The 72,089-nt window shown below is 39.5% G+C and overlaps 3 protein-coding genes across 5 annotated transcripts in view; 2 read left to right on the top strand and 1 right to left on the bottom strand.

Moving 5' to 3' along the window:
* LOC127369573 (myosin-6-like) overlaps nt 1-6,817 on the top strand; it is a 12,146-nt gene extending 5,329 nt beyond the window's left edge. Inside the window, exons 19-38 of the mRNA XM_051411065.1 lie at nt 1-95; nt 173-428; nt 517-759; nt 1,610-1,786; nt 1,872-2,017; nt 2,107-2,197; nt 2,295-2,684; nt 3,232-3,358; nt 3,605-3,723; nt 3,814-4,010; nt 4,168-4,351; nt 4,431-4,596; nt 4,696-4,820; nt 4,939-5,247; nt 5,341-5,544; nt 5,647-5,943; nt 6,054-6,158; nt 6,247-6,342; nt 6,461-6,595; nt 6,691-6,817. The exon at nt 1-95 is cut by the window's left edge and continues 42 nt beyond it. Of these exons, the coding sequence (XP_051267025.1) occupies nt 1-95; nt 173-428; nt 517-759; nt 1,610-1,786; nt 1,872-2,017; nt 2,107-2,197; nt 2,295-2,684; nt 3,232-3,358; nt 3,605-3,723; nt 3,814-4,010; nt 4,168-4,351; nt 4,431-4,596; nt 4,696-4,820; nt 4,939-5,247; nt 5,341-5,544; nt 5,647-5,943; nt 6,054-6,158; nt 6,247-6,342; nt 6,461-6,595; nt 6,691-6,711 (3,483 nt within the window). The 3' untranslated portion in view covers nt 6,712-6,817. The remainder of the gene's footprint in view (nt 96-172; nt 429-516; nt 760-1,609; nt 1,787-1,871; nt 2,018-2,106; nt 2,198-2,294; nt 2,685-3,231; nt 3,359-3,604; nt 3,724-3,813; nt 4,011-4,167; nt 4,352-4,430; nt 4,597-4,695; nt 4,821-4,938; nt 5,248-5,340; nt 5,545-5,646; nt 5,944-6,053; nt 6,159-6,246; nt 6,343-6,460; nt 6,596-6,690) is intronic.
* Nucleotides 6,818-9,224: 2,407 nt separating this feature from the next.
* On the bottom strand, nt 9,225-23,243 carry zmp:0000000991 (mucin-12). Of its 3 annotated transcripts, none has more exons than XM_051411067.1 (5): nt 22,978-23,243; nt 18,529-18,647; nt 18,205-18,405; nt 16,088-16,133; nt 9,225-15,347 (listed from the first exon to the last, which is right to left on the bottom strand). In XM_051411067.1, the coding sequence occupies exon 5, from the start codon at nt 15,021-15,023 to the stop codon at nt 10,065-10,067; it is 4,959 nt and encodes a 1,652-aa protein (XP_051267027.1). In that variant the 5' UTR covers nt 15,024-15,347; nt 16,088-16,133; nt 18,205-18,405; nt 18,529-18,647; nt 22,978-23,243; the 3' UTR covers nt 9,225-10,064. The 3 variants fall into 3 exon arrangements, with proteins under 3 accessions (XP_051267027.1, XP_051267026.1, XP_051267028.1); XM_051411066.1 differs by having other exon boundaries at nt 18,219-18,405; XM_051411068.1 differs by lacking the exon at nt 22,978-23,243 and adding an exon at nt 19,885-20,088 and having other exon boundaries at nt 18,219-18,405.
* A 1,703-nt stretch (nt 23,244-24,946) lies between these two features.
* On the top strand, nt 24,947-54,543 carry LOC127369579 (receptor activity-modifying protein 3). The gene is made up of 4 exons (XM_051411080.1): nt 24,947-25,383; nt 44,124-44,153; nt 44,604-44,763; nt 52,860-54,543. Exons 1-4 carry the CDS (start codon nt 25,332-25,334, stop codon nt 53,113-53,115), a joined length of 498 nt encoding a protein of 165 aa, XP_051267040.1. The 5' UTR covers nt 24,947-25,331; the 3' UTR covers nt 53,116-54,543.
* The last annotated feature ends 17,546 nt before the right edge of the window (nt 54,544-72,089 follow it).

The following is a 72,089-nucleotide window of genomic DNA, read 5'->3' as shown; positions in this document are numbered from 1 at the left end:
AGAGATGATCGTCTCACTCTTATCATCACTGGAATTCAAGCTAGAACCAGAGGACTACTCGCCAGAATTGAGTTCCAGAAAATTGTTGAGCGCAGGTTGGTGTGTTACTTTTAACATTAACTGTAAAAAAGGTACAGAAAAATATATTCCAGTGTACCGATGTTATCTACAGGGATGCCTTACTGGTGATCCAATGGAATGTGCGTGCTTTCATGGGTGTCAAGAATTGGCCCTGGATGAAGATGTACTTCAAGATCAAGCCTCTGCTGAAATCAGCTGAGAATGAGAAGGAGATGGCAAATATGAAGGAAGAGTTCACAAAGCTGAAAGAGGCTTATGCTAAATCTGAGGCACGCAGGAAAGAGCTGGAGGAAAAAATGGTCACCCTTCTCCAAGAGAAGAATGACCTACAGCTTCAAGTCCAATCTGTAAGATCAGTCATTAAATTTTTCTAAAACTTACAGCAATATACTTGGGGAAATTTGATTAATTTGTTATCAAATTTACTGTTTGCAGGAACAAGACAATCTTACAGATGCTGAGGAGCGCTGTGAGGGTCTGATCAAGAGTAAGATCCAGCTTGAGTCAAAAGCCAAAGAGCTGACAGAAAGGTTGGAAGATGAAGAGGAGATGAATGCAGAGCTGACTGCCAAGAAGAGGAAGCTGGAGGATGAATGTTCAGAACTCAAGAAGGACATTGATGATCTGGAGCTGACTCTGGCTAAAGTGGAAAAGGAAAAGCATGCCACAGAGAATAAGGTAACCTAAGCAACTAAAATTCATATACATATTTTTATGATAACAATCAATCAGATTTTTGTATTCAGTTGAAAGAGTTTTTTCTTGAAATCCATAGAGAATTACCATCTCATTCTGCAGTTCTCCTGAGCTATAAGTAGCGTTTTAGAATCTTTTAGCCAATTGTTTTATTTTTTATACCCCACAATGTAACTTTTTTGATTGAATTCTCAACCACTGCAGGCAACTCTTTTAAGAAAAAGGGTAGTTGTTTAAAGTGAAGTTAGCTACTAGCTGGAAAAGCTGAGAGGAAATATTAAACTTAAATTCAGCAGGTGGCCAGAAAATTGTTAATGCTGCTCTGTGTCTGCATCTGTATGCTAACTGAAAGGTAAAATGTCAATTATGTGTTCAACTGCCGACAAGTGGCCAAAAGAATCGGTTATTGCGGATTTAAAAAGATATTTAAAGATTCAGTATTTAACATATGGTAGATCTATTGGCAGAAATGAAACATAATATTTATGTTTTCATTAGTGTTTAGTCACCTGAAAACAAGAATCCTATTTTTGTTACCCTGGATTGAGACATTTTTATCAACAGAGGGAGCTGGTCCTCTTCTACGGAAATTCACCATGTTGGATCAACAAGTTTCTACAGTAGCCCAGTAGCAGACAAACTAAAACTGGCTTTAGATAGGGCCTTTTGCTCTTTTGTGAGTTTTTCCTACACACTTGGAAGGGGAGAAGAATTTAGTCGATAATAGTCTGCAATTTCCACACTAGGTGCCACTAAATCCTACAGAGTGGTCCTTTGATGAAGAATTTTTCTAAATACCAGACCTAACACCAGCGGTGGTCTGTTTTCTCAGGTTAAAAACCTGACTGAAGAGATGGCAGCTTTGGATGAAATCATTGCTAAGCTGACCAAAGAGAAAAAAGCTCTTCAGGAGGCTCATCAGCAAACACTGGATGACCTGCAGAGTGAGGAGGACAAAGTCAACACTCTGACCAAGGCCAAAGCCAAGCTGGAGCAGCAAGTTGATGATGTGAGTACAATGGTATTTTCGCCTAAATCTAATGTTCTGGAGACACAACTTATTGAGTAAATGCTTGGGATCTTTTGTCTATTAGCTTGAAGGATCACTGGAGCAAGAGAAGAAAGTGAGGATGGATCTGGAAAGAGCCAAGAGAAAATTGGAAGGGGACTTAAAGTTAACCCAAGAAAGTGTGATGGATCTGGAGAATGACAAACAGCAGCTGGAGGAAAAACTCAAAAAGTAAAACCAATCTTTTACAATCACAAACACAATGCCTGTTATTCTACAACAGCTGATTACTAAGTTAACCATGTTGTCATTGAATGTAGGAAAGATTTTGAAATCAGCCAGCAGCTAAGTAAGATTGAGGATGAACAGGCCATGAGTGCTCAACTCCAGAAGAAACTGAAGGAGTTGCAGGTAACTGCCCAAACAGATTTAATTAATTGCATTATTATCTTTTCATAATGGGAATTCCTACTCAAAATGTACAATAATCTGATCGATACTCATCAAGGCTCGCATTGAAGAGCTCGAGGAAGAGCTAGAAGCAGAGCGAGCTGCCAGAGCCAAGCTGGAGAAACACAGGGCTGACTTGGCCAGAGAGCTGGAGGAGATCAGTGAGAGGCTGGAGGAGGCCGGAGGAGCCACTGCTGCCCAGATCGAGATGAACAAGAAGAGGGAGGCCGAGTTCCAGAAGATGCGCAGAGACCTTGAAGAGGCCACTCTGCAGCATGAAGCCACTGCTGCTACTCTGAGAAAGAAGAACGCAGACAGTGTGGCTGACCTGGGAGAGCAGATTGACAACCTGCAAAGAGTCAAACAGAAGCTGGAGAAAGAGAAGAGCGAGCTCAGACTGGAGCTGGATGATGTGGTCTCCAACATGGAGCAGATCATCAAAGTTAAAGTAAGACAAAATAAAACCAGTCTTTATTTATGCAACTTTAAGGAATAGTTTGTCATTTTTTTAAAATAAGCTGTATTCACTTTCTTACGAAGAGTTACAGTAGATTAGAAGATTGTTGCCAACCACCAGTATATCTCTATTGTAAATATAAAACTACTGCCAGCAGCTGGTTAGCTTAACAAATACTAGAAAATAGTAAATAGTAGATTTCATTTCCTTTGGGGAGAGCCAGCCAGCTGTTTCCCCCTATTTCCAGTCTTTGTGCTAAAATAAGCCAGCTGGTTGGTTTATAGCCTATTTATGATAGTGACATGAGGGAAGGAACATTTTGACATTTTAGGAAGTACTGGAATACATTTGTTGACTTACAGAGACTTACAGACTCTACCTGTTGATCTTCTAATGCATCTCTCTAAAGGAAGTTCTGATAGGTGTATATCCCAAAGGGTCATACTATGTCTATTAGAAATAATAATATAAATAAATTGATGCTTGGGTTGAATATATTTTATTACTTACATATTAATATGAGAATCATTTTATTCAGACCAACATGGAGAAAATGTGCCGCACGCTGGAGGATCAAATGACTGAATACAAGACAAAAGCAGAGGAGGGCCAGCGTACCATCAATGACTTCTCAATGCAAAAAGCAAAGCTTCAAACCGAAAATGGTAATTGAGCATGCACTTTTAAATTATTATTATTTTTTTTTATATTGATACTGTATACTGTCTTTTAGCAATGCACTCCAGAAAATGAGTTCTTGCAATTCCAGGTGTTACAATATAATTCTGCTTAGAAAATAAAAATAGTGGGTTGATTATTTACATTTCAAACATTACAGGCAGCAAACTAATATAATTAAACACCAATTAGGCCTACAGCTTGATATGGGGACTTACAAACCTTTATTTTAGGTGAGTTTGCCAGGCAGCTGGAGGAGAAGGACTCCTTGGTCTCCCAGCTGACCAGAGGGAAGCAGTCCTACACTCAGCAGATTGAAGACCTCAAGAGACAACTAGAAGAGGAAGTGAAGGTATCTCAAATGACTGTGAATGCAGTTTCCAGACAGACATTACATTCATTTGACAGTCTATTTATCACAGCTTATACTATTACCATACAGGCCAAGAATGCACTTGCCCATGCAGTGCAGTCTTCACGCCATGACTGTGACTTGTTGAGGGAGCAATATGAGGAGGAGCAGGAGGCCAAAACTGAACTCCAACGCAGCATGTCCAAGGCAAACTCTGAGGTGGCTCAGTGGAGAACAAAGTACGAAACTGATGCCATACAAAGGACAGAGGAGCTGGAAGAAGCAAAGTAAGGATTCAGTAAATTATAGAACAATGGGGGATTGCCCTCTCTCTAAACTAAAATCCCCACTGAAAAACAAGACCCATTTTAAGACCTTTATTTACCACAATATTCCCTTTTTCTATGTAAAATAATGATTTGACATTTTCATTTTTGCTATTAGGAAAAAGCTAGCTCAACGCTTACAGGATGCAGAAGAAACTGTTGAAGCTGGTAATGCTAAATGTTCCTCCCTGGAGAAAACCAAACACAGGCTTCAAGGTGAGATTGAAGATCTCATGGTGGATGTGGAGAGATCAAATGCTGCTGCTGCAGCTCTCGACAAGAGACAAAGAAACTTTGACAAGGTAATGACATGAAATGGCAGGGACTCATTTCATTTTTAATCATTAGTGTACAACATAATTTAATATACAATTTAACCAGGTCCTTGCTGAGTGGAAGCAGAAATATGAGGAGTCCCAGACTGAGCTGGAAAGTGCTCAGAAAGAGGCTCGATCTCTCAGCACTGAACTCTTCAAACTGAAGAACTCCTATGAAGAATCTCTGGATCATCTGGAGACCATGAAACGAGAAAATAAGAATCTCCAAGGTAGGAAGATATAATAAATCATCATTTGTCTTTTAATAGACATTGAATATGGTTGTGTGGTTGGAAAAACAGTAAAATAAATGAATATGCACAAAACAGAGGAAATTTCTGACCTGACTGAGCAACTTGGTGAGGGAGGAAAGAGCATCCACGAGCTGGAGAAGATCCGTAAACAGCTGGAACAGGAGAAGGCTGAGATACAAACTGCTCTGGAGGAAGCTGAGGTGAACAAATGTTAAATGTCGTTAAATGTACAAACCATTTTTTTTTTTACGCAACAATATGCTGGAATTACCTTTCTGATGCTTTAAAAAATATACAGTGATTTGCTGTTTTTACCAGGGTTCCCTTGAGCATGAGGAGAGTAAGATCCTCAGAGCTCAGCTTGAGTTAAACCAGGTGAAGGCTGACATCGAGCGGAAGCTGGCTGAGAAGGAGGAGGAGTTGGAACAGGCCAAGCGTAACCATCAAAGAGTTGTGGACACTCTGCAGAGCTCTCTGGAGGCTGAGACTCGCAGCAGAATTGAGGCTCTCAGAGTGAAGAAGAAGATGGAGGGAGATCTCAATGAGATGGAGATCCAGCTGAGCCAGGCCAACAGGCAGGCAGCAGAGGCTCAGAAACAGCTCAAGGGAGTCCATACTCATCTGAAGGTAAATACAAAAGTCCTACCAATGATGAAAATATGCTTGTGGATTGTTTTCTTCCTTCTTTTAATTATATAATTGTATTATCGTTTTTTACAGGACTTGCAGCTGCAGCTGGATGATACTCTCCATGCCAATGATGATCTGAAGGAGAACATTGCCATTGTGGAGAGACGTAACAACCTGTTGCAGGCTGAACTTGATGAGCTGAGGTCTGTGGTGGAGCAGACTGAAAGAGGTCGTAAACTTGCAGAGCAGGAACTGCTGGATGTCAGTGAGAGAGTTCAGCTGCTGCATTCTCAGGTATGTCCAAATCTGTAGTCACTATACAGTATAAAAATGAGCCAATATGTCCAGAGTAATTTATGTTTCAACAAGTGTTCACTGTAAAACGCTTTTGTGCAGAACACCAGCCTGCTGAACCAGAAGAAGAAGCTGGAGGGAGACACAGCTCAGCTTCAGAATGAAGTGGAGGAGGCGGTGCAGGAGTGCAGAAATGCTGAGGAGAAGGCGAAGAAGGCTGTGACTGATGCTGCCATGATGGCAGAAGAGCTAAAGAAGGAGCAGGACACCTGCGCTCACCTGGAGCGTATGAAGAAAAACATGGAACAAACAATCAAAGACCTGCAGCACCGTCTGGATGAAGCTGAGCAAATAGCCATGAAAGGTGGCAAGAAGCAGATCCAGAAGCTGGAGGCCAGGGTGAGAATTTAAAACTTTCACTGTATTGCCTTACAGTACTAGTGCACAATACAGGATTCTCTGGCTTTAACAAATGTATAAAAGCTGCATCCATAACTGTTGGTTTCAAGGTGAGAGAGTTGGAAACTGAGGTGGATATGGAACAAAAGAGAAGCAGTGACTCAGTGAAAGGTATACGCAAGTATGAGAGGCGCATCAAAGAGCTCACCTACCAGGTATATGCTCCACACATAATGACTCTGATAAACATTAAGCAACCATAAAAAGTCATGCTTTAGCAAATAATATGTAATAATTTAACAGACGGACGAGGATAAAAAGAATCTGAGCCGTCTGCAGGACCTGGTGGATAAGCTGCAACTGAAAGTTAAATCCTATAAGCGAGCTACAGAGGAGGCTGTAAGTGAAAATACTATACCTTCATTAATAAAACGTGTTCCCTTTGCTTTTTTATGAATCAGCTCAGTGCTACATCAGCGTTGTAGCAATACAAGAATTTTCCATACTCTTCTTTTAGGAGGAACAGTCCAATGCAAATCTGGGAAAGTTGCGCAAGTTACAGCATGAGCTCGAGGAAGCAGAAGAGAGGGCCGACATTGCAGAGTCTCAGGTCAACAAGCTGAGAGCAAAGAGCCGTGACTCTGGTGCTAAGGTCAGTAATCATTCAGAATATTACATGCAATATACAATGAGTAATTTCAGTGATTCAGAAATAAAAGATCTAGCTAACATTTCTTCTCTGTACAGAAAGGACATGACGAGGAGTAAAGCCTTTAACAGGATCTTCAACAATGTAGTTAAAATGTAGTATTTTAGTTTCCTTATTTCCCCATGCAACATGACTGGAATAAAGAATAAATTAGTTCTGATTGCACCACTTCTCTCATGTTCCTTGTGTTGTAAAAAGATTGAAAGAAATCACCACACAACAAAAAAATTTGAGGCCTGTACTGTGTAGCGGTAATAAAAACTCTTCCGCTCTTTTCATTTCGAAACATGAAAAGCAACTCTATTGGGAGGTGCAGCATTGTTCTTGTAAGACAATACACTGCACTGCTGGGCTGGCCGTTTGAGCTGCTGACTGCACAGCTGAAACAGCTGAGAATTAGCACCAACAAAGCAAGCTGAAGATCAAAACAGCTGCAAGTGGTTGAGCGAGAGGTTGAGTTGAGGCCTATATACAGTATATACTGTCAATGGTTAAGGCACTGATGAGGCTTATTACGGATTATGAGTTGGTAAAGAATGTTTTGAGTAAAAAAATAAATAAAACTCACTAGAAAGAGTCATGTATCATTGGTTTTATCATTTCACGACCATGGTTGTAAAAAGCTGCTTACATTATTTCACTCTATAATCAAGCTATTGTCACAATGTTCTGTGAAGTGACCTAAACATACTGTGGAATTGAACTGCTCCTAGGTGGTGTTTTTCAGTTAATATTGTTTCTCCTTCTGCAAACATAGCATTCAGTTTGACATACCCCTGTAAAAAAAATATATAGTCAACAGTCTATATAAAAACCGTCTTGCTGACAGGCATACTGATAGTAGAGCACTTTGTACAGCAGTGAACTACACTCAGTCACCAGTAGATGGTCAAAGAGCTCTACTCACAAGAATTTGTTTCTCCATGATAACTGAAAAGGGAAGTGAAAATACAGAGAAGGAATATCAATAAAATCAAATTCAATACTTGGAGGATTTGTTCTGGAGATGTCACAGTAGTCAGTATTATTGTGTAATATAGTGTTATTACAAAGTAATGCAGTGAAATAAGGCTGGAGTGTAGTTATCTGTAATATATAAACTTATTACATGTCAGAACTGTATTACTGCTCTGTTTGACATAGGATTATTCAACATTTTTATCGTGTATTTTGCTTTTATCTCTTTTCATAAGAATGTGTATGATAATATTATTGTAATTGCACTTTAAATCAGTGTTCTAAGCAGTTTCTCTTGTTTGGTAACCTCTTTTGTTTGACTTCAAACAACTGTACCTTCTACATACTCTGCACAGCCCGAGTATGCATGTATGCACACACACAAACTGATTACCCTCCCAGATTGTTTGATGCCACCATGACCATGCCCAGTGCTGCAACTCCCCATGGGAAAAGAGGCTGTTTATTGTTAGGTGTAAGCTAATACTGCTGTCATGTGCATTCAGTAGCTTTCATACCGCACAGCCTTACACAGAATTAGAAGAGTCTGTTTAAAAGCATTCAAATGGTTTCTGTTTTATTAGGTAAAATACAAATTGCGTGTAAGTGTGTGTGCATCACTTATATTTGGGTTGTGGATTTGTTATGCCTTACATGAAGAATTTAAGTAATTTCTTTCTAATTTTTGAGTTTTACATATATTCAGCATACAAGCCAAGTCCAAAACAAATAGCCTATTATAGCCCTTATTGTCACTTGTGGTCTTTATCACTGTAGAAAATACAAGATAAGCTTTCTGTCAGCCTCTCTTATCAGCCACCATTATCAAGCTGAGTCTCAGCTGAATCTCAGATCTGTGCCTTTACTCTTTACTCAGAGATCCCAGGGCTCTGGAAGAGACTTTTAGATGGAAGAAACATTACACGGTTGCAGTTTAAGCAGTGCTGCACTTTTGTTTTGATGACAGAATATAGAAAAACAGATTCAAAATCACCTCCCTGAAAACTATGACACAAGATGTGAAGCAGGCATGCCTTTCCCAGATGATGTCACTGCTAATAATACGAAGCAGATTGTACTGTCTCAGTGTGAATGTATCTCTGGTAAAAATTATACAAAAAAGAGAAAGTAATGGACACAAAGTACACTGCCAGCTAACATACACATACAAAAATGGTTTTATAACTAAACCCACCCAGTCTAATGGATGTTTTATCTAACCATAACCATAACAGTGTGTGTGTGTTGCCACAGCTAAGAACAAAAGGCAACACCCACTTGAATAATGTGAAACTGTTGAAAAGCCACACCTATAGCAGACACTATTTAAAGTAGACTGCATCTAGCAAAGTGCTGTGAATAATATGGTCATGGAAAAGCTCCCTGCAGACTGGAATGTAGCCCCAAGCACTAAATAGTCTATTTGTCATGCCAATAGTCAGCATACCTTTTCACTTATTATGACATGTAAATACTGCGATGGGAAATATAGCAATACAATGACACAATGAGACATAATGCTAGTTAATGTGACATCAAGCAGCAGCAAGAGTGTATGCAACTTTTTAAGCAGAAACACTCATTTAACAGAAGCATAAATACAAAAACATGACTCTTTTTGGAAATAATACATTTATTTATAAAATAGATATATTAAGACTTTAGATTATCACTGTGCAAATAAGCGCAAGCACTGTATAGAGAACTTTGTTATGTTTAATAACAAATGTTCTAACATACAGTATGATTATATTTCATCCCGGAATTCAAAAAACTTTGTCAACAAAACTTTTCAAATGTTTCTAAGCAACACTTCGCCAGCTTAAAAAAATGTGGCAAAGAAAATAAATTTTATCTGCTTTATGCTTACAACATTTACCACAATTCATTTAAATCTTCAAACATAGAAGAAAACAGATGATGAATTATCATATGATAGCACATTACCTCAGCACTTATTATTAAGTAGCAGGATGAAATGCAAACCTAAAGATAAGCCTCAAAATCCTAACCTTACTCAGTAGTTTGATCATTAACCTGACACAGATGCATTTCCTCAATCAGTGCCATGCAACTGTCCGAACTATTAAGGTTAAACAATTGTGAAACAGTGTTTGATATCCCTAGATTGGAGATCTGCAGTCATATACAGTATACTGTACACACATTATTAACTTTAAACCTATGCTGATAATATCATGCTTGCTCATTTAATGTATTTTTGACATGACAGCAACAACCACTTTTGAAAAAAGCACATCATGCAGGCAACTTATGTCTCCTTTGTGACAGAGTAAACAAACAAAAAAAAGAAAGAAAAGAGGCTACTTTACATAATAATTTTTAGCCCATCTTTCTTCTCGTGGATGTTTCTTTCTTCCTTTTTATAGATAATGAAGTCCAGGATCACAGAGACCTGACATCAGGGAGGAGTTCAAGCAATATTGTTCTGCTTTCATAATTCTGTCTCTTTTTCTTCGTCTAAGTAATATTCATCATCTGTTGTTGTGTCAGAGCTGCTGTCTGAAGACTCCTCAAAGGTGCTAAGACTCGACATATAGCCCCTGGAGGGCAAATGCCCTCTGGAGGATTGGCTGTCCCCTTGCTGTGATGCTCCTGGTGAGCTGGGAAAGGTAGGGGAGGAAAGGCTGGGAGGTTTAGACATGCGTCTGGACACTGGTGACAGAGGAGGTGTTGGAGGAGGGGTCGGAGGACCCTCTGTATCCAATGCAAAGTGACAAGTGTTCATGTTAGGGCTCCAATGGCGGGCTGGCTTTGATGTTGTGGTATTGTCAGCTGGAGAAGCAGAAACTCCTGAGCTCCAATTTGCCAAGCGCCTGGTCAGTGATCGAGGAAGAGATCTCGATCTCATTTTACCAGGGTCACTGGGGAAATATGACAATCGACACTCCTTACTAGGCTGGCAATCATATTCTGGGGTGGAATCAGAAGTAACAGACCAGTGATCCAAGCCCTTGCCAGTGCCTCCAGAAGTCAAGGCAGATTCAGAGAGGTCACCCACACTCATGAACCTAGACCCAGTGGAGATGCGACCAGGCCCTGAGGGTCGACTGGACAGTACTGAACTCACAGAAAACGATCTCCCAGGCTCAATGCCATACTTTAGGTCTGCATAGGAGGATGCTAAGCAATCCTTGTCCTGTCCTGGACTTGCACTTGGAGGGCCAGTGGATGCCCGACTTCTTCTAGAACCCCCCAGGCTGATCCCCTCTCCTGGCTCACATGGTGAGGGGGATTCTCTACGACGCTGTAGCTTTGGGCTGTAGAAGACATCATCTGTAACATCAGGTGAGGGAAATGGAGAGAGTGGGGAAAGAGAGGAGAAGGGGGAGAAGGGGCTTCTGGGGCTGGATGCAGACTTCCCGAACTGAGTAGGAAAAGGAGAAGAGGGGTTAGGACTCCTACCAGGACTGGGATCTCTACAAGAAAGAAATTGGTTTGGTGGTTTATAATCTGTCCCATTGTCTTTGTAAAAGTCAAACTGGAGCATCGTTGGGCTGGGGATTGTCAAATGAAGTTGGTTTTTACTTTCAGACGTGAAGTGTTCTGCACAAGCATTTTGCTCGTCTTGGTCAGTTTCAGGAGTTGATTTGTCTGACCAAATGTGAAACTTATTGTCCCCTACTGTGCTCCCAGAAGCAGACGGTGGTATTAGAGTGTATCTGTTTTGTGTCCATCTATTTGTAGCCTCGGTTCCTTTTTCATTCTCTGTCAGTACCATCCCTTTCTCCTGCTCTGGCTTCTCTAGTGTTTTGGTACTCTCAACGTTGATATCACTGACATTGCTGATGTCACTTGATCCACTAAGAGAAGGTGTTTGGGAGGCTCGCTTCCATTTCCATGGAAACAACATATCATCATCAGACCGTCTAGTGCTGAATGTTTGTCTCAGTCTGTTAAGGACCTGGTCCATTTTGTTATTAGTCTTGCTGGCCCTGTCTGACTCTGACCTTGTTAAACTGGAGTTTGGTGTGCTGACACTTTTCTTCAGTGCAAACCGGCTTCTCTTTGGGCTTTGCTCATTGTTGCTCTCCACTGAAAAAAATCTGCTTTTACCCAGTACACTCTCTTTTATTCTTCTGTTAGAGCTTTCATTACCAGGGGGCTGACTCTCTGTTGAGCTGCTACCACTGGAGCTCTGATCTGTATGACTAAATGGTTCACTTGTGGCTCTCTTACTCTGCACCATGTGTGACTGTTGACTTAACTTGGTTTCCACAGAAATGGGAGTATTTGCGGTATGTTGCGAAGGTTTAGTTGTGTTGTTCTTTGGGGCAGGTGCAGCTGTATCGCCTTTAGATTTAATGCTGTACACCAGTGTCTCAGTTACAAGTGTTGAGGAAGAGTTGTGTGCCTTATCACCCTGCAGAGACTGTGAGCTAATATGAACTCTGTTATCAACAAGTAATATCTTGCCATTCTGGAAGTCTTGGCAGTTGTTCTTGCCTTGATTATTGTTGACTTGGTCCATTTCTGAAACCACACACTTTGAATTTTCCCGGGTGACTGTTTTGTTTTGGAAAGGCAAAAACAGAGGCTGTGTTAGGCTGACAGGTGACGGAGGGGGTTTAGATGTTGTTGTTGCAACTGAGTCAGTATGTATGGGATGATGTGAGGTATAATTTGACTGTGAAGGATGTTTGAAGAGGGGTGATCTGGGTGTTACAGTTTTAATTTCTCCCTGTGTTGACCTGGCAGACATGAGAGTGGAGTAAGGTGGGGAGCTATATCGAAGCTTATAACCACTTGAAAAGTCAGGAGGGAGGGAGAGAGGAGCGGTAGAACGGCACTGAACTGTGCCTGACTCCACTGACTGTGTCCTCTCCTGTCTGGGTGTGGTTAGTTCCTGTCTTCCCTGGTCAAAGATCATAGTGTCACAAGGTCTTTGCTTAAATCTTTCTCGCTCTCTGGATGCAAAATCAGCAGAGTCCGATGATAAGGATCGATACTTTCCTCCCTTCGCCACCTGTATGCAGGAAGTCTTAGGGGTAGGGGAGCAAAGATTATTAGATGGACTGCTTGATCTTAGAAAGGAAAAGATAGATGGAGCCTTAACACTTCGCAGGGACCTGGAGGGAGATGGAGAGCTTGTTGGGACTTGAGATGGCTCTGGCTTCTCAACTGTGATGGGCTCAGAACTCTGCAGATCCACTCCTCCTCCATCCTCCCATGTTACTCGTCTCACTCTCTTTCCCTCACGCAGTTTCTTTGTGTTTCTTTCTTGGCTGCTTGTGAAAGTCCTACCTTCCTTAGGACTGGAAGTGTCTGAGTAGCTTGGGGTGGTAATGATAGGTGTTGCAGGAGGGGTTAAGAGAGAGGAAATGGTGATTGTGGGAGAAGACGCAAGGGCAGGAGTGACATGAGGAGCAAGGAGGGATGAGCTGGGGGAAGTTGTGGCTGCAGGATGGCTGCCAGTGGTTAATGAAGAGGTGGAAGAAGCAGTGGATATAGGACTGTAGTTGGTTTTAGAGAAAGCATTGACTGTAGGAATCAGGCTGGACTCAGTTTTAGGGTGGAAAGGTTTTGGAATGGATGCATAGCTTCTTTCAAAGCCAAGGAGTGTTACGTTTGTTGTGTTTGTCAATTTGGGTGATTGGGAAGAAGAGCCAGTGTATGATGAAGCATGAATATTGGTCTGTGAAGCAGTTGAGTGAGAGTGAAAGGAGGAACTACTTTTAGCATTTGGAGTAAGAGGTAGACCAGAGGCAGTTTTAGAGGTAAGAGATTGGCCTTTGAGAGTGTTGGTGGCAGCAAGGGAAAGAGATGGTTTGGTAAACTTTTGAGGGTCCTTGTTGTAAGGAGGTGCGGGGGTGCTGTTGGTTTTGGATGTACAATGATTTTTGTATTTGCTACTCTCAGTGGGTGTATTTGAACTCTTGGGATTTAGCAACGTAGGCGGTAATTCAGTTACATTCGCTCTAAATGAACTATGACTTGCATCATGCTTGGTGATATCTTTAGGATGACTCAGTATTGTTTGCACTGTTGCTTTGCTAATTTTAGAAGTAGACAAAACACCAGGCAAACTATGAGGCTTTAGTGGTTCTCTGTTGTTTAAATTGAAGCCATATTGCTGTTTGATAAGTCTGTCTGATTCATAGTCAGGTGAATCCTCAGTTAGTTTGAGGCTCTGAGCTCCTCCCTGTGTCTTCATAACAAGGTTTGTGTTACCTTTGCAAACTGACTCTGCTTTGTTATTGTTCTCTCTGTTGTTGGGGATTTGACAACTAAATCTTTTGTTGTCAGTCAGACTTGGATAGACCAAGTCACTTTTATCATTACAGGGCGTGTTTGGCTTGTCTATGATGTTCACTGTATCACTGAGCGTTAGAGGGGGACTGCCCTCCTTTGTAACTTGTTTCCACCAGGTAGTGGATGTCAGGGTGGTCCTTCTAGGGAGGGAAGAGCAGTCATATGGGGAATGTCTGGGTAAGGAGACAGAGCTCTCTGAGAATAAATTTTTACATTTGTCTGAACCACTGCACTTTTGTTGGATCTCTGATGGTCCTCTACTCAGAAATGCATGTTTGGAACATGAAAGAGCAGACTGGGTCCTATTTGTTGTTTGAGGTTGTCGGGTAAAGGGTGTGTCTTCTGTGTCTTTGTTTGTGGGTGAAGTGGAATAGAAGCGTGTTTCAAGTATGGTCCTTTCTCTGTGATTGGAAGATAATGGAGAAAGGATGGGCCCAGTTTCGGTTGTCCTATAAGAAATGGATGATGGAGAGAGGAGGGGCTTTGACCTCTCTTGCATATTATTGTTCTGAAAGGTTTGAGAAAGGTTTGTTGAGAATAATTTTCCATCTTGATCACTTGGCGAACTGTTCAGAGGCGAAGGGTTTATCTCAGAGACGGTGGAGGCTGCATTAGAGTTCCTGCCATTGGAATTGAATCTTCTTAAAGACAGAAGTAAACTGCTGGTTGTTGGTTTTGAGCTTAAAGAGGACATTCCTCCTTGATTACCAGTTTGTGGATTCCTCCTTTGTTCATTTGGGTCAAGGGAGAGGGGAGACATGGCAGATGCAGTTGTGGCTAAATGGCTTAAAGCACCTGTATCTGTCTGGCTAATCCTTCCAGAGTTTACATCCAAAGAGACAGTCTGAATCATTCTCCTCTTAGATTCACAGTCCAAGCTTGCCTGACCACTCTTAGTTGACCAGCCCACTGTGTTCCTTCTGGTCCCCAGAAATGGCCTTAACTGGGGTTGTGAGCCGTCTGTCAATGACCTCTCCATTGTCTCCTGAAAATGTTCCTGTGTACGGTTTTCTGCAGTGTTGGTCACGTCTTGTAAATTCCCCTGGGCTTCGGAATTGCCAGTTCCCTCAAATCTTTTCGTCCGTCTTAGTCTACCACTCCAGTGTGGGGCAAGAACTGTTACCACAGTGGAAGACAGCATTGTTCGAGAAGGGTTGGATTGCTCCAAAAGATCAGTTTGTTTCTCGAGTTTTGTATCGTCTTTTATATCTTCATCAAACTCAACTGATCTAGTGCCAGTCTTTGTTTGTGACCCATGTGGAAGTATGCACAAGCCATTACAATCATGTGGTCTAAACTCCCCATTTGAAAAACTGTGAGTTATACTCAAGTCTCTGGTAACCTCCAGTTCATTGCAACCAACTGTGATAACCTCTTCTTTCTTCTTGGCTGGTATCCTTTCAGATAATGGAGAGCAACTGGCTACCTTTTTAGGGGAGTTAGGTGGTGAAGTTTGTCCATTAACCTGTTGAGAGAAGAAGAATTACTGCAAGTGACCAGAAGTTGTGAACGATTTTTGCCAAAGGATCCAGAATATGCATTGAAAATTGACTATTTTTTGTTATTATTAAATTAATTTGGTTATAAATTAATTTGACCGCACAATTACCCACACTATATTTTTGTATTGTAACCACAGATCAGAAATGTCTGGCAGCTCTTTTTCGATGGTAACTTGACCTTATCTTATCATACCAATGCAAATTACTTGCACACTAAAGTAAAATGCTTTCTAACATTTACAGTAAGTATGCAACAAGTGGCCTGCTATCTAATTTGCAAATTGTGTGCTGACAGAAGCGAGAGCTTTGCTAAAGCTGCTGTTCCCATGCTCCCTTGACAAACAGGTTATTTTGAAAGACATGAGAGATTTCCAAGGACACACACACACAAGCATACACACCCTGTCCCTTGTAACTCCCTAAAAATAATAATCAATCTCAGATGTGTTCAAGAGTACACAACGTCACTTATTATGGTGTGATGTTTTCACATAACTACTTTGTGTGGTTTACAAAGAATTTCAGTGACTTTGATCTTGTTGAGAATTAGGTACTGTATGTATTGGGAGTATTTGGGGATTTATTTAATTATTAAAATTTAATTATTAGTTGTTTTTAGATCTTATTCTACTTTGTAATGATACCAGATTGAGCCCCTTAAAACGTTATGATATTAATGATTAAGATTGAGTCTACTTCTTACCTGACAGATGCTGTTCTCAGTCTCAGCCCTCTGTGCTTCAGTTAAACTGGTAGAACAGGAAAGAAGGCATAAAACCATTAGGCATACTACTGGTAGTTAGGATTAGACCTGTCACTTAACTATAGAATGGGCATAATGTACAATAACTACAACATGTTGGAGTTATTCTACATATGAACTATGAGAGCTATACTGACTGAGGTTAAACCAATATGATACATACATTTTCTGACATACTGAGCAGCTGTTAGAGTTCCTTAACAAAATACATCAATAAAAGACACACATCTCTGATATGATAAATATGTTTGCTGTGTAGATTTTTTGATTACATATTTGTTTCACAGTAAAGGGTTGCAGAAATATATTTATTTATGTTTATATTTATTACTAACACTGCAGGATGTGTTTTGCACATCAAAAAAGAAGACAGTAAGGAATAAATATGACGTGAGTTTTGTTTTTTCTCATCATGTTAAGTTGTGCTGTTTACAGTAAATATACATTCAGTGATATGTATGACACTTTACTTGTTTGAAACTCACACAGTAATGAAGTATGACAATGTTTGAGATTGAGTAAGAGGATTGGCTTTATTGACATTAAGACAAACCAGCTAAGAACCTTACATATTTAATCGCTTTATTTCTGTGATAATAAACAAAAAAGCTAATAAAATATCTTACCAATAAAACTTGAACAATTTTCATTTCTAGTTTAAAAGAATATGGACACACAGACACAGTCTTCCCATAATCTATTGTAATGTTTTTGTGTCAAACATTTGAAGGATCAGATGTCTAACACTGGCCACAGTAATGCTGATTAACAGGATGGTAAGCATTCCTCTCCTCTGTCCCTCTCTTTTCTTCTCTCTTTACTGAACAGTTTTCCCAGTGTCACATGGGCAAGTCACACCTCATAAACAATTATGACACGCTCAAACAAGATCACATTCAAGATCTCTATATAAGGTCATGTTCGATGACATGAAAAAACTGCAGGTAGTCAAAGGGCTGTGTTCTCTCTTGAACCAATAAAGCCAGTTCGATCAATGACCTCTATTGAAAAGACTAATGTAATCTCTGGCAGACATTGCATCACACATAGGCATGCAAATACACCCAAAGAAAATGTGCAGCACAACCCCCCCCCCCCACACACACACATAAATATAAAAAGCAATTATTATGTTGCACGAAAACAAAGTCTGATTTAAAATGACCTGTAACTGTCTTGTATCGCTGACTTGAGGAAGTACTGTCATGCAAAAAAATTAGCCCACATGTAGATGATTTGTGATAAGGTATGTAGGGACAGGTAAAGTCAGTCCTGGTAAGAGCTTCTCATCTTTCTATACTGGATACCAGAGCATGTAGTGCGAAGTTAAAATATAAAAAAAAGTGCATACTGCTAACTTTTGGACAGACAACAACACATGCGTGTAATCATGTCATGTCCAACACATAATTAAATGCACTTCTTGTTTATACAAGGAGCTGAACCTTCCAGATAGTGTGTCACAGGCCAAAGTATGCAGACAGGGTTCAGTGGTTCAGTTACTGTTTGACTAAATGTTGGAGATGACTTGTGATTTCAGGAACTCTGCAAGTATCATATCAGTGTGATATTGACACACATCGTCATGGGCCAGGTGCTCCATCTTCTTAAGATGGTTACAAGAATACTTGACAGTCTGCATGAATGTGCTACCACACAAATGGGCAGCACATGCATGATGCTATTGAGCCTGTATGGCTCAAGGTCCCTGCTTTAAGCACTTCTCGAAAGCCATGTCTGAGTGACTACAAGCTGTTCTGGGGACTTCACCAGGTGGAAACACTGATCTGTGAATCTCATTTTCAAGTCAGATCAATTTCAATTCTGCATACATGCACTGTATGTAGTTACATACACAGAACAGATTTGTGCTCACGAGAATGTCACACAGACAGATGGACACGATGACATAATTTCCTGCATGCCAAAACAGAACACAGTGTACACAGAGTAGCCTGTTACTTTTTAAACTATGGTTCAGGAAGCAAAATATTTTGTGTCTATGATCAAGGTCAGTACTGGAGTTAATTAATACCTGTCTCAGAGTAAAGTTATACCTTTCCTTGTTTACCTGTGTAGACACGGGTCTAAATTCCTCTTGAGTCTTAGATCTGGGTTGTCAAGGCCTGGATTGCTGGAGAGTCTGAGAGAGATGCAGGAGGTGAATCTGGGTCTAACGGGCCTCTGGGTCTGGACCTTTGAATCACCACGATGAGCAGCCTCTTCCTTTCTTCGTGTGTCCGCTCTTAATATTAGTGCTGTAATAGATTCAGAATAGAAGATTATGTTCCGGTCACTGCTGTAAATTTGAATAATTTAGGATGAACAGATTATTGAGGAGTACAGATATAATGTGTCTGATGTGTGTGCGTGCATGTCACCTTTGTGTCTTTCTTCCTGTCTGATGGCTGATGGGTGAGACTGCTGTCGTGCTCGGGTTTCATCACCATGATCACTCCCCTGCTTGAACGTTTTACCGAATGTTTCATCCTGCTGTTCACTACAAAACAAAGACACCAAACAAATAATTTAAGACTTTTTTTCCTGTAAAAGATTTGCAGCTTCTATACCACCGGCCGCCGCTCAGTGAAGTGAAGAGGCAGGGGCAGTAAGGGCCTTCCTGAACGATGGGTAGGATCAAGCTGGATTTATGGTCAACACAAGGTATAAATGGGAGTCCCACCGTAGATACCCGCAGCCTGTGTTTTGATTTATAGCTCAGTGTCAGATTTCACCTGTTGATAGCACCAACAGCCACCTTAGCCCAGACATGTGGATACATTTTTGAGGAGGTCAACGTATGGCGTACAGTTTCAGAGGCTCCATAGCTACACTGTAACCCCGTAATGCACAAACACAAGTCAAGCTTAATTTTAAAGGCGCAAAGAAACACAAAAGGCCCAATCTAGAGCCAGTGTTTAGTTTGTTCTGGGCTACTGTAGAAACATGGAGGACTCAATAGAAGAGCTCCTTCTGTGGATTAAAATGGCTCATTCTACGAAAACACAACGATTCTTATTTTCCTGTCACTATACACTAATAAAAACACACCTATGGTGATTATATTCCATTTTGCCAATAGATCCTCATAAACACCAGCCTTTCTTGCCCAGAATCAAATTGGTGGCCTTCCAGTCCCACATAGAGCAGCAAATATTGTTTCTATTATTGATTATTACTAATATTTTTTCAGAAAATAGTGAAAAATACCTATTCTATAGTAGAGCCGAAGGCAACGTCTTGTGTGCAACTGTCCAAGCTCAGAGACATTGAGTTTACTTGTCGACTGACCAATAGATTCATCAATTGACCTTCTTCTTCTTCTTCTATGCTGAATTACATAGAACACTCTCTTTCTCTTGTAATCCAATTTGCAAGCAGAAGATTTGAATTTTAAAAGGTTCAGCGAAAGAAAATCAAACAGCCACGCTTCCTTCAGCTTATCAGTTTGACAGTGCTGGACTGATAAGCAGTAGTTATATAACAATTCCACTCTGCTCACTCCACACTTTCTCTTACAACCAGAGCACAGAGCTAACACACCCACTCACACGGTCACTAAAACATGCATATGCACATTTACTGCTGCAGCCCAACGCTGAACCCACGCTAGTGTGCCAGCTGCCGAACACAATGATGACACCACAACACAGATGAGGCAGTTATCTAAATATCTAAATATGAATGTACGTGTCACTGCAACCTTTGTTCGCTAAAAACATAACAAATGAAATTACAGCAATTATTTGTCACCGGACATTCCAGGATCCCTTTTTCTCCTTTTAATCCAGTTCAGCAGTTTATAAGTGGATAGAAATTGCTACTTAAGATCCAGAATCGTTAACCGGCAGTGCTTCGCGTGATCATAAAGTAAGGCCTTTAGATCTTTCTTTCTCAACCTTTCTTAATAACATGGGCCATCTCTACCTCTCCCTATCCACCTTGCCTTCAGGGGTGACTCATTGGACTCATTAGAGCTTAATCTCTATTGGGCTATTATAAAAGCCTGACATGACATGACATGAGAGCGAAACAGAGAGAAATATGAGGAGGGAGGGAAGCAGGCATATCTTCATGTTCTTCAACAGTTACTTCAGTGCCAAAGCCAACACGCCTTCCATGTGGATGGTACTGAGAGTTTTTAATCCTACCTCTCCCTGAGGGAACAGAAGAAATCATAGCACATCACAACAACATTAATGCTTGTAAAGCTGTAAGCAACCATGTCTGGATAGTTTAACCAGTAAGTGATAGGCCTGTGATGGTGGAACATGAGGGGCTGTTGTTGTGACAGCATTCCCACAAAGTGGAACCACATAGTTTACGCTTGGGCCTACATCATTGGAAGACATTTACAGAAGTTCTGAAACAGTTATTTGATTAATCAAGTAGTCCAGAGGCTCAGAACATTTTTTTGTGTGACAGAAAATGAGAAAGCAGGTGAGAAAGGCAACTTTGAGGAGCAGAAAACAGTGAATGTTCAGCCTTTTTTCTGGACAAATAACATCCAACCAGCAGTCACAACCCAAAGGCATTCAGTTTAGTATCATATATGACAAAAAAAACTTGAAATCCTCACATTTGAAAACCTGAAACCAGCAAAGGTTTTGTTTCTGCTTTAAAAATTACAATTATACAATAATCTGAATTTTGGATGATTATTTTTCTGTTGATTGACTAATCAGTTAATTAAGTAATTCAGCCCTAACAACATTTCACTGCAGCGATAACACTGGTTATTGTGACAATTAATTTACTAAAGATCAGCACCACACCAATTTGTAATTCTATTTGAGTGCAGATTTTCCTATTAAAACATAAATATTTGTATCTTATTTTTTTAAACATATTTTTAGGGTTACATTTAAGGACTATTGTTGATTTATCATTAATCTGATAATTCTCCATTAATCAATTTGTTGTTTGGTCTATAAAAATGCCAGAAAATACTGAAATGACTGTATTTTTACAGTAATAATACTTATTACATTAGAGAAACTGGAACCAGTGAAGTCCAAGTATCTCCAGTTGGGAATCACAGAATTAGTTTTTCAGCATAAAATGAATGTACATCAATGATGATAATTAATCTAACCCTATCCCTAATTGGTCAAAGGTTTAAGTCGAGCTCAAAATGCCAAACAATCTCCACTTCAGCTATTTAAATGTGAGGATTTTCTGTTTTTCTTTGCTTTATTTACAATGGCACTTCGGGCTCTGGGCCATTACAGCATTTTGTAGAAATAACAACTACTTGAAAAAAGTAATCTCATTTGATTTCATTGATAAAGGAAATAAGTGTTGAGTGCAGCCTAATGACTAGGGTGAAAGGACACTATTACTTAATATGGATTAAATGTAATGTTTTATCAGGTTTAAATTATTATCCCATCTTGAGAGTAAAATCCATCAAATTAATCCCAGGCATTAGTGACCTCTAATCCTGTGTTAACAAAACGTGCACTGCCTGCAACCTGGAGTCATCGCTGCCGTCATGTAACATGCCTGTTATCTGGGCTGTGTGAACAGTCTGTTTTGATGGTTTGCAAGCTGATGACTAATTGTTATCTTTGACAGACTCTTTGGGCAGCTCCATTATGTGCAGTGTGTCTCATACAAGTATGTTGGTGTATTCTTCACTCGAGGTCAGCTTCGCTGTGGGTGTGTGCCCGCTCTCTCTGCCAGCTAACACTTACATAACCACAAGGATCCAGCCTGAACCAAAGTGTGGGTGTGTACTCAGCACTGACAAATACTGCAAATGATTTACACCCTAAACGTCTTTTCAAGACTCATCCAAAGAGATCTTAATGACTTTGCAGTTGACTGCGTGATTGGCAAAAGAAGATGGATAGGACAGAGTGAGACTTGTTCTGTTTGCTGCCACACCTTCGCCGTCTGTCAGACTTCCAGGAGAGCTGTTTATCTTTGACCCTATAGACTGGTATACAATAGATGGGGTTAGAGGGTATTAGCAGGAGGATGTGCAGAGGTAGAACTCCGGACATGCACAGACAGCAGCATTGTGTATACACGGTAGCAGCTTTGTTAAACTGCAGGCCTGGATGAGCATGTATGAGCTCGCCTGCTAAGCCACTGAAGCTGAACTGCTCTAAAATACATCAACCTAATGGTGCTGGTTTACAGGGTTAGTCAGAACAAATACATAGCTCACACAAAGACAGCCTCTGATAGGTTAGGTATTAAAGTGGACACATTATAAATGCACACATGATAGGCTACATAACAGCACTCAGTCTCAGTATCTGCTGATATTTCCTACATTCAACTAGAGCCCTGGTACGTCACGTTTTATGAGTTGGAAGATGAGCATATCACACCAAACCTTAGTCAAAAATCTGACAACTTGAGTAAGGCACGACTAAGGGCAACAGACGTTTAACACGAATACACACTTCAGTAAATATTCGACTTTCTTTCCAAGTTATTCCCGCCTCCTCCTGCTGTCAAACACACGATGGTGGGGCAGTGTCGAGCAGTGAACCAAGTGTAAAAATGTTGTATTACTGTGACAGCTTAAAGCCGAATTTACTAAAACCAGGTCATGCATCGTGAAAGGTTTCTTATCTGTATATGTTTCCAGATACGCGGTGCAACGTTAAACATACAGATTTCTACACGTAGTTCGGCGAGGGTTTCTCTCCCGTCAAGAGCAGCAGCTCGCACCACGCACAAAAGCTCTCCAGGACGGAGACAGAGATATAAAAAAAAGTACGTAGCAACATTAAAGATGTCGATATGAAGCACAACGTATACAGAATAATAACAAACTCGCGGTTAAAATGCCCGTTAAAGCCATTTGAACCTACCGTACAGTCGTAGTCCGTGTTTCTCGTGCTGTCCTGTGCAGAGGCGGACTTCTCTCTCCTCCTACAACTCTGAGCTCCAACTCTCCTGCGTCACTTGTTGACATCCTATTCTAACCGGTTGGGTTAGCCCTCACAATTCAGACTCACTCATTCAGACAATGCATCATAAAAATGTAGTGTGGTATTCACAGCAAGTGACCTGTGAACGGGCCAAGTACGAATGTCACTGTGGAGGTGAAAGTTCAACCTGTAGACAGGTGAGTGGCGCGACAAGTGCCACAGTGCAATGGCTGTCCGCGTTCCTTTCCAGAAAGGTACCCCCCCTCCCCCCTCCTCGGGCATTTCCTTCTCAGGACACTTTATCTGCATATGCTTAGGGCGAACTCACACAGGCTTATATTCCCAATCAGAAATGTGCATGTTTTTGCAGATTTCAATACAAACTACTAAACAGATTTTTTTTAAAACAACTGATTCCAACAATTCCTCGTTCCACAAACCCATAATCAGCAGTGCACAGTATTTGTTTTATGGATTTGCATCCATTGTGTGGGCATGTGGGAGTATGTTTATTTGTACTTGTGAGGAGAGGCTTGCACAGATTTATGCTGCCAGTATACTCTGTGTTCCTCTCTGTCAGCACATGACAATAGTTTTCTCTTTCATTTACAAAACAGGACAAACATGTCAGAGTTTTTTTTTTTTTTGTCCATCAGACATCCACACCCTCCACCACCTGCCAGACACTCTTCACAGCTTTGGCTCAGTTTCTGCAGAAGGAACAGTGTCCTCTTCCTGTTCTTTCATTTCTGCTGGCATGAGTAAGAAGAAAAATGTTCTACTTCAGCTCCTCCAATGCAGGAAACCTTGTTATTGCTAAACTCAGTGAAAATAAAACATAATCATATAGGTTTTGTTCTAGCAATAAAACAGAGAGCACGCTATCTATCTATCTATCTATAGGCCTTAATACAGTCCCTATAAGAAGGTTGAACGTTTTGGTGACAAATAACATCAGCTGCAGAGACTTTTCCATACAGTCAAAACTTTGTCTTAAAACAATACTCATGCTCATACTGTATGTACATCGAAACATTCCTCCTGTTCATTTTTGCTTCAGATAAACTTGGAATAAACTGAAATACCGTATATTATTTACATTTTTTACAGAATAAGGACTGTGGATTTTGTTCCCCTTCACTTCAACTGGAAGAGGTTAATGGCCAGTATGATCCGAAGCTCTCTTAATGTCCGACTTGAAAAATAGAACCTATCAAATGAATTGAGTCATCGGTAATGTGAACAATCAAGTTACAATTATCCTATTAGGCTATTCCAAAAACCCCTTACAAATACTGACATTATAGCTAATAAGAGTCTAATTGTTACAAGAATAAAAGACATTGGAGGGACAAATTCTTATCATCAGGTGGACAAAAAGAGGCCTACAAATTCAAACAGATCCAAGACGTTTTATTAAATGATGTGAGCTGATTAAATGATGTAACCTGTGCTGAATCCAGGCTGTTTCCTGATCGAGGTGCAATATAAGAGGAAACCAGCAGAGGTCAGTGTTGCTTTACAGAAGAAACGTTTGGCTGACTCTAACAACTGTTCAGTAATGCAGCCTGACAGATTCATTCCATCTAGATGTTTATAATTCAGTTACAATCATAAATATTACAAAGGGTCTGTTTTTCTATTACAATACAATTTAATGAATGATAAAATGGTAATAGGAAAGATTTGATATGGGAGCACTTGGTTGACTTTAGCTGTGTATGCATGTGTTCAGATGTGTCTGTCTTATTAAGAAAATACTAAGAAAAAGGAGGAGAGAAAATTGGAACCATTTTATTTGCACTGTTGCTCGATTCCTATTGGCTCCTGTGCTTATATCTCATAGAGTATCTCACGTTTATATATGTCCAATTCATGCAGAGAGTGTAATGCATTCAGTCCGCGCAGTTATTCAGTAAATATAATCCAGTCTCGGTGCTCTGGAGGAACCCCCTCCTCCCCCTCGTCCTCCCACAGAGGATGCAGGACGGTGTGAGTGGTCCTGAGCTCTGACTCCTGACGGCGCACAGAAGTGGCCGCGACCATCAAGAGGACAGTCACAGATTCACGCTCTGGGATCCGCTTTTCTCTCGCTTTTCTCTTTTTTTTTTTTGTTGGCTATTCTCCCCCCCCTTATCCAAATCCTTCACACGTTTCTGTTGACTCATTACAGCATGACGGAACTCGGACTCGCACATTTGGGATAATTTTCATAATGGTTCGCTTCAAATGTACATCTCCACGGAGCTGCAGCTGAGGTTTCATTCAAAGTCCGACTGGATTCTCACAGCGTGATGGATACAAATGAGTTCGCAGTACTGAAACTTTTTGTTGTTGGGATTTTGGGTGAGTATGATTTTTCTTGTATTTTTATTTCGCATGAACAAACAGCACCAAACTCACCCAAGTACTGATGGATACTGTGTTACTATAGGAAGAAATGTCATAGCAGCACACACAAGCCCTGCTGTTTTAACAGTTTTTGCCCACCTTTCCACTATAGTGAAGTCTAATGTATGGTCTAATAAAGCAATAAATAATTTAAGGCTATTATTTAATAAATGAGTTCTCCAGTGTACATTTACAGCTGCAAATTGCATACCATGCTCCTATCTATCACATTATGTGTCCCTCAGCAGTGCCTGAGTGCGTCAGGTTTCACATAATGCTAAGAAGTATCAGGAACATCACATCTCACAGCTCATGCACTGAGTAGGGAATATACAGTGCTGTACCATGGCATCACGCCCCAGTGGACAGACCTGACCTATATCGTGGCCAATGGGAATTTCTGGATCTGGCTCATTATGAACTGGTGGTACAGGGATGAAATCATGTATGAAATTTTGTTTCGTGTGGTGCAAGGAGGTGAATGATGAATCCACTCGCTGGAACATACACACGAGTTAAACTGCCGTGATTTTTGAGTGCTGCTGGGAATTGATCGAGATGAGTTCAAAGCATGAAATCTAGGTGTTCTCCAGTTGTTATTCAAAGCCCTGAAACGTCCTATAACTGTAGTAACAGCAGTAGCAGCAGAGTAGAGGCAGTAGAGTGACTCAGTGATGAAGAGGAGTTCAGATATCGAGCTGGTTTGCAGCACAGTGACTCTTTCCTTTGAGATAGTGAAGTAGAGTGCTCTTGGAAAGCAGTTGTTGAGCTGATATTTGGTCTGACGCTGTATGAAATGAACTGGCTTCCTCCCATGTGGACAACATGAGCCAGGTGATACAGGATTTCAATTTCAAGGTCTGTGGTTCAGAGAGACTTCAAACTCAGGCTCTTATCAATAGAGGATTGTTGTTGTTTACGTAGTGCACCTGAAGGGCTAAACCTGGAGGTGGATAAATGAAAGCATAGATCCAACACACTCCAGGAAGTCTTTTTGCCATTTTAAAGAGTGAAGCGTATAGCAGACAGGAGGATGTGGTCTATGTCCGGCCAAGACCTTCAGCCTGGACTCCCCTGGATCCCTGCCATGTAACAGCTGTGGCCCTACAGCAGTGTGAGGCCAAGCAGAAAACTAGCTTAGATAGTCTCTTTCTGACTCAAAGCATGTTTCATGCTCAGTGTCTCAAAATGCAGACTCTACTGTAATGAAAAGCAGAAGAAAAAAAAGATTTATGTGCGATCAAACTGACTCGCATTTATGTTGTGATTTTACTGCAGCTGCTGCTTTCAAACAATGAGAGGTTATATTCCCATGCTGGAAAGAGTAGAGTGTTTCCTGTGATAGCTCTGGTCTAGACTGAAAGAGTTTCCCATCATATCCCCCATTGGGAAGAAGAAGGTTGCATCTGGCACCATGCAGTGAGAAAACCAGAATACAACTCATTAAAATCTAAATGAGTCATTTTTCAGTGTAAGTCCGGCGTGGTGGATGCAGCAGAAACTTGAGTCCAAGGTTCCCATCTGTATCAAGTGATTCCCACTGACGGCGGAGCATCTGCTTACCCCAGTAAACGGCTATTCATACACTCTCACAGAAAGGGAAAATGCCTTGAGGTTCTTCTGTTCCACTGCAATCTGAAAAAAATTCTGTCAAAAAAAATCTTGTTTGTAAAATGCTATTCATAGACCTGTGAGAAGATTTTAGTACGTTGAGCTCATTTCAATGCATGTGGCTGACGTCCATATGTTGTGTCTGTACACATGGACGTTGTTATACACGGTGGTGTTTATCACCTGCACATTCCAGGAATGAAATGCTTTCAAGTTGAGTTATCAAGGGGAAATATTTGTTAAGTGAAAAAACGTGAGATGTTGCTTTCATCATGTTCGGGAAAAGGGCTCTTTACACAGATTCTGGTTTTGCCAAAAGTTCAACTTTGATTAACAGCGGGATCGTGAAAAGTTTACATTTGTATTTTCATATCCTGATTTGTTCATCTTAAAGGATGAATCTGGTATTTTTCTTATTGTCATCAAATACCTTAAAAAGACCAAATCCAACTAATCATATCAAATGTTCAATTTCAATCATCATCTGTGTATCCAAAGCCTGATATATCGTATTCCTCTGTGCCATGGAGCTCCATTGTTGCTCAAAAACTATTAAATGCTCATCAATCAACCACAGTGTTACCCTGGGTGACACGTTCCTGCATCACCATGAACACACACTGTAGTTTATTTTTGACTCAATCCCCCATACACCGTCCAGCTGCCGTAAATACATCCACTGTTGAAAATAGTCCATGGCAACTGTGAGTTTTAGAACATTATTCAGCCTTTTTTTGAAAGTACGTATATATGAGATTTTCATCTTTAGTAGGAATGAAAGGGCTTGGGGCTTAGAGCATTGCAGGACAGAGGATTTGTTATATAACAACAATATAAATTATTGCCAGCCTTATTCTAAACTGTCTAAACTATCAAGTTATAAAAACACCAAGATGTGTGATCAGAAGTGTCATGGACTCATTCAGTCAGAATTTAGAAAACCTGTCAGGTTTGTAAATGTCTATTAGAAGTCCCTTTTGAGATCTCTGCTGTTCAGTACACATGCAGATACATAAGAATATCAGTGAATTGCTCCAGATTTTACTTGGTTTATTCAGTTTAAGCATTCACATGTCTACACCCCTGTGTTCAAGAGTCAGCATGTATACGGGTAAAATGTGTTGCTGATTTCCAGACATGTTACATTTGAGTTTCCTCCCCAGCTCATCTGCAGTGCGTGTTAAGAGCATTATTAATCTTTCAGTTGCCTGTTAAAGATTCATGCACCAGAAGGGGCTTGAACTTTGTCTCTTCGCTCATCCTGCTCATATCAGAGTCTAATACTGAGGTCTTGCTGACTCCAAGGAACAGAGTGTGTTTCTGACTAAGCAGCACCATATGGTCAACAGATTGCAGAGGCATTTTACACTTTATAGATGTGCTTATTAACTCATCTGTCCATCTGACCACTCCTTATTTAAAAGTTTCAGTAAAAAAAGGTATTAGAAGCTGCTGCAGCTTAGATTAGAGCTCATCTAAACTGCAGAAGCACACTCCAAATAATGTTGTTACATTACAACGATACTCTGTAGTATAGTGTCAAATAATAAACTAGATATGTGGCACAAGTAATACCGATCTGAATTCAAACCACCAATGAAACGATTAGTCAATTAATTTTTATGATTGATTAATTGTTAAGGTCATTTTTGACACTCACTGGTGTCTGCTTCTCAATTATGCTGTTTTTTAGTGTTCTATAATAGCAAACTGAATATCTTTGCTGTTTGGACTGGTGGTTGGACAAAACAAACTATTTAAAGATGTCAACTTGACATTTTGCACTATTTTCTAGAACATTTAGAGACCAAACGTTTAAATGATTACTCGAGAAAATAATCAGCAAATGAATCCTAATAAAAAGAATTGTGATTTGCAGCCATACAACCTGTGCATGTTAGAAACTCTTATAACATCATTCAGGCTTCAGAAATGCTGCAACTCTAACGCATTAAAAGTCTGAGGTGGCAGCAGGACAAACCAACCAACCATTATCCGGTATCGTTCTCAGGGGACGTCATATACCAGTACTGGCTTCTCAAAGGAGAAGCAAGAGGGCGGAGTTGGAGCCAGATGGTTAGTTGTCTCTTTATATCCAAGTATAAAAGATCCGACAGAGAGGTGGTTTTCTGTCAGAGGCAAGTCAGATTTTCCAATCACAGAAAAGAATAGGTGTTAATGAGTGCTATTAAACCATACTAACTACGAGTATTGAAGTGAATGTGTTACTCAAAACTGAGCCTGAAGACTGAAATTAATGATAATGATGGACTGAAATAAGCTAATGATGACAAGAGAGGCCCACACCTAATGATCAGGAGTAATTTTATTCACAGAGGACAAAATGTGTGGTCAATAAATAATTATCAGGTTTACTGAAATTAGTTAAAACGATGACAGCCGACACGATGTAATGAGTTAAAACCGTCAGACAAATTGAATGAGGAACATACTCAACACTTCCATATCTGTGTGGCAGTAATCCACCGCTGTTTGAATCAGTTGGTGTTAAAGCATGCTGAGATTAACATTTAATTAACACCCAAGCAGCCTTTTATATTCTGAAACAGATCCAGCCTCATGTTGAGGTGTTAACAGTGCTTTGGTAACTGAGCAGAGCTCTTTGTTAATACTTCTTCGTCACAGAAATAGTCTGTAATAGTGTAATAGTCTGCAACAGCTGCAAGTATTTGGTTAGGTATTTTTCGACGAAAGAGTAGTCAGAATTTCTTGGGAGAGTGTGTCATTCACTCTTCAGAGTGCTGGAATATTTGGGAAAACAGGATGCATACTTTTGTACAAAGTATACTGTGGCTACAGATGGAGCCGAAGTCCAAAAAGTTGATCCTTTTTTGTTGGAAACTGCATATCATTAGCCCAACAATTTTATAGGAGCGCTGAATGATAAATTGGTGACGTACTGTGTTAATATAGTAAGGTTTAAATTAGAGGAAATCATTGTAGATTCTCTTTTGGTGATTAATTGGTTGTTAATGGCAAAATGATAATAATGTCATATTACTTTAAGATATTGTTTGGAGGGTGTTGCAGTTTTTCTTAATAAAGAGGAAGGTCCAAGGAAAATATTTATAATTCTGGGGAGGGTTTTGCTTTTAAAAAAATGAGACATAATGTTCAGTCCCCCTCCACATCCCAATGATTTTCATCTTCCCTTACTAAGGCTTTACAGTGATGTCATTACTTCTTTTAGAAGATATATATGTTGTGAGTTCTTGCTAACGGTATCTATTCGCTGATTACCCTACATTCAGGAATGAGCTGCTTTTGTTCAGATGGGGAGGGTTTGTAAACTCTAATACCTCTAAACTCGGCTGGATGCTTGTTCAACCATAAAGTCATGTTTTATGTTTCTACTAAAATACAGAAGAGGTGATGTGTGGGTGTGAAGGCTTTAGGGATGTTTAAAGACACATTTGACAGAGCTTAGTAATGAAAGTAACAAGTAATGTAACAGTTGTTGAATCATTGGTGAAGTTATGTACTCACAATGAATAATATGTAATGAGCAGTTGATTACATTTTTTGATGTAACTGTCAGTTATATGGTACATGTGTTTTAGCAGCAATTAGCTCTATGAGAAATACACCTGCAGCAGTCAGACAGTGTATTTATTCAGGCATAGACATTAACTACAAGGTGAGCGACAGGACAAATTAGCATGAGACAGATTTCGATTTTGTTTTTAATCAATACAGTGGAAAGGAAAAAACCCAAAGACACTTCCACAAGAGGGCTCTACCAGTGCTGTTGGAAGTTCTCTCTAATATTGGACGCTAACCAAATGTCACTGAAGGTCCTGGATTCATTAATGCCCCTTTAACGCCCCTGTCTTCTCACAGTCTCTGACGCAGTGTTGCAATTTGAATTTATCTCTGCCTGTCTCTTCCTTCTTGCCTCCTCTGCTGTCTTTTCTCTTTTGCTCTTTTGCCTCTCAGACAGGCTGATGAACAGCTTGTTGGCACTGTCCTGACTGCCTCCAAGGCAGAGGTCTTCGGCACTGCTGGTCTAACAACTGACAGAAATAAAGCCTTTTTTATTTTGCTCAGTTCCTTTACATGCCATCTGTTCAAGAAAAGAGTTTTAAAAGGTCCAGTGTGTGTCATTTAGGAGGATCTACTGGCAGGAATGGAATATATTATTCATAGGTGTGTTTTTATTAGTGTATAATAACCTGAATAGAGGAATTGTTGTGTTTTTGCTACCTTAGAATGGCTCCAGATACTGTTTGTGTATTTGCATTCTGCAGCCACGCAGTTTCTCCTTCACGCTTGGGTGGGAGGGATAAAGCAAGATACCACTAAATCCTACACACTGGTCTTCCTTTGTTCATAGTTGCTGGTAGTTCATGTGTGATTGGATACTAAATGGATTTTGACAGAAACTGAGAGGATGACTACACTGATTAATGGGGGTAATTAGATGTGAAAGGATTTGACCATCCCTGTAGGTACACGTGTTGTATCAGACTCCATGTGTGAGCATCTATCTGTCCATTCATTTATCCATCACACATCCCCTGATGAGATTTTGGCCAAAGTCGAAGTGATAATGTTTTCCTTCGATGTGCTTTTATGATTGTGCCAAGGGACTGTAAGACCAGAACAAGTTGACATATTTATTACAGATCAGCTGTGTGGGGAGCTGCAGTACTCACCGGGGTAAAGTGTTGCTGTGTTTCAACAAGTTTAGACATTTAAGGAAAAGTGCATCAATTGTATGTGTCATTTTGACTGAAGGAGGCAGAAAATTGGGGTAGAACGTCCACCGAGTGAACGCTTGTTGAGAGCTTATATATTCTGTTGCCGAGCCTGAATTTGAACAGCTCATTTATCTGAGAACAAAAAAGTGGCCTTTTTTTTTTTTTTGTCTCTTTTTTTTCGTTGTAGCCATGCAACCGTTTCTCCTGTCAGAAACATTTGGTGTTTTTCTAAAAGCCTACATAAAGAGGATAATTAATGCCTGCCATGTTGTTATTCCAAAACAACAAATGTTTGCTTTCGGTTGGAGTGGAGCTCGTTTCTGTGGTTTGTCAAAGAGGGGATGATACAAAGTAGCTTTAGGCGTTTTTTTGGCTTTTTACGTTTTAGAATTATACACTTGTCTAGAGCTGAAGAGTGCATGAGGGAATACTGATGAAAGCCTGAATTGCGTTCCCTCCCTATTGCCATTTTTCCAGTTAATTATCTTCGCTAACAACGAATGATTGGGAATTTATGAAACATGCTGATTCTGCCAATACACTGTTCTAATCACATCCGTGCTCCTTATCTATCACCAACAGCCTGCACCGCGCATCTGTGTGAGCACGCAACTGTTTAAGCTCATACGAATACACTCTTTCACAAAAACAAATCCTAAAACATTTTCTATGACACATTTTGTTTACATGCTCCACCGCCGGCAAAATGTTCATGAGATCCTCAGTGCAAGCAGCTCCAGCGCTCCCCACAAACAAGCCGTGATAGCTTATAGACAGATGGATTCGTTCTACAGGGGCCTATTCCGCTGAAGCTTGGCTGTAATTTTCCTCTCCACATGGTAAATGGACTGCATTTATATAGAGCCGTTATCCCAAAAGCCCTTCATGGAGCCTCACATTCACCCATGACACGCTGTCGAACACCAACCCTGCAATCACAAGCCGACCTACTCCACCTGAGCTGCTGTCGCCCTACATACATACAAACAGTGTAATGGGTTAAAAAAAAAGAGGCATTTCTCTCCTGAAAGTCCCCCTTCATTGATTCTCTCTTCTCCACCACTGGTATTTTATTTCTGTCTATCTCCATCATGGTTATCTAGTACCCCACCTCTTCTCCTCCCCCTCTTCCTGCTTTTGTTTGCCAAGTTCCCCTCTGTCTTGCACATCTGTGTCATTCTCCAGTCTCCTCTTCCTCTCCCTCCTCCTTGACCCCTAAAGATCCCCCCCACATCAGACAGAAACAGCATGGATACTTCCACTTGGGCCTGAGACCATTATCTTGCACTGCAGGCTAAAAAGGGATACTCTTCCTGAGTGTGGTTTAATTTTTCCCTTCAGAGACCAATTTTGGGTTAAAAAAGTGAATCTCAGGCAAAATGCACTGGACCTTAAGACTGAAATATTTTTGCCTTAGTGCAACATACACCCTACAGATTTACTTTTTTTGTACTTTTCTCAACTTCAGAATGGCTTTTTCTCCAAACATCTCTCCTGTTCACTCCCCTTCACAGAGTTTCTAAATTCATTTCTGTTCGCCTCACCTGGCACATCAGCTGGTAGGTGAATAATAATCCTTCAGCAGTCAATCACTATGGCCTTTCCTCACTGTGAATCCCACAGGCCTGTTTTTTTTGGAGGATGTGATTGCTTTTGTCTGCAAGTAAAATAACTTCAAAACCAAACTGAGGACATTTGAAAAAGTCACATTGTGTGTGGCAGGCCCATCTCTTTTGTGGCTGTGGGCATTTTCAGAGATGTGATAAATATCTGAAGCTTTTCATCAAGGCTGAGGCTTCAGAGCAGCAGCAGCAGACAGCTGGCAGCCATGGTTGACTGGGGATAAATTAAGATTTAAATGTCCTCTCTTAATGGCAGTCTGTAAATTTGTAATATTTGTTGCTTTCACAGATTGTAGTGCTGTAAAAATATATATATATATAAGTGCTCCTCTTCTTAACACCCACTGGAGAAGTTTTAGATTTCTAGATGGAGATTTGAATCTTAACTGCTAATGTACAAGGTTGATTCAGAAACCGCAGGGGCAGTTGGAGGGATGAAGAGAGTTAGAGACAAACAGGATATAGAGGAAACAGCAACTGTGTCAATTACTGTGTTTTTCACTGCACTGGCAATCCAGAGTCCAGAAAAACACAAGGCCACAATATAGCAGTTTTTGCAGATATATATTGATTGTATGACTCATTATGAGACCTCAAAGCTGCAGTAATCAATAATTTTATATCAACAGTGGATTAATGACTACATATAATGTGATAGGAGTCGATTATTATTAACTCAGCTTTAAGTCTTTGTGAGATTTTCTTGTTTGTGATGCTAATGTCTTTCCATAAACAATTTCAGAAACAATCCTCACTGTCAACTGTATTCTCCACTACATGTAGAAAATGGGGTAAACCGTTTAACTTTAATATCTGATATAAGCCAGTCAGGAGGTACAGAAATGCAGTTTTTCACACTCGTAGGTTTTTATTTGCCTGTGCCTGTGTGAGTTTTGTTACCCATGATAGCCTAAATGCCACCTCAGAGGCTTTTCAACCCTGAGAAGAAAATGCAATTGGGGGAATAATGAAGGAACATTGCAATTTTAAAAAGAATATAAGCTATTGAACAGTGACAAGATTTAATCAGCAGTTTCACTACAAATATATTGGTACTTCAGCTTTTATCAGTCGAACCCTAATAAGTATAAATGAGTTGGTGCAGGGACCATAAATACAATATGTCTTCTCTAATAGCGTATTTTTAGTTGAAACACTGACCAATTTCTCACATTGAGCAAAACTTTGTTCTCAAGTCAATACAAGGTTTAGTTGTTGTGGTACAGTGAACTACAGTTTATCGCAATATGAAGAAGAATCTTGTCAATATTGTTACCCAACAACAACTTTCTCAACTCAAATTTTTCAACCATCGACCAGCACAGATCCACTCCCATAAACCCTGTACAAATCGCAGTGATGCTCTGTGACCTAACGTGACCGGGGCAGGTCAGTGTTTCTATCACAACAACATCCTTTTCTTGTTATTTTGTCAGATGAGGACACCACGGTTGCCTCTTACGGTAGCCCTCTACTGCAAGGTCATTCATTTTCCTGACATAGAGTTCTGCCGATAACAGGGATGGACTGGCAGTCTATCACTGCCTGTCTGTCAGTCAAAGAGTTATTACCACTGGAAGGTCAAACTGCTGGAAAGCTTGTGAAATCAGTGCTGTAGCTTCTGCCTCTAGTTTGTTTAATCTCTGTCCAACTTTAAAGGTCCAGTGTGAAACCGTTAGTGGACCTAAAAATAAGAATTGTTTCATCTTTGGTACGTTAAAATGAGCTGTTTATATCAAAAATGGCATCACCATCATAAATAAATTAGATCACAGCCAGCAGTCTTCGAGGTAATATATTGCTTCAGAACACAAAACTGATGGAAAATCTCTGCATCCTTTTCAGTCAAAGATAAAATAAACTACCCTGTGGAGGAGGCGTGGAGATAAGTACTCCTCTGTGAGGCAGGAACACTTCCAATCATCTGATTTTGTTTGTTCATCATGATTAGCTTGATTAAAGCAATTGTATCACAGTCTCATAACTAATTTGACAAAGGTAATGATTGGTTCATGTGTTGCCTGAAGCATTTTTCAGACCTAAAATTGTGTTATATCTGCCTGCTCCCTGTGTGCCCACATCACACTCTACAGCAGCTGACATTCACTTTAACTCAGTTTCTGCTTGCTCTAAAAGGCTTTCTATTCATCTGTAGGGGAGTGAAAATATTCCTTAAAAGCAAGCTCCACTATAGCTATGTGCCCAGTGACCTCAGTTGGATAACCTCAGTCATTGTTTGCAGAGCTGTGAATTCCCCTGGATCTGCGAGGAGAACGAATAACAAAGGAGAAAGGAGCAACTTTTCCCTTGCAAAGCAGACATTTAAAATGTTTCATCATTTTACTATTGAGGTTATATTGATTTTTCTGTGTAACATAAAAACACTTATTTCTGTAAGTCTCTTCAGCTTCTTTAAGTTGTTTTATGTCAATATTGATTATAATTTATGTAATAGTCTGCTCGTCAGTGCGTCACAAACACCTCACTTGACCTCTGTTTTAACATATGGTATCCACTCTATTTCTTTGCTTCCTTCTGCTTAGATGTCATCTGCAGTGCAAACAGAACAGTCACTTCCTCCAAAGGGTTTTATTCTCATTGATCTAGCTTGCTTTCTTTTTCTGCAGAGGGTAAACATAGGTGGTGGGTTGCTTGAAAACTAAGAACCCAGTGATCTTCATAGTGTCTCCAAAGAGCTACGAAGGAGTTGAGGGGTTTTATTCATGAATGATGAGCAGTTTTTGCAGATGAAAATGAGCGTCAGATTTCTTTGGGAATGCAGTTTTTGTTTGATCCACCTCACGTCCTCAGTTTGTTCAGAAGCAGTAAAGTGGTCTTCACTGCAGGTGTATGTACAACACAGCAGTACTATACTGTAAATGCTGCTCTTACATTGTTGAATGACATAACTGAGGCACCAGATTGCAAAAAAATACTGTGCTGTCTTGTTATTAATTTGTCCAAGGCTTTACAGTTGTCTATGTCACGTTGGTTATCAGACTCTGCAATATGAGCATATAAGCAACTCAATGCGTCCAGTTTGCTGGCTCTCTTCCTACCTCCTTCCTCCTATATTAAAAGGTGTGCCCCTGGGTTCTATAACAGGACCATTACAATTTTCCATGTTAGTATATAATCTCTATGATTACTTATCAAATGCAAAAAACTATAATTTTATCCTGACATTAATGTACAGAGGTACTTGAAATTGTCATAGCTGATTTCTGACATTAAATCGTTTTGGAAACTCATATGTGTTTATGCATCTTTTCTACTGACAGTAGAAGCATGATAACACTTTCACAGTGACAAAGCTAGCATGTTGATATTTAGCAGGTATAATTACTATGTTCACCATTTGAGTTTAGCATGTTAGCATGCTGTGGTGTTAGTACAGCACAGTACAGCTGAGGCTGATGCGAATGTCATTTGTTTTGTCATCAAGTATTGGACAAATTGAAATTTCCACCTGATGATGGCAGTGGATCAAAAAAAAAATCCATTCTCTGGGAGCCATACATGTCTGATTAAATATCACAACAATCCATCCAAAAGTTGTTGAGATATTTCAGTCTGAACCTCAAATGGCAACCTCATGGTGGCACTAGGGGAGCAACAGACAGTAAAGAATATTAACAAGTCAACATTGATCAATTATTGATAGAATATTCATGTTTTCAAATGTTCAGGAAGCCAATGTGCATTTATATCTCTCCCTTTCCTCCTCTGTTCCACATCCTCTAAATGTTCCCCATCCCCTCTTTTTTCCCCTCTTTCTCTCCATCTGTCGGTTCAAACATTTTTTTTTTTCAGTGACTTTAGAATAGAAGACAGATGGTGCAGACAGAAGAGAAAGAGACAAAAGAACACCTGATTTATTTTCCTTTTTTAATTTCTCAGATTAGATTTTTAAAAGAAGACACATTATTGCTGTAGGCATAGATACAGAGTCAGACAAGAACCTCTTCATATGCTGTTTGGGGTGTAGTGTTCCATTCGGTGTTTAAACTAACAACTGATTTTGTAGTGTCATAAAATCAAAATGCTAAAACCTTTCCTCTCTAATTAAATCTGGCCGTCATTGTGAACCCTGCTCTGCACTGGTCACCATAGCTCATTACCTTCCTGTCATGATAATGATGACGAGGCAGACCTGAAATGGGGTAGAGGTTATTAAACAAGCCCTGCCACCACTTGTGCCTGTGCTTTAAATCTGTTTTGACAGTGCTGGCAATTCATATAATTCTTTCATCTGCAGTTTTCTCATATCTATAGTTATCTTGCCAACCAAACAGGCACTAGATGAAAGTATGACAGCGCACCAGCTGTGCCGATACTCGACTGGCACGCTGTCAGCCAGAGCGTAACAGCCACTGTACATACACCTTGATTTAATTCCCCCCTAGTTTAAAATAGCTATGCTCAGCCTGCGTAATTCATAGCTTTATGTTGTTTTAATGTGGCACTAAGGCAACATTTTTGACTCAATAGTTTTAGTTAAGTGCACAATATTATTGGTCTAAAGTTTTTAACAATTATTGCTTATAGGTACCAGCATACTGCTGAAATGGAAGTTCAGTTCTGTTTTTTGTGGATTTGATATGGAGGTTTATGGAAGCTAATAATTGCAGCTTGTTGGCATCTTGCTAATTTTAAACCCCCACATGCAGAGAATCTAATGAGTATCCTGCAGTATGGGTAATAACCTTCCTTCATAGCACATCAAGGACCAAAATAAGACTTAATTATGCCAGTTTTATTACGTCTGTGTTTTCTGCTTGTCTTTTCAAGATTCGGTTATTGCTCTATAAATAGCAGTTTTAGTGTAATTTCAAATTAAAGCATCCCTTTGACAAGACAAGAGCATGTAAAATGTTGTTCAAAGACAGAGAGGAGCTCATTGAATAAGCTATTAAAATGCTAATTTGCCAACATGATACCCTGCTTGCACTATGATGTTTAAAAAACTTTGAAGCTGTCAGTTTCCGTTTTCATAATCATAATTGATCTGATTATATCATGAAGAGCTGAGCTTGATCCATGACCACCGCTGTCCATAGTGGGCAGGAAAGGCTTCATTAGCATTACTGTGCGTGTGTGACTTGTCTCTGCTCTGCTGCCTGGTCAGTTGTTTCTCAGCAACAGTGGTCACAGCTCTGTGAACTGCAGAGGAACCTGACAGCCTGATAAACTGTATGAAAATGCATGAGTGGCTGGATGAATTAACACATATAAAAACCATCCATATGTGACTGATGAGAGATTCAACTATAGAACTCCAATATTAAATTGCCGTTTTTTTAAATGAGAAGCTGTGAATGAATCAATTAATGTCAAATTGATTCGTTTTTAAATGTATAATTTACATTTTCTAAGAAGTGAAAACGCCATATGAAGAACACAGACTGTCAGTCATCTGTCTTTCACAGCTCAGCTCATGCAATTCAAAAACAGCATATAGAGCAAAATGGACACTTTGCAGATTCAGAAAATTGAAAATACATTTTCTACAGTGTACACCTCACAGCTTAAGTATTTGAGATAGTAGAGGCAGCTATTGCATTGCTGCTTTTCATCCTCTCTGCAGAGGCCTGGGTGGAGATGCTACTAGAGGGCTGTTACTGGCAATTTGTTGCTTATAATCACCGCTGTTCTGCTACGCTTAAAGTTTTGGAGCTCTGTAGAAACAGGATATACAGATGAAAAAAAGTATTCCACGAAATACTGACACCAGAGGGGTTCTATAGTTGCAGTCTGTAACTTCACTGTGTGAAGGGGCAACTATGGTGGCTGCAACACACGGAAGTCCCTATGTACAGCCAGTGTTCGGGTCCTGCCCAGCACCAAAATGCAAACAAAGTTAGCAAGTAGTTAGTGGACAGACTGGAGCATTTAGCTGCTAAAGAGCCAGATATTTTTCTTGGGGTTTGATGAAGGATTTAGCATAGCTCAGCACAAAAACTGGAAACACAGGGTAAGCCTGCTGGATCCACTTAGCCTGGATCTCTCCAAAAGGTGGAGAGTCTGGTTGTCACTGTGAGTGTTCCAGGCAACCAACCTTGGTGGTCTGTACATTTTATTCAATATCTTATTATTATATCAATCTTCTTATCTAAGTCTTGGCAAAGAAAATAAGTGAATAAGCATATTTTCCAAAATGTCAAATCAGGTGGACAAAATCTCCACATGAATGCTAATGTTTCTCCATATCTGCTGGGGCAAGTGATTGGTAACAAGTTCACCACAGCACCTTTCCAAGGTGATACTGTCAGTTAAGGCTGCTCAATTAATCGAAATTTGATCATGATTACGATTTTGGGGCCAAACGATCTCAAAACTAATAAAATCGGGGGGCTCATTTTCTGTTGTGCAACGTTGTATAGAAAAAAGCTGTGTCCCAATTCAGGGATGCAGCCCCTGAATTGGGACGCATTCGTATTTCCGTCCCTCCCCCACAGCATGCACTGCACATGAGTCAGTCACGTTGTTTTCGTTGAAACAGGTAACGCGGCGACTTACAAATGTTTATGGGGAAAGGAAAGTGTAACTGAGGACTTCCTTGCAAAGTGTTTTTGACAAATGTTCAATAAATGGAGCATGTTCCTGAAAATTATCGTTTGAATAATTGTGATTTCAATTTTGACCCAAATAATCGTGATTATGATTTTTTCCATAATCGAGCAGCCCTAATGTCAGTGTTGTGTTGTGTAAAGTCACCTCTGATATTTTATCTGCTATCAAAATACTACTGATTTAGCAATATATCACACACTAGAATGAGAGATTCACCAAGCTGCTATAATTCTGGCATGAATCACTGTATAACTCAACCAAATCTCCCACACGCACACTCACACACTGCCAATCCTGCGTTCCCTCAGTTCATAAAGCTGATGGAGTGGATAGTCTCAAACTCCCCCCTGCTGGGCAGAGCTCCTGCTGAAGGGAATCCTGCTGCTAGATTGTTGTTACAGGATATTTTCATCAGTTCCTACTTTCTGCTCGTGTTTATTAATAACTTAGAAGACAAACAGTCGGTACCAAGTCTCTTTAGAGGGTCTATTTGTCAACTGCATATGAGAATCACATTCTAACATGAATTTGTGCAAAGCTTAAAAGCAGTATGTAGTATGAGTCCCCCGTCCTCTGAGACACTCATTCAGAGTAAACTCAGAGTTAGGAATGTACTGGTCAACTCATCCACACTGCATGGTGAAAAGCAACTCTCATGCTTTTTATGTTTGTTCTATGCCGGATTTTCTTGTCAGTAAATGTGTATATACAGTATTGCAGCACTTTATTATTTGAATGAGATAACCGGGAACACTGGCACTCTTGGCTGATTTACATAAACCATCAAAATGAAAGCATTTATTAATGTGGCAGCAGATTTTTACTGTCTTGGTATGTTCATCTGTTTGGTAATCTGGTGTTGCACTTTAAAACATATTCACTCTTAATGCTTGCATAGGTGTTATCAGTGACACTTTCTTTCTGCTGCTCGGTGCTTAAAAAACAAGTTACATATTAGCAAGTGCTACACCCTCATGTAATACCCTGTAAAATATCCTGACGTAATCTTTTTTTTTAATTGTTGTTGGAGGCTCTCGCAGAGCTCATGCTATAGTAAGTGGTTTGTTATCCAAGTGCGCAGACGGGACATTTGGTTTCGCTGATTCCTGCCGTACAGGATCTTATGTACTCAGGATGTATTTATGTTGGATGATATATACGAGATGTTATTTTTGGACTTGCCAGCATGAGGCTTATTGTCGGGAGAAATGAAATGCAACAAGAGACTTGTGGGAACCAGAGGGCTGAAAGCCAGGTTTTGAAGCCAAAGATGAGAACTTTCAAAGACTGCAATCTTTAGAGTGCTGTGTAATTTTCCATAATGTTTTATCTGATGTATTGATTAGTAGACACAAAGGACGTATTTTCTTTGTACTCTGAGCAGTCGGAGCATCTAAGAAATCTTGAGAAATGATTTTCTGTCTGTGTGTGTGTCTAAAAGCATATAGATTTGACTTTGTGACCTCTCACTAGCACTGGGATTCTTAGGCGGCGCCCTCAGCTGTCTCCTGATCGAGTCTGATAAAGTGGAGGGGGGCTCGGCTGTCACCTTCAGAGACCCTTTAGCTCTGAAACAGCTTGTCTGAGACGTCCCTGTCATCTTTTAAAGTATCTAATAGAAAAGCTTTTACTAGCGTTCCCCGTTTTTTGATGAAACTTAACAGTGACAGAAATTCTGTATGTTCTCGTGCTTATTATGCTTTTGCTAAAACTTCAAATGCAGCAAATCCTCAGTTCAGTGAATCACTAACTGGAGTAGGAGTAGATGAGGCAGGTTGAGGGAAACAAAGGGGAACAAGGAAAGTGTTACACGAAACCAAACCATACTTATAATGTGAGGACATTGTTTTATGTCACTGGTATTTTGCAGACTTTGGATTACGAAAGAGCCTCTAACACCTTTTTAGGAGACCTATTTCTGATTTAAGATTTTCTTTCACCCTTGAAAAACAATTTAGACCGGTACTTTAAATGACAGGGTGTAACATGGCTCCCGAAAGGAAGCCATAATCATTTCTGTTCAGGCCATCAGAGCTCATCTTCAACCTGTCTGAAAGGAAGACCTAATCGGTTTTGCGCTCTGAAAATGCCTTTAAAACAAAAAGGTTGACATAGTTCTAGGACCCTAATCACAGATATACTTAATTAGGATTTTTAACCCTCTACATTTACACCAGAACCACACATTTGTACACATCTGGTTGGTATGGGAGTTAAAATGCCAGTACTGGTACCCTAGCCAAAGTCTGTGCTAATATTAAAGAAATAGTCTATATCATATTTTCATATGTTGTCATATGTTAATTATGCTTATTCACTTTCTTGTCATGAGATGAGAAGACGGATATGACTCGTGTTTGAGAGTGGTATCAATTATCTCATTTAACAAGAAAGCGAATATATACGTTTCATAAAATGTCACATGTTCATTTCAAGGATCTGTAAACCTTTTTTCCTTACATTTCTTCTGTCTTATCAGGGTGAAACAGTATGAAAACCAAAACCATAGCACGCCTATAATAAAACCAGGTCAGAATCTACTCAAATACTTGTATAATATTTATGACAAATACACAAGGTGAAATAATGTCATCACATCACAAACACTCCACCCCAAAACATCCTCATGCTCAAACAGGGAAGTGTCTATATTTAGCACGCTAACTTGGTAACAGTCTTTGTCCTGCGGGGCGTCTTTCAAACTAATTCTCGGCTTTGTGAGTGTGGCACTTCAAAGGGAGATACACCTTCCTGTGTAGCAGTGTGTTTAGCTTTGGTCATTCGTAACACTCTGCAGTAAAAATGGGCTGCAAGAGTTTGAATCAGAGAACATTCTAGCTCCCTCTCTGTCTCTGTTTCTCTCTTTCCTACCGCCTTTACCTCTGCTGGAGGTTCACTCAAAGAAAAAAAAAGAAAACACTGCAAATTGAAAACACAGTGCATGTCACAAATAATGGATTTATTCAGCCATGCAATGGATTTTATACACGTAGCTGAGATTATCTTTCTTAGCTCTGATGTGTCACTAATAATCTGCTCCAATAAATCAAAACAACATTCAGTTGTCTGTGAACATGCTCCTCTTTCCTGTTGGCTGTCTGTAGTCCTAACACACAACAGGATTTCAATAATAATTATAATGCTAATAATCTAAGGCGGTGTTCCCCGGCCTTTTTCCTTAAGGGATCCCTTTTCTATCATTGACTAAACTGCCGAGGTGTTATAGCATTATTGTCGTGGTTTTTTTTTTGCACCTTTGACCACAAACAACATGAGATGACGGTTATTTTCATGTTTTGCTAAGGGTTGAAACTGAGGAACAATTAAGGCACAGCAGAGCCCCCCATCTCCTCCCAGAACCAGCCTAGAGGACACTCTGTGAGGCTACAGCAGTGCTGTGAGCTAAATCCTAACATCAGTCTGCTGACATGTCCACATGTCGGTCAGGCATAACATTTGCTACAATTTGGTAATCAGCACAAAACAACAAAAGTACAGCTGAGGCTGATGGGAATACCATGAACCAAAGTACTGGACAAACTGAAATTTCAACCTAATGATGGAATTACCAAAGTTGTTTCCCTTAAAGAGATGCTTGAGGTGCTGGTTCCCTGCTGCAGCTCATCGTGACTCTTCCTTTTGGTACAGTTTCTCCCTGGACCATTTAAAACTGACCCACTGAGAAATAAGTGCTTTAAAAAACTGTTGGTTAATTACATGAAAGCACAGTGAAAAATAGCAGACGGTTAAAAAATACGATGCAATGTCTGCAGTTGCCTCACAATAAAAAGGTCTCTGTGTGATTCGCCCAGGGAGAGCTTTTTAAAGGAGCAGGAAAGGGAAGTTGGAATTATCAGTAACACAGCAGTTGCAGTTCAAATGCAGCCCTAGGAGAGAATTTTCAACTCTACAAAAATTAACAAGTTGGCCGCGATCGTTCTTTTTCCTCTGCACATTTAGACATGAGGGTATTAGCATTCAGTTGGGACATGGGCCACAGGTCCATCATAAACCAACATGACATCCGTGATCACAACAACCATGGGAGAGATGGAACGGTAAACTGAGAGGGCCAAAGGTCACCTAGAGATTTATGTTTATGTATTAGAAAATGTAAAATAAGAAGTACCTGTTTTTCTTATTGAATATCTATTTTGTTTCTCTACAGTCAATGCCTGGATGATGAGAGGGTTGTCAGGTAAGCATCCATCCATCCATCCATCCATCCATCCATCCATCCATCCATAACATAAAACAAAATCAAACTATATATCTCTCTCTGGGGGAAAAAAGTCATTGCTGCAGAAAAATAGCAACAGCAGAATACAGCAAAGAAAAAAAAGACTGTGGGAGTGAGACATATTGAAACTGACTTTTCTACTGTTTCAAGAACATAGCAGGTAAAAATGAAACTCATGATGAGTGTGAAAAATATAAGTTACAGCTTTAAGACAGAACCTAATGAGAAGTAGAAAAATGTCAAAAAATACATGCAGCATACAGCTCATAAATAATTCAAGAAGTCAAACGGCCACAAACGTCCATCTTTGTCATGTTTCATTTCAGTGATAATATCAGAAGTAACACACACAAAGCGGGGTACGTGACCTATAAATGCTCTGTTCTCTTCTTCTTTGTGTCCTCTCAGCAACTGACAGTTTCAACATAGAGCCCACTCCCCCCCGGCCGAGGAAAGCCTGCAATGAGTCCCGTCTGCAGTGGGAGGTGGAGGTCTGTGGAGAGGAATTCAAGCGGGACATGGGTCAAATAGATCCACAGTACTGGTGTAACCTCACACACTTCATCAGGTACAACAACATGTCGTGGTTTACCATCACGTATATAAAGAGTCTAAATAATAATATGTTTGTTTGCGTTTAAATCAGCATATATTTCTGCCACGCCTTAAAGTCTCCATGCCACCCTCTGGCCACCCCATGAATATTCCTCTAGATTTGCCTCTGATTGGGCCATATTGCATTTTACCCATGAAGATAAAAGTTGGTCTAAATTGTCAGTGGAAAAAAATAAATTATTGGCAAAAAAAGGTAAAAATAACACCTGTGCATCACCTTTAAGCTTCAAGCTTTTCTGTTGCACTGCACAACTAATCTGGTGGAAACTAATGAAGAGTTATGCAGATAAATCTCCTGAATATTGATGTTAAAACTATCAACTATCACTTCAATGTTTTCGGCCACACAGCAACCATCTTGTTTACTGTTACGGAAGAAACAGTAAACAAGATGGAATCTAATGATTAGGGAACCAAGCTCCGAAGTTATAAAAGAGCACATTTTGTCTGATTTCTAAATTGGCTTACGGACATTTATCCTCAGAGAGCCTAAGACCACTGTAAAGCGTTAGCAGTGTGTGTGTGTGTGTGTGTGTGTGTGTGTGTGTGTGTGTGTGTGTGTGTGTGTGTGTGTCTGTGTGAGAGAGAGAGAGATGTCTGTGTGTTTCAATTTGACTGAGTTACGACTCTGAGAAGAATCGGTGTGACGTTTTGTGTAGGTTGATGATAAATCAGTGGGTTGATGGAGGTGGCGGGTATCTGTCCAGTTTGATCCCTATTGTAATGTCCTCATATTAATTTACATCGCAACTGCATCCTGTATAGCTATGCCTTTGTCTGCATCACATGTAGCAGATGCATTCATTTAGTCATACACACAGAATCAGTTCAGTTGTAATTGCATTTTGAGGTATTTATCACTACCTAACCTGATTTCCCTAAATTGGATTTTCATCAGCCGCATACACTCCTACTCCTCTATGTTCTTAACAGCGTGCAAATGTACCTGTTTGCTTGTTTCTTAAAATAGGTTCTGGTGTTCTTCTCTGTAAAATGGTTCCCTTATTATTCAGACTCCGAAACTGGCCTGCAACAGAGAAAATAATCCCTTCCTCTTAAAAGGGAGCCAGTAAATTCTCCCTGTTGGCCTGAAATGCAAAAAGTGCTGTGTTAAGAATAGTGGAGAATCCCTTCTACACAAAGGATGCGACACATTTTAAGAGTAAAATCTTCATTAGTCGCCCAGTGCACCTAATTCATTAGACAATGATTGAGTAGCGAATGTACTACTGGAAGTAAATAATAATAATAATAAAATAATAAATACTGGAAGCAGCTTTTACGAGTTACTACAGAGAAAGTGTAGCATTTTGTGTAACAACCAGAAGAAAGCTGTGAAAGATAAAAGGCATCTGGGCACTAAAAAACATGTATATTTTTAAGATCATATCTTTATTGCTCTTCCTTTCTTCCTGTCTGAGTCTACTTGTGGTTTTATTTAAAGGGTTGTCACAGTGGCACTTAAAAGAAGAAAAAAAAACACTTAGGTTGATAGAAAGGCTGTAATCCATCTCAGCCTCCTGCAGCTGGTTGGATGTCTGTGGGTGGGAGAACAGTTGGAGGTTTGCTTTCCAAAACCAGAGCTGTATTTAAAAAGCATCTGATCCCCGACCACCCATCTGTATCTATCGTTATCCACATTTTCACCTCATTCCTTCCTCTCACCTTTGGCCTCCCACTTTTTTCCCCCTTTAACTGCAGAGACAGAAGGGGGGGGAGAGCTATGAGACTGGTTTTCTTGCACAATAAGGTACACATGGGAGATTCAAATCAATGTCAAAATAACCATCTGAGTCACAGATTTGCGGGAATAAAATCAATGATTCTGAGAACTAGCAGCATCATCCATCAGTCATGCGCTCTTTCTCTGTTTTTATTTTTCACTATTATTTCTCTCCAGGAAAATCTGTCAGAGCTTCATGCTGTTTATTCCCACAAGGGACACATGACTGACTGCCATGTATTGGTCTGGCTGTCAGCCGTTGGGAAGTCTTTGTTTAGCAAGTCACCAGTAAGAACACTGATGTCAAGAATGCCATTTCAAAGTGTAACACCAACAGCGTAATATTTAGTAAATCAAAGTTTGTTATGAGTGCTTTGTACAATTGCATTGTGTTCATTTTTGCAGTTTTATTTTAAGATATTGACAGAAACAATAATTGGATAGCAATAAAACTTGGTGCAATTGTACGTGAAATTAGATGTGTGCAATTCAAATGCAAGCCAAATGCCAAAGTTGAAATTGTCAAAGCTGCTTTAGTCAATATTTTTATACCAACAATGGATCACAGGACTACTTGTATGTGAAAGCTGCTCATAGTGCCCACAGACAAATATCACCCAACTTTCTAGTTTGGTTCTCAACTCATGGTCCACTCACTTCACTCTCATACTGTCATTTCCAGATGCAGCAGGGCAGCTGTTTTCTATGAAAAAGCTCTAAAGCTCCACTGTATACTACCTGAACAGCTCCAAATGACAGACAGACAAAGTTAGCAACTAGCTGGTGAACACAGTAGAACATCTAGCAGCTAGACTAAACAGAGATAAAAGAGAGTTAATATTGGATTCATCAGGTAGACACAAACATGACTCCAAATTAATGCTAATATCTCTTTGCTGCATTTGTAAATAGTCCACTGTCTCCAAGTGGACAAAAGACTGTTTAATGCAAGTTTAACAATGAAAAATTAAATAAGAGTGGGAATTAGGGAAATGAGGATATCAGTTCTTATCCTAATTTCAGTTGAACCTCTGAGTTGTCTCAGCTCTCCTTTCTCGTAATATATAATATTATAAAATATATAGTATATAGAGACAGCTAGAATAAAGCATTCATTCAAAGGTACATCAACACGAGTCACTTTAAACATTGGCCCAAATTTCTGCTCTGTCTCTGAATCTGGTATAACCGTGATCCTTCCGCTGTGGGCTTATAGAGTATCAAGCCTTTTACATTATAGAGTTCAAGTGCAAATGATGTCACAAGCCACTGGTATTAAAGTCCAAGAAGGGCTTTTCTGATTTTTGTTAAGACAGGTCTGAAGTAATTAATCCATGACAGGATTCTTCTAACTGGAGTCCAAGTCCATCAGCCATATCATTATGAGCACTGATTATCTAGTTATCATGGCACCTGTCAGTGGGTGGGATATATTTGGCAGCAAGTGAACATTTTGTCCTCAAAGTTGAAAAAATGGGCAGCGTGAGGATTTGAGCGACTTCGATAAGGGCCAAATTGTGATGGCTAGACGACTGGATCACAGCATCTCCAAAATGGCAGCTCTTGTGGGGTATTCCCGGTCTGCAGTGGTCAGTGTCTATCAAAAGTGGTCCAAGGAAGGAAAAGCGGTGAACCGGAGACAGGGTCACGGGGGGCCAAGGCTCACTGATGTACGTGGGGAGTGAAGGCTGGCCCGTGTGGTTCGATCCAACAGACGAGCCACTGTAGCTCAAACTGCTGAAACAGTTAATGCTGGTTCTGATAGAAAGGTGTCAGAACACAGTGCATCAAAGTTTGTTGGTATGGGGCTGCTAAACATTATGACCACCCTGGTGGTCATAATGTTTAGCAGCCAGGTGGCTCAGAGTGAACAATCATGTGATTGGGACCTTTATGTCACTTTAGATGGGCATTTGTCATGTGGGTCACTTCAGGACTGTGATCTGTTCACACTGAAATCTGATATGGGCCACATTAAAAAAAATAATGTGAACAGCCAAACAAAAAAAATCTGATCCGAGCAATAAATCAAAATTGATGGCTGTGGTTTACAGTGTGAACGTAGCCCAAGTCATGTGATTCAAGTTACGGTTTTGCTGGCTGCTCTATGTGCCAAAACCCTGTGGGATGTGGTGGATTTCACAATCAAAATTCATGAAGAATTCATTAAAACCTGCCAAAATAAAGTCCAAGCTAAAAATGACCTACAATAATCCTTTACAGATTGAAGAATTGAAGGCAAGTGAGCTTGCTTGTTTGATTGTGTGCTTCTGAAAAGGGGTTCTATTGTTGTTCAGCACTGTCTGACTTTCACTATAGAAGCATCGTCTTTTTCTCTGCCCCGCGGGTTTTAGAAGAAACAGCATAATAAGACTGTTCATCACGCCTATAAATAGTTAAGGACCCTTTCAAGTGCTGTTTTTGTCTACCTGAAGTGCAGGATGGGTGGTGTAATGTCCGGGCTCTGTTTTCACATTTTGTTCATACTCTGCTGTAGCATTAATGCCTACTCACTCAAAACGGAAGTGTTTGGAAAGGCATATTAGAATCAGGACCACCTTTAATCAAAATCTGATTTGTCAGTGATGTCTGATATATCAAATTGACTGATGGAAGAACATATCAACAAAGACTGCTTCACAGCTTAACTGTATCGGGAAGCACAGCGTGACTTGCCTTCCCAGGAACCCTGCCTGCATGAGTCCACACTTTCACCGGTTTGTTTTGCGTACAATACTTAATTAACATGACAGTGGAGGATACACAGACTTTCTCAGCAGCAGTTTACCTTGGGGCCTGGAAGAAGGTGATAAGAGAAGCGAGAGAGAGAGAGAGAGAGAGAGAGAGAGAGAGAGAGAGAGAGAGAGAGAGAGAGAGAGAGGGAAAGCGCGAATGCACAGGAACCAGAGAGTGGTGAGAAGGACCTGGCTGGGGGAGCGAGGGGCCTCATGTTTAAACAAGCAGTGACCCCTGCAAAGCTTCCTCTATTTGACAAATGAGCCGTGGCTCTCTGCAGTGATAGCTGCTGGCCAAACACTCGACCAACATGGCTGTTTATTGTGTGAAGTGAGCCGGTAGGTGCTTGTTGAAGACACAATACACAGTGGTAGACAGACCACCAAGAGGTTGTGTGTGTGTGTCTGTCCGTGCATTTACACACTTGAGTCATTTACCTTTAATAACATATTGATTTTTTGCCCTGGGAGCTGCAGCCTTAATGTTTAGCACACTGGAATGGGGGGGCAGTGACGTTGGTCTATCTGGACCTTAATATTCACTGTCAGGAATTATGGTCAGTCCCTGAATGAACCAGATGCTGCTCTAAAGTCATCAGAGCTTTTTCCTACTGCCACTAATGACAACTAATTGGCCATTTAGATGAGCAAGCACCATTTTAAGTAGGTTATGTGATCCACACGACTGGCAAGAGACTGTCACTGATAACTGTAAGCCAGCCTGTCATGGAGGGAGAGGACAGTTAATGGTTAAAATCACTTGACAAAGGTGGTAGAGTGTATCGATAAAAGCAAAATGTGGCATCTGATCCTGTCTTTCCAATGACTTTGTTCGTGCCACCTTTAAAATTTATTTTGAGTTCTGTTCTTCCTTATGCTTTTGCTTAATTGTCATAATTAATATCGATCATATAAAAAGTTTTAAAAAATGGATGTACTAGTTAGCAGTCATCAGTCCCCAAAGATAAAGCAACAAGTTATATATAGACAGCTGGATTGCATATATTGTGTGTTAATGTGTGTGTCAGTTGTATGCATATGTGTAGATGTTAGGAGTATTTAAATGTCAATGGGATCCGTCTTCACTAAAATGTATAACTGGATGTGCATCAAATGACCACATCCATAGGCAGTTATAACACCATTCAGAAATATGGATGTGCAAAGTTTTCGATTAAACAGATGTGTTGCGTTATCTTGTCTTTCAGAGCAACTAACCCTCCTCAACATTTCTATCAATGTGGGTTTCACTGACAGCTTTAATGTCTCAGGGGAGTTATGGAATAACATTCTGAGGAAAACATTACATTTGGGCATTAAAATGTTCAAATGAGATACTAAACATTGGCACAAAATGATATCAAAAAGTTATCAGCAGCTTCAGAATCTGTGGATGTGTACATGTGCACAAATATATTGTAGCTTATACAGTTTGTGCTGTATATGTGTTTCTATGCATGGTCATGTTCACAGTAAAGATATATAAATATATATATATATATATATATATATATATATATATATATATATATATGCCAAATCCTTCCTCACACTGGCCAAAATCTTCCCAACTTCTTACCCTCCCAGCTGATTTGTGTGTGGACAACTGTTTGGAAACCTGTTATCTGCTGTGTATTACATCTGGGAAATAACTTCATGTCTGTTATTCCCTTATGCCCGAAAGCTCTGATACATATATATTTTTAATTTCTTTTATTTTTTTTAGCACCCAAACATTCTCTCTGCCACCATTTTTCAAGATCTCGGCAGTAGCATAAACCACATTTTTAGAAAAGATTTGATCTGTCTTTTTCAGTTTACAATTTGTTTGATAGAACATACTATTAACTTAGAGCCATACAAATCTGTAGTTGATATATTAAGATTACTTTGTCCATTTCCCTGCATTAACATTACCAACATTGTTTGAAATAGTGCTAAACTTTTTTTTCACAAGAACATATACTTTCTGAGTCTTCAGATTTGACAGGAAGCTTTTCTGAGCTAAACACTCTTATCACTGGTACATGGTGCTGTTTTACCGCCTATGCACTGCACTATATCTCTATATACAGCATCCACACAATATATGTCCCCTACATTTTATATGATTTGCAGCACTTAAGCAAAGGTCTTTCAAAACAATGGCTGCAGCTTGACGTCAGAGATTAACTTATGTGTGCTTTACAGAGGGCAGTGGGTTGAAACAGTCTAATATATTAAATGTCATAATGGCTTCTTGTTCCTGGTAATGGTTGCTGTTTTCTATTAGTAGGGTGGCGATTAAATACAGCACCTATGCATAATGTTCGAGATGTTATCTTGTAAGTCAATGACTGATTGTCATCACTAATGTTTATGCGTGTATTTTATTTTTTTTCATTTAGAAAACCAAGCAGTAATTTGTGAGCTGATTGGTAAAGCTCATTAGGACTGTGCAAAGTACTCTGAAGAAATTACTATAACCTTCTCTGCATGTTTTCTGGGAAAAAATAAATAGTAGTGTGTGTATATATAAAAACTACAATGTTAAAAAAATATATATATTAAGCAGTATTAGGACAGTACTTTATTTTAGTAAAGATGCAAATTAACATATATCACTAAGAAGCTATTGTCTTTATATCAATTAGTTTAATAATATGCTAAAATAAATTAAACCATTATTATTATTTTTATTGTTGTTATTATTATTTCATTATTAGTTTATTATTATATAGCATATGAAAAAAAAAGAATTAATATAAAAATAAATATGTTTCTGTTTTTGGACTAATCTCAAATGCATTTAAGCTAGGCTAGTAAGCTTTTTGAAAGGATTAATTTAAATTGATTTTTTTTTGGCATTATGCTTACAATTTTAAACTCAATTACTACTGTCTCATCAGAACTGATCAGAGACAGGTTGGAAAAAGAAGGTATATTATATATAATACATAACATTATATGGTATAATAGTATTATATTATATTAATGTTATTATAAACTGACTTATATGGAGTCAGTTTGGGCATACATTGAGACAATAAAACTGTTCCGCTGCTGAGAAAACCAATAGCTCCTGAATGTCATGAGAAAAAATCTGGACCTGGAGGATTGAGTATTCAGGATGGAGGGATTAGGGCTGGCTGAATGGATTCATCAAAGCAGAGCTCTAAGCCTGGAAAGCTCCATGAAGGCTCTGAACAGCCCTGAATGCCTGTTGAAATAGAGGAGAGTACTGGGCCAAAAAAGGGAGTTAAAGGCGGTATATCCCCAGTCACAATGATGGATTACTTTCCAAACCTCCAATGTTTAGCTTAACCGTAGAAGGGTATTAAATGATTGTGTGCCCTTCAGAGAACCTGGCGTATTATACGTAAGGTCATTTTGAGTCTTAATAGATGGTATGTCCACTGCCACTTTGATTCACATTTCAGTAATTTCATACCTTGAACTGTGCCCTTTTTTTGGAAAGTAAAATGAAAGTAAAACAGATGTAAATTTGATCCAAAGTCAGAAATCTACACGTGATTCTCTCTGCGTACTTACAGAAGTCAGTAGTGATTTTCTTTTAATCTTTCCCTTCTCTTCCTCCCATTTTCTCCTCAGTGAATACCACATCTTCACACTTTGCACAGAGGCAAAGTCCCTCGTCGTGCACTGCTACTGGCCCAATCCACTGGTGGAGAGCTACATCATCCGCATACACAAGCACTTTTTCTCTAACTGCACCATTGAGCAGGTGGTATGGGTGGACCCGCCGGACGATACGCTAACCATCCTTATCCTCATCCCTGTTTTCCTCACATTGGCCATGATCGCCCTGGTGGTCTGGTGCAGCAAGAGGAGTGATATCCTAGCTTAGGAGGAGAGGAAGATGGAAAAGGACTGAGTTCAAGATCCCAACATCTCCACCAAAACAATATTGTACAAACGTGTGCACAGACGTTTTGGGAGATCGCTTCAGTTGGTCAAATTACCCCATAAGTAGCGCGGCAAATGACCTAAACTTCCTGTGGAAATGAGGAAAGTAGTGCCTGGTAGTACAAAGTTGTATTTGATATTTAATATTTTAATATTAATATTATATTAGGTGTCACTTTGAACATTTCTGACATTTATCTACTATCATTCAACATGTTCATCTGTTCAACAGGTATTTTAAGCACAATTTAATGTGAAATATGAATATGAAATATATATAAAAGCATTATAGTTGCTGGTAGGTGGTTGTGCCTTTGGATAGAGCCATAGCCTACTAGCTGTTTCCCCTTGTTTCCCATCTTTAAGCTAAGCTTACTAGCTACTTTTAGCTTACATACATGAGAGTGGTATCAACCTTCTCATTTAACTCTCCACAAGAAAGCGAATAGGCGTATAATTATAAAATTTTTACGTCAAGACACAGAAGATTATGTTTGATTGTTTGATGCCATCACTTATTGGGTAACTTGACCAGCTGGACAACCGACCAAATCTTGGTGCATTCTTTAAAGCCCATGGATCTGGGCAGTTAACCTCTGAGATTCTTGTCAGAGCACTGTATCGTTGCTGAAGGCCAAAGTATCCACCAAGCACCAGAGGCAGTGACTGAACTCTAAACTGGTGGGAATGAGACTCCCAGAAGACTCCGTGTGTTAAATATTTGAAAATGATACTGTATGATGGTTTGGATACAAAAATAAGCCAAATGTGGACTTAATATTGATTCTGCAAGTTTTATCTTATTGTTGAGTTACTGAATGGACTGTCACTACTGGAAAGGATACACTGGTGTGCAACCCAAAGACAAGGCAACACTATGATTCACATATTTTGGGACTTTAATTTCTTGTGTGACTACCTGAGCCTCAAGAGACTGTTTTATAACAGTGTAACTTATCAGATACTGTTAAATAAAATACTGTTAATACTCACAAAGAGGGGTTCTCAATGAAATAAAAACCTATGAACTGACATTGAGACCTCAAACTGTACAGTTATGCTCTGTGTCCGTGCTGTCTACTGTATCTGCATTTCCTCTCCAGTGTTACTCAGACCAGTGAGAAATACACACTGATGCTTTGAAATGAATTCCTTTGGGGAAAGGCTTGATTTAATGTACGCACTTCATTGGTTCTTTGAACCGCAGTCCTCACCAGCCATAAGGCAAACTAAACCAAGCACTGCTTTTTATTTTCTTCCAAAGCATACAGCATCAACCTCTGTTTGTCGGCTCTCACCTGCACACTTTTGTCTCTGGAAGCTGAAACTCCTCAGCAAAAGTACCCTGATTAAATTTATGTTCAAACAACTGGTTGCTCTTCTTCATTACATGAACAAAGTAAGTACATAAAAAAACACTTTTAACAATTCTTTTCAATCTAAGCTTATGTTCATGAATGTTTTGCTAAACCAGAGGCTTCTTTGATTTACAGTCAGATAAAAAAGTGCATTTCTTGATTAAATACAACCTTGCCTAACACTTATAAACCACAGATGACAGCAGTGAAAATATATCAGTCAGATTGCTGGAAACCTCGGCCTCTTAAAATTCTTTCTTCTATTGCTTTCTGTATTCTTTTAAAATCAAGATTTAAATAGATTGTATTTGGTATTTCAACAGGTTGGATTTGACAATATTGTTTCATGGCACAAAGATTACAGTAAAACGGGACACTAATAACCTTCTTCAAGAGGAAAATGAACTAGAGAGATTCTGCCAGAAGAAAAAGTAACATGTCTCTCATCTCACCTGGAGTTCAATCAATTAAAGAATCAGGTACCAACCTTAAAGTTATAATCCTGATTTTCATCAAATCAAACCCCATTTTAGCCTCTCTATATAACAGTTTTCATTGTTGGGTGGCGGAGTCCGTCATTCCTATGCTAGATTCAGACTGGCTTCCTAGTTTAGTTTTCCAGTGAAGTCTCCCTTTTAGACTGGACTTTTTGGTAGCATTATTTCAGTGTAACCTACAATTTCCCAGCCCAAGGCCATGAGGTGCAACAAACTGGATTCAAAACAAACTCTCACATGTTCCACATTCAGTTAAGTGCCTTGATTTATCACAAGGTCTATAGGTGTTTGCTCCATGAAACAAAACTGCCTGGAGTTTGTTCGCTCTGAAGTCATTCAGCAGCTGCTCCACACACCTGAGCGCTCCCTCTTTATAATTCATGTCATCTGTCATCTCAGAGGTGTGTGAACATGTGCGTGTGTAACTAAACATCCATCACTGTCAAAAGGAAGAGTAATCATTATGGTCTTGCATCATCAGATTCTGAAGGAGCATGATCATTTTATGATTTGAAGATCTGCTCGATGAATTATTTACTACAGATTCTATTTAAGGTCACAATTAAACTTGGATCAAAGCTAGAACGGTGCTTGCCGTCCTAGTTTGCTATTCCTCACTGTGGTTGTATTGGTTTCTTCAGTGATCTGGAGAAAGGACTGTATGACAGAAAACTGACAGAGAGACCCAAAGCTGCTGACACTACAATCTCCGATCTATGCAATCTGCATTCTGCCATAGAAGCGTGAAATTAATCTTTTCTCAACTTTATTAAGCCATACATAGTTATTTCCATGTTCAGCAACATTACCATAAGAAAGGTTTACAGCCTCACAATTGCTTTGACAAATACACGTTTGAAACAACAGTAAAGCCACAACATGAAGATGGAGTCTTATATTTACTGATTTTTACAAGCCCTAGAAGTGATCTCAATTATTCTGTTTTATTAGAATTACATGAAGTCATCAAACGACATGAACCAGAAAGAATTATTATTGGTATTATCATTACTGGGAAAGTTATTTAACTTTCAGTGGATAACCACTGATAGTTAAATAACTGCCCTTGTGAGGCAAAGTAAATCTATTGAAATATTTGGTGTAGAGTGTAACTTTGATAAGCAAATGCATGCTGGTGAAATGGAAGATGCTAGTTTATTAGTTGTGTTGCAGCTACTTTAATTTACTTTTTTAACTACTTACTTACATACCTACCCACTTTTATTTGACCCTCTGCCAGGGTATTAACATTTCCCCAAAAATAGGTTTTTAAACATTAATTAAACAGGAGTTGATAGCACAGATATCCTGTTGGATAAACTGTGTTAACTCATTGTCCTGTAGTGTCCAAGCTAACAAGTTTGCTAACAGACAATTATCAAAAAAGCACAGAGAGAGAAGAAAGAAGCTCGGAAAGATATTGGGTAACTAACCCTAGCATATTACCAACTTGCAAGTGCGGTAGCTGTTAGCTCGTCACCCACCGTAACTACTTCAAACTAGCCCGACAAGAATTAAAATCTGTTATTTAAATAAGTAAGTTAGTAAGTAAGTATTAAAGTATTTAGTTTGGTTTATTGTTAATGGACATTGTTTTTAACTTACACCTCAAACTATTTATAGTACTCATATAACCGTATTAAGTTGTCAGATATTGAAAACTTACTAGGTGTAAAGATGGCAATCTTTCCCACCGCTACCATCCAACCCACACAGCACACCTGTGTACCATAGGTGTGTAGGGCCTTTACAGTATGTATAATGCTACAAAAAATATGTTTGGAGCTAAAAACAATATATTGTGCTGTTTGGTAGAACTCGTTAAACTGTTGTTGAGTCTGTCTCTGTTTATTTAATTTTAAATGAAGTCTCTTGCGTTCTCCCTGCTCTTAGATGAGGTGGAAAACAGAGTGTATGACTTCTTTCGCACTCCAGAGGAAATGTACTGTTGGAAAATGCATCAACTTTGTTCAGGCACAACGCCTCAGAACACTGAGGCCCTGGGAGAGTTTACTCAGGCAAGCATGTGTGTGCGTGCATTCAGACTCAGACATTATTCTTTCAGTAGGACAACAATATTATCTCGATCTATACAAACAGCCGGACGGCTGAATCCTTGACAGCTTAGCTATGTGTCTGTGTAAACCTTTGAAACAATACAAACACAACCCAGCTATGCAGTTTCAAATCTTATCACTGCATCATGTAAATAAACCCAGAGTCAAACAATGCAGTCATCGCTGTCAGTGGGTGATGGTTAGTGATGTTGACATTGCTGTCGACACTCAGTCTAATCTTCCAGTGGCTGGACTGTGAGGCACAAAGCCGGAAATTACAAATTCAGTGACCACAAAACAATCACAGTATCATTACTGACTGCACCTTAACAATCAAATAGTTAGATATCAGGCAATATTTATTCCATCTGAAACTGTCCAGGAAACGAAACAAGAGTTTTTTGTTTCTTCTGAGAGGCAAAACAACAGGGTTTAGGGACACAAACAGAGGAGACAATTGTTCACTGTGCCGTGAGGGGACATGTTGCAGTGCAGTTGCCCTCAAGGATGGCTTTTCACAACGCCTCCACAGCCAGCCTATTGGAGGCAGGAAGGATATTAAAGCTTTTTCCCAGAGTTGACAGAAGAATACAGGGAAGTGGGTTGACCCAGCGGTTTTGACCAAAAGCGGTGCAGGAAGTGCGAGAGTGCCATGCTTCCACGCAGAGCTGCACTGTTGTGACGGGTGAGCGGGTGCTGGCAGGGCACAAAGCACTGCGTCTCAACTGTGGCTTCTCAAGGTTGATGTCAATTTCTGGCATTGTATTATAGTTATTTTTTGCCAGCATTGTAATATAGAAACTTTTGAATTTTTGCTTGATAGTTTTTTTCTAAAAACTACACTGGCTTAAACTGCAGAATGGCTAAAAGTCTGCAGGCTTTCACTCTACCAATCATCTCAGCAGGTGATTTCACTTATGAGTTCCTTCCCTCTACAATAATCAGTGAAATCAGCTCCTGGAATAAAGAACTACAGACGTTTGACCCTCTATGGCACAGGGTTCCCCATCCTTTTTATGTGAAATCAGATTAAAATGCTGCATAATAATGAGGGAACTGGCTATAGTCGAGGAGGAGCCAAATCATCTCATCGTGTCAGATTTCCAAAACGCATAAAACATGAAATATCCACCAGCGCACAGATAAGTTTCGCTCATTTTAAACACATCTGTATATCTATTTGATGCCAATTCATTTATGTAGGTATGCACCAACATATTAGTGAGGATGTAGAGTTACGATCCTAACTCCGGCCCTAAAACAAGAATATTCGGCCCCTGATTAAAGTTTTCACTTCAATAGTTAGAATTAGAACAATTTTTCATACATTCTCTGTAGACAACAATATAAACAATGAAATAATATAAATAAAAGTCTCATAAGAATTCCAATAAATATGCCTTAAATGACTCAACTGTTTATTGTATATGGATCAATTACATCTTCAGCTTCATAGTGTAATATAGAACCTACATTTATGTATACAAGTCATTTTTTGCTAAATGAGTATTATTACAAGCTGCTATAATTCTCAAACCAAAATGACATCTGTCGTAAGATAAAAAACTTGTTCTTAAATTAATTGAAAGAAACAAACATTAAGACATATGGTTCTGTTTTTCCACTGTGCTTGTACAGCTTTGGCCCCCGATGAACAATATAGAGGATTAGGCTGTAAAAGTTGACCTGTTCAGAGATATATATAACAGGCCTTTTAACACATTTCCACATGTCACTGTAGGAGAAGCACTAAGCTACTTGAGTTTGATTTAGCTGCTTGGTGTTGTGCATGCTGGCTCACTGTCACACTGTCACACTGTCATGGATAATGGTGCAGTCAGACAGGATTTCGCCTCCCCTTTATTTGTTTTTGGAACAGTGGAAATCTGCAGCAGCCATAATTTACTTTATAACATTTATAACTATAACCCACTAGCCATGCTACTTCCAGCAGTGTATGTTTACAAAATTCCCATCCTATTTCCTGTTCCATCTGCTTTTTGCCACACCACCACACGAGTATATTTTGCCTGACGAAATCCGATCTGGCTGCAGCTTAATTAGGACCCTGCTGCTTTTCTGATTACGACAAGACAAAATGTCTGCCCTAAAAAAGGCAGATATTAAATCTGTAACATCAATGACTCATTTTTCATTTATGTACCGTACTTTTAAATTTTTGCTTTAACATGATACATGCTATAGCTCATTCCCTGAACCTGTCACTTCATTTGTATTATAGAAAAACATTTAAGTGTCCTGTCTCAGTAAGACACAATGTATAGAGGAAACACGGATTTTCATATATGTTTTAATGGCTGCTACTGTTCTCTTAGTTTCCCCCATGAATTTCCTCTTCCACTGTTCTCCTGTCTTAATCCCAGCATGCACACAATCATGTTTTCAGATGGTTCTATTTTCGATGTAATGTACACAGTGTGACTGATCACTGCAGGGGTCAAGTGGTATGTTGTGGTTTCATAATTAATGGTGAAATTCTTGTGCATGTGTGTGTTTGTGTCTGTAGAGGCCCAAGAGTGGGGAGAGGAACTCTCGCACACACACACACACACACACACACACACACACACACACACACACACACACACACACACACACACACACACACACACACACACACACACACACACACACACACACACACACACACACACACTATACATATGTACACAAATGGCGGTCTTCCGTATTCTGTATTGACTTACATTTATTTGATGGGGCCTAAACCTGGCATGCCCAAACCCAACCATAACTAACAACTAACGTCTTCACAAGAACAGTGGACCCTTAAGTCAGTTCTCAGAAGTAGCTAAACCAGACCACACACAAACATATGCTCTCACACACACATACACACACTTTCCCACAGTAAAAAGCTCTGAAGCACATGACCCAAACAGGACATCCTCCCAATCCTTCACCCTCTTAAGTTCCCAGTCTCCCCTCCACCCCCATAAACCACTCTTTCCCCGGTTTTTAACTTTTTTCTGTTACGCTGACTGTTGAATGAGCCCACTTTTGCTTTCTTAACATCATCAGTCGTTGCTAAATGTTCCTGCACAGATGAAGAAATTTCCCTCCTACTGACGTCCTTTTCCCTGCCCTTTCTGTCCTTCTGAGCTATGGTGGCCTGCGAGTGGTAGACAAGAAGTCAGGTTTTGACAACAGAGAACGAGGTAACTGATTGATGTAATAAACCACCATGGGAAAACACCGTGGAAATAATCCTGTTTTCTTAAGATGTCTTGAATTTCCTGTGGAAGGCAACAGAGTTTAAGACGTGAGTTCTGAAGGAAATGTCAGCATCTGATAAAGTTGCGTTGAGTCATCTCTGTTGAACAACTGTCAGCCTTTCATTTATCTCACTGACTTTCCACATTTATCTATGTCTCCTACCAAATGACAAATACATTGTTGTGAAACATAACTGCTGCTTGAATAATATGTTTTTTTTTTAATCGAGGAAGGCAGACATTAGGAGGTGGTCACGTTGCGTGTCCTGTGTTGTTAGTTTTAGGCTACTTAAACTAATTTTTGGACACAATATTATCACCATGCCAGGATCCGGCTTTGTGGTAAAACGAAGCTAACCTTCAGGAGGATCTATTGGCAGAAATGGAATATAATATTAACAGGTATGGTTTCATTAGTGTATGATCACCTGAAAATAAGAATCGTAGTACTTGCGTTACCTTAGAATGAGCTGTTTTTACCTACAGAGAGTGGGCCACCATGTTGAACCACCATGTTTCTACAGTAGCCCAGAATGGACAAACCGAACACTGGCTCTAGGGCTGTTGTGTTTTCCACAAGTTTAAACGGCCACAGTGATTTCTCCTACACATGAAACTACAGCAGGCGAGCTGGATTCAAATGCTAGATGCTACTAAATCCTACACACCTTGAAATAATTTGACATTGAACTTTTTGCAAATCCTTTTTTATGTTAATGAAAAATATGATCCAGGCAGCATTATGATTCGGAATTCTTATGAAAGGGAGTCACCAAAACACAAACCCACCGCTCCAATGTTTTAGGTAACTGCAGCCTCTTCCCTCGATCCTCCATCTTTAGTTCACCATCCTCAGTGCTTGTTCATCATCACCCGGCGCTGACATTTTTTCCATCACTCTCTAATCCTCTCTCCTGCCTTCACCTCTCTCAGATTTTTCTTCTCCTCTTCCTCCTCCTCCTCCTGCCCCTCCCCTCTCTCCTTTTCCCCAGTGATCCCTTTGCCCTCCTCTGTCAGACTCCCCCGTAGTTGGCCAGATCACCACACAGCTGGACTCTGTCATACACTCACAGACACACACATAGTTGGCTGGAACAGGCTGCTCAATGCCATTACTAAATTACTTTGTGCCATGTGATAAGCACAGACATTTTTGCAATAGTGTGTTTGCGTGTGTCCAAAACTACAGGCTTTTTAAGGATTTATTCCAACTTTTGCAACATCTTGCATCATTTTTCCAATAACAACATTAACATGGTCTGGGGACTCGTGGCTGTGTTTCAGATTTTTTTTTTGCAACATCTGTCCTACTGTGTAATAACTGTGTATGGGAGGTTTAAGTGTCAAATTTCCTGCGGTTTCCAGGTTATTTTTCCTTCGTTCTCACTGATAAGATGTTTCTATGTAAAAGCTAAATTCATCCATCTAAATTTGTAAAACGCCACAAGATGTGAGGAGATGAAAGATTAGATGAAATTTTTATGATTACCATTTGAAAACTGGGTCATTGCTGCAGTAAGAATCGGATGAGAAAGAATCGGATGTGTATACTGGAGGAAAATAATCAGAGGGAACACGCTAAAGATAAAGAAACAGGCTTATGCTAACTTCCTGTCAGTTTGAGAGAAATCTTACCAACTTATCTTCTGACAGATTTACAGGGTGCCAGATGTTTTCACAAGAATGAAGAAGTGTCCATCTTGTCTTCGCTGTTGATATGACAATATATCTTTTTAGTAGAAGCTTTTATAGATGCTGTTTGGTATGTCTTTAGTAATAAAAACATCCTGTGGTGCATGGGAATGATAGGAAACTAGTGCAAATAAGCACCAGTGGCTCATCACGTGACTCAGTGAATTTAAATAGCAGAGATAGATAGATAAATAGATAGATACTTTATTTATCCCGAGTATCCTCAAGTATCCAGAGGCATCAGTTTGCATCGTTACTATTAAATTTACCCTCAGACTTGAATATTTATGTCAAAACTCAATGGAAGGAGGCCAGCTTACTGAAATGTAGGATAAAGATTTTTCACTAGCCAGTCTTTTTCCAGTTCATTTTGGCTCATTGACAATGTCGATATATGCACATATTTTTTCAACATAATTGCAGAGAACATTAAGTCTCTCCTGTAGTGAAAGTCACATATTATTATGCCTTCTCTTAGCGTGATGCAGACACGAAATAAATGTACGCATTCACATACAAACTGTAAAATTCCTCCTTCTTTAAACAGACTTGGCTGCTCTTCCTGAGACAATCCTAACAACAACCAGAGCATATTTGACCTCTTTCACAAGTAACTAGTTAAACAAGTAAATAAGTATAATTTCTGTCCACAGGATTCACATAAAAGTAAGTGCATTGTATGTCTGTGCAGCAATTAAACCCTACTGAAAGAACATTGATAGACATAGTAGTACTCTTTCACACTGCTGAATAAATGAGCCTACAAATCCTTTACAGGTAGTTGCTTAAACTCAGTAATATATTGTATTATAACTGAATAAATTAATTTAAAAAAGTCAAGTAAGGCCACAACTGAAAAAAACCTGTAACTGAGTATCATGTCAAAAACAAAAATCTCGACATATGTTTGGAGCTAAAAACAATATATTGTGCTGTTTGGTAGAACTCTTGTTGAGTCTGTCTCTGTTTATTAATCTTCAACAAAGGAAAACAGCTGGTTGTCCAGAGCGACACGCTCCATGAGTATCTGATTGATGCCTTTGGCCCTGCGGCAGTCCCGGTTATATTTTTTGGCTTTGTAAAAGGACTGGAGAGGAAGCCGCTGGTGAGCGTTTCTCTTTGGTCTTCACAAATCCTTGTAATGACTGGGATTACAGCTCTTAAGATATGTAATTAAATGTGTAGTGTTGAAGGGACCGACGCTGAGAAATCATTGCAAATTAGCAACTTTGATATGTGTTTTGGAGACATGCTTGTCCCTCTTTTACGCTCACAGACGTGGCAATGTCATCTTTGGCACCCTCTCGCTGGGTGACACAGTCAAGCATTTAGACTAGTTAAAAGCAAAGTTCAAGCTTCATTAGCCTGTCTTATCGGAAGAAATTGCTAATGCTGATGTTTCATCTTAAATATCATCGTGCACCATTACTTACTTATTGAGATTTGGAGAGTTTGCTCTCTTGTTTTCTTGTCAAGAGTCAGGCGAGAAGATTGATGTCTGTCTTATGTCTGTATGCTAAATATGCAAAAAGCTAGCCTGGCTCAGATCTAAACCAAAGAAAATATACCGACCAACAGCTCTAAAGCTCACTAATTTACATGTCTTGTTAGTTTAATCCCTACAAAAAGTAATTCCAGTAAATAGCCCAGCAGATAAAATCCCCATGAAACCACGATGTACCCTTTTCTTTGTATGGATTAAACAAACAATATATACTATTTTTATTTGTAAGCTTTAGAGGAGCTGTTAAATTGATTTATCAGTCAGGCTAGCTGTTTCCCCTCGTTTCCAGTCTTTATGCTTAGCTAAGACCTAGCTGTAGCTTCATATTTACCACACACAGACATGTGAGTGGTATCCATCTTCTCATCTAACTCTCAGCAAGACAGCAAATAAATGTATTTCCCAAAATGTTAAACTATCACCGTATATATTTTTAGGCCAGGCATCCAAGTAAATTCAAAAGATGATACTCTTTATTCTCAGTTAAGAAGCCAACAAAACATGATGCCTACAAGAAATATATAATTAATGCAACAAATGACAGTAGGAAGTGTTTTATGTTTTCTTTTTATAGAGGAGCATAAGTGCATCTCCGAGGTATTTGTAACCTCAGAAGTTAGTTTCACTTTTCCGGTGACGTGTGTGTGCCTTGTTGTATTCTGGGTGTTGCATCCTGCTGCTGCGAGTACAAAAGTGGATTCAAAAGAGACTTTTTCTAAAAGCAGAGTTCCCTCCAGCTCCGTCTTCCTGTTTACACCCATTCTCACACTTATACACGCATACTCACACACACACACACACACACACACACACACACACACACACACACACACACACACACACACACACACACACACACACACACACACACACACACACACACACACACACACACACACACACACACACACACTAACACACATTACTTTGAAACCTACACTTTCTGATATGCATTTACATTATCACATGCCCACACTCACAGTTGAAACACACACCTGGGCAGATTATCATTCTGTATTCATGTATATTTTATTATGCATATTATTATTATTATTATTATTATTATTATTATTATTATTATGTCTTTCCTCATGTTTTTCCCTATACTGTGATACCCCATAATGCACCAGTAAACCAGCTAAACCGTCTCTAAACAGGATGTCCTGTGACATCATCTGTATCTCCTGTTGTATGAAGCTTTTTGTGAATTTACATCCAGGAGAGGAATGAAAACACACTGAGTTTGGTATGCAGGAGTGGTTTGATTTATTAGTGTGTCACTAAATGAGTCATTCATTCATATCACACACTTACAGTCCTGCAGACATGAAGACTCAGAGGACAGACTGGATAAGAGGCTGGAGACAGGAATAGTCTGAGGGGGGACAAGGATTCAGATGAGTCACACTGAACCCCAGAAAATAATCCCATCACACCACAAGCTGGTGTGATGAAGCTGTAAGGACTTTTTTTCTTTTTTGAGGAGAAACCTCAACTTTAAGAAGATTGCTTCAGTCACTGTTACATAACGTGACAGTGATGGATGGAGTTTGTCAGGTAAAAATAAAAGTAGAGACGCAGGCTGAGAATAAAAACCCTGGAGTGTCCTTTTAACATTTCTATCGATGTTCTCTCTCTTTTTTTTTTTATAACACTAAGGTGTGTTATTGCCCGGGGAGGAAGACAGAGAAAGGGCTTTGCAAGATATGAAGAAAAAATCCTTTCAAATGGGATTTTTCTACCATTCTGTCCAGTACAATTCTTGCACTACTGCTTTCCTGCTTTTACTTCTTACATGCAATAAAATGTGTGCATATCAGCTATTTAGCGTTATCCGTTATTTTGTAATAGTGGATAGTAAGCACTTTCCTGTTTCATTTACTTGAAAGGCTAAGAGTCAGCTATACTAACGCTGCTGGGCACAGCTCTTGAGCTTAGCTAAACGCTAATGTCAGCTCACAATGCTAATATGATGATGCTTAGCAGGTGCACTTTTCCCCATATTCGCTCTCTTCGCTTCATCCTCTGGGAACCATGAATGTTTGCACAAGAGAGCCATCCATCGAATAGTTGTTGAGATGTTTTAGTTTGAGCCAAAGTAGTTAGAGCCACTCTGCTATCAAGCCTTGGAGTAAAGAAAATATCTGAGTTTACTTTATGCTTCTCTTGCCATTTCTTTAGCTGTTTCTTTTGTTGGAGTTTGAGTTACACGTGTTACAGGGTCTGTTCAGTAATGTTGGCAGTGCTCCTGCAATCATCCAGGTCTTGCATTTATTTCAACAAACTACTTCTGCTGCTATATTGGCAGAATTTTATTTTTTTAAAATACAAAAATCGTTCCCAGCCCTTCCATCCTTTAGAACATCAAAACTAAAAGCTTTCATGAAGTGGCTACAAATTGATTCCTTTTTATATAAATTAATTTATATACAAAAGCTGTATTTTATACTTTACTTACTGGAAAGGGAATAAATGTTCAGAGTAGTAGAAATGAATATCTTTGGACCGCATTGAAAAACTCCATGAACGCTATTCTCCTTGTGATTCACATGAACCATAAAGCGAATCAGTCAGACTGAAGTCTAAACATCTCTGTGTGTCAGTGGAGTTAAGGTGAGGATTCAGAAGAATTACACATTCAACTGTCACTTCAGGTACTGCCTGTCTTATACCCTCCAATAAAAGCCTCATTAAACGCCTGTTACCAAGCAACCAGAGCTCTTATGAAGTGAAATGGTCACTATACAGTGTTTAGTGCTACTTAGTGTGTGTGAGTGTGTCCTTAAAGCTCTAGAAACAGAGTTTGGTTTGTATAGTATGCTGGTAGAAGAACTTGCAAAACTACAGTGGCTTCAGTATTTATCGCTTAGTAAGGACTCAACATTTTATATCTATTAACCTGTCTTCATATAAAATTAAGTGCCACTTGTCAAATTTTATTTATATAGCCTACCCCAAAATCACAAATCAATCTGTTAACCCTTGGTTGGCTTCTTAGTATAAAGATAACAAGAAGAATTACTAATATAAAGCTACAAGAATGAGGGTTTTGACTGCTTTTAAGAATAAAATTGTATGATTGTACTTTGTGATGGAATACATAGGTCTTACACAATGTTCTTCACACACCCATTTAAAAGGCTGGATGCAAGTGTGTGTCCATGTATTAATGTCATCATGAGTTATAGTCAACATGTCAGCAGCAGCCTGTGGGTTTTTCATCTACTATCCTTATAAAGGGTGTAAGGGCTGCTCTGCTGTCAGTCTGCTATGCATACAGTGTGTTACGTACACAGGATAGGTTGTGCCGACCTGCTACAGCTCACACAGCTGGAGGTATGGGCTTGTGCTTAGTTTTTAGCATAACACACACATCAGCTTGGTGAGAATGGAGGAATGAAACCCCCGTCCTCTCCAGGAGTCCATCAGTCCTGCAGACCTCAGGGTCTCCGCATAGCTGCCAAGTCTTTATATTGAGCCATCAACACCACAAAGAAGAGATTGAGAGTCACAGAGGATGAAGCAGTGGAAGGGGAATCTATCCCTCGAGGATATCTCAAATGCCAGGACATTTAACATGGAACCTCAGAGTGTTCCTACAGGATTTGTACCATTTGGATGTTCCAATCTGCATGTTTTTATATGGAAAATACTGGGATGTCTTGCTCATTATCGTTACTGTAGGCAGAAAAACTATTGCTGATGTGATTCTGATGTGGATTCTGCTTACAGTAGGGGCAGATGGAGCAGGAAATGTGTCTGTGTGTGTAATATTTGGTGGGGGGCTATTAGAATATGTCTTCATGCACTACCTTAATGCCTTATATATATATATATATATATATATATATATATAAATAAATAAGAGGATGTATAAATGACTAATCAGGTGTTTCAATTATTTATTAAAACAGGAACTTGCGACATTTCAGAGAGCTGTAGAAATAATTTTACCTTTTTGTATTTTTTTTAAGATCAAACTGCAATTACAATTAAATTAAAGTTGAAATGAAATGGCATGATGAAAGTAAAGTTTAATCAGTGTGCATAAATCTTTCTTTTACAGCTGCTGAATATAAAAACTATAATGATGCATGCTCTCCAAGGACTTGTGTGTTAAATTTCATTATTTAATGGTACAATGTTTGAGCACCTGCACCTGAATAAAAATCCTGAAGGAAGTATTTAACATGTCAGTCCTTGGAAGAAATAACTGCCACCAATATGATCTGATATTAAACATACACTTATAAATAATATGACATTTTATGTATTTTTTCACTTCAGGGAGTGACACTAGTAGCTTAAGCACACTCACCCAAAAGGGAAGAAAAAACAGTGTAAGCCAGACAGCAATCATTGTGTGCTGTAAGTTGCTATGGTGACCGCCAAGCATCCCACTGGAACTCTGTTTGAGTGACATCCAGGACACGTGGTAGTGGGCTACATGTGGTTTTGCATATAAAGATAGATAGAGAATAGAGAATCTGCCATGACACGGCGAACCCACACAGGAGAGGAGCTGGTCGCAAGAAATGTATGGATGTTAATGCGTGTGGTGCTGTAGGTTTCATCACATGCTCATGAACATACATACAATGTAATCCATCATATCTCTCAACAAAGTGGCAGCAAGGAGCCAATGATCTATGAGGACAAATTGGAGATTTAATTATGGATGATGTTATATATCATTATGGATGACAGTTGCTGGCAGCGCGCCCTTTTCTTTTTCGATCCATCTGAGTTTTCTCTTCCTCTATCTTCAGTGTGTGGATGCTTCACAGAAGCTAACTGTGTCTCTGTTAGCGAGAATGACAATCCTGGACAACCCTTTCAGTAGGTGTATATAGATCAGTGTCAAGTATTTTTACCAGTGAAGGAAAACCTGGAAGCTAAATGGTTTAAAAGTGTTCATGACGAAGAAATACCTATTTTCCCTCTGACAGAGTGTGAAGGCAGGCAAACAGTTTGAATTATTGAGCCAGTTTGAGAGAGTGTAACAAGGCTACACCCAGGAAAAATAAGGGTCTGAAGGATGTAATCTCTACACGTGCTACCAGTAACATTTAGAACTGCTGCCACTGTCTTGTAATAATTACTTTCTCCATTATTTGTTTTTATCAGAGACAAGTTTCTCAACCTTTCTGTCCTTCCAAGAAAAGCCACTAGATCTTACATAACTATAATATTACAAGTAAGCCAATTTGTGAAGTAAACTATAGAAATAGGAACAAAGGAAATTAAAAAAAAGGTATTCTGCCAAATTACAGTATTTTTTGTTGTATTGTATGTCATATTCAGATAAACACAAGGAAGAACATGGCAAATTATATAAATAGTCTTGTTGTATTTCAGTGCTTCGAAGTAAATATCTGCTATGGCGACAGCTGGTGTTGTTATATTTAATCAATCTCAGCATGTAATTTGTCTTTTTGTGTTACCGCCATTTGCTTGAGAAATATGAATCAGATATCACATCAGAGAGTCATAATAGAACACAGTTCTTTTGTTCCATAATGAGTCCGATTTTAGCTGCAGTGTCTGAGAGCTGGTTGTGAGTCAACACAAATGTTGTCTCATTGCAGCGCTTCAGTCTCTGCTGTGATGTTGTCAGTCCTGAGCTTCAGGAAGTGTCATGGCTGTGCAGCGTGCTTCCAAGAACCCGCTCTCTGATGCCAACGGAGCGATTTATCAAGCCTTCAGAAGCTCCTTTAATCTCATTTAGTTTCCTGCTGTGCCGCAGTTTATAGCCTCTTTTAAAATTTAAATTTGAAGATGTGTACACACAATGAGCTGTGACATGCAGACTGAGAATCTGAGAAGTCAGATTCATTTCTTTGATGCTGCAAAGCCAGCTGCACTGCGCTGAAATGTTTATTTCTGATGAACTTGTATCATAATTTGCGGTCACAGCACTGGCTGAACACGATGACAGCAGCCATGAAGTTTTTTTTTTTTTTACAATGACACATGGAAAGATTTTTCTTTCCCGCGCTTCGCCTTTGACATCATAAAAGACCTCAGTCACCGCAGACTGTTTTTATGGACACGGTTCAGTATAAAATCCTCTTTATCTTGTTGTTGGGAACAGGAAATAAGAGTGGAAAAATACAGCTTAGGGCCAACAATATACTGCAGTAGGATAAACAAAGCCCCTGTCTGCCAGCATGTTGATTGGCTTTCTCCATCCAAGTGAGTAGCCATGTCTGAAGGCATGACGCAAATTCTCTGGTCTGAGGGTCAAAACTGCTGCTGACCTCATGTCGGTGACACAGATGTGTTTATCTTTTATCCTTGTTTTAATGTTCATTTATCATTTTAAAACTCAACAAGCTCGGAGTGAACGGTAAACACTGTGTTCACACTGTCAGAGTTTTCTTTTTTTAGCACAATTTCACAGAAATCTGAAGCTATTTTTTGCCAGAAAGCATACAAATATTTTATTTAAAAGTGTGTTGTTAGTTTTGAAACTACAACATTACTTCATCTGCTGTTACTCAACCAAAATCCCAGATACAGTAACCTGAATGTGCACGAGACATGCATATTTCTTAGGAAAGTGATGACTGTACCTGCAGTGGATCTTCTGCCATACAGGATATAGTCCTCCAAGTAAAACGTATTGAAACCAGAGTGTAAGAAAGGCCGGTTTATTGTATACTTTATAATCCCCACACACAGCTGCATTTCCTGACAGTTCTGGCAATGCTCAATGGATGATTTTGGAAGGATTTGGATTTAGGATGTGCTCATTCCAATGCCCATTTAACTGGGACAAAAAGTTTTATCTAAATAATGAATAAAACATAAATACATTTGAGAGTTTTCATTTTTGAATCTTCTGTAATCAACATTCAGAAAAACTTAATGTTATACATTTGAAACTTAGTTTCATTTTTCAAATATTTCTAATTAAGTCCTAATGGGCTGACACATTTTATTTATATAGATTTATTTAGATCTCATCATAACTTTAAATATAAAATAATAATAAATATATTTTGGGGGATTTTATTGCCTTTAATTGGTAGTGACAGTTGAGTGACAGGAAAGGGAGGAGAGAGAGAGAGGGGATGAAAGCAGAGGTCCAGGCGTCAGACTCAAACCAATGGTCGCTTCAGCAAGGACTCAGCGTTGGTACATGGGGCACCAGCTCTACCAGGTGAGCTACCAGGACGCCCCAAGACTTAAATCAATTCTCGGAATACCACTGAGGTTTTTTGGCAAGCAGGAACCTTGGTAAAGGGTTCTTTCTATTTTCTGTTGTGTTCTGTTTAACACAAAAACACCTGTGAGAAATGAGTGAGGATGAGCGAGTGCACCATTATTTGTGTCTGTATCTGTTCATGTATGTACTCATAATGGAGTATGGATTAAACAGAATGTGGGTGAGACTAAACAGAAGTGTTTAAATTAAGCCTGAAATTGGGTTGATCATGTTATATTTATCATATCAAACTATTTACAGAAGAGCCTCAGAATTTAGTTTCAGATAAAAATGTTTTTGATCACAAGAGTGACAGAACTATTTACAGAATACATTCTTTAAAAATAAATTTATTGTTAATTTAAAAAGGACATTGACACATTTTACACTTTAATGATACTTACATACTCATAAAAAGTACATTATCCTTATCAGATACTCTTTTCAGCTGACTACTCAGTCAATACTAGACATTAGCCCCCTTTGTTAGCCACTGGGGCTAACTACAGGATCTGCTTAATGGCCTTCTGGCTGGCTACCCAAGATGGAATGCCGCAGCTGGCTGTTGTTTTTTTTCTTTAACCAGCACATTATCATTATCATAATTTATCTGCAGCAATAAAACATACGTATCACTTGTTGTTCTCACATATATACCGGATGCTGTATTCAATATGTGTCCCTCCTATTATACTGCTCAGTACTTCCTGAACAGCAGGTCAACCTCACACTCTCCAAGCTCAGTCTGAGTGAACTGAGGCAAAAGCTGAAAGGTATTCAACAGGAAGCAAGTACATATTGCCCTCTTCTTCTCTTTAAATGGTGAGGTGTGAATTCTCATGTGACCTCATGCCAGCATACAACCAACTTTATACAGCTTCACTGGAAGAATGAAAGAGCACTATTAGTGTCATTATCTCAGTAATCTATGCACCTACACAACACTATTCCTGAATATTAGTTTTAGATAGATCTGCAGGACTTACACTGTCCTAAATTAGACTGTAGCATAGATCCTAATTTAACTGCTCTCTATGCCCCCCTCTTTCTCTTTATTGTGGGCTATTGCAGTTCTTGGGAAGGATGTTTGGCTTTATCTTGTGTTTGGGCTAAAGGTCCTGTGGAGATTTGTTGTGTATACACACAGATAATGCAGTTTGGTTTGACCACTGGCCTGCATCCTGCCTGTCCCCGACTAAACTAAAGGAAGACAATGGACCCCCATAGGTCGTCCTCAGGGGTCCCAAACCGTCTGTCTGGTCCTTCCCTGACATGGATTTCTCATGCAGCTTTGTACGGATAAGTTTATTTTGTGTGGTAACAATGTGATGATGTAAGTGAAC

The sequence above is a fragment of the Dicentrarchus labrax genome, unplaced genomic scaffold (assembly GCF_905237075.1).
Source record: "Dicentrarchus labrax unplaced genomic scaffold, dlabrax2021, whole genome shotgun sequence".
NCBI classification, from domain to species: Eukaryota; Metazoa; Chordata; class Actinopteri; family Moronidae; genus Dicentrarchus; species Dicentrarchus labrax.
This window is presented reverse-complemented; position numbering and strand designations above follow the sequence as displayed.

Bases quoted from the DNA above. Each gene is read 5' to 3' on its own strand.
- LOC127369579 (XM_051411080.1), top strand. From the start codon at position 25,332: ATGGATACAAATGAGTTCGCAGTACTGAAACTTTTTGTTGTTGGGATT. The intron at 25,384-44,123 runs GTGAGTATGATT...GTTTCTCTACAG, and splicing joins TTTTGTTGTTGGGATTTTGG to TCAATGCCTGGATGATGAGA. The intron at 44,154-44,603 runs GTAAGCATCCAT...GTGTCCTCTCAG, and splicing joins GATGATGAGAGGGTTGTCAG to CAACTGACAGTTTCAACATA.
- zmp:0000000991 (XM_051411066.1), bottom strand. From the start codon at position 23,081: ATGTCAACAAGTGACGCAGGAGAGTTGGAGCTCAGAGTTGTAGGAGGA. The intron at 18,406-18,528 runs GTGACATGCACG...AATCTATTACAG, and splicing joins ACAGGAAGAAAGACACAAAG to CACTAATATTAAGAGCGGAC. The intron at 16,134-18,218 runs GTAAACAAGGAA...CTGTTCTACCAG, and splicing joins TTAGACCCGTGTCTACACAG to TTTAACTGAAGCACAGAGGG.